General features: G+C 35.3%; 1 protein-coding gene across 1 annotated transcript; it reads right to left on the reverse strand.

Annotated features, from left to right (window-relative positions):
• Positions 1 to 16,888: 16,888 nt before the first annotated feature.
• On the reverse strand, positions 16,889 to 46,166 carry LOC145665079 (uncharacterized). The gene is made up of 2 exons (XM_081732348.1): positions 45,504 to 46,166; positions 16,889 to 21,203 (listed from the first exon to the last, which is right to left on the reverse strand). The coding sequence occupies exons 1-2, from the start codon at positions 45,866 to 45,868 to the stop codon at positions 20,105 to 20,107; spliced, it is 1,464 nt and encodes a 487-aa protein (XP_081588474.1). The 5' UTR covers positions 45,869 to 46,166; the 3' UTR covers positions 16,889 to 20,104.
• Positions 46,167 to 72,089: the final 25,923 nt, after the last annotated feature.

The following is a 72,089-nucleotide window of genomic DNA, read 5'->3' on the forward strand; positions in this document are numbered from 1 at the left end:
AATTGGTACTGACATCTATTAACTGCTATTTCCGAATAATTATTTACAGATACGTCATGTAAAAGGTCGTTTTCATCATTAACATGAACATGTAAGTTGGAAGATAAATGTTCATAAGAATTAATAGCTGACGTGCGTTTGACATTATCACTAAAATTTGAAGATAAATGTTCATGAGAATCTATAGCTGATATGGGTTTAACCCCTACCACATCAGCTGCAATTAGTTTAAATTCATACTCGTGTATGGTTCCAATAAAGTACATTGTACAGCACAATCATGATTATGTCCCGTATTACTGTTCTGTACAGGAATTACATCAATATCTGGATTTTGATGCGAAGTGCCATCTCTTGACCCCCGATTACGTCTATCCACGTAGTGTACTGTATTCCTGGAATTTCGCCATGTATTTCGTCTATTTTTGAATCTATTTTGGGTATATGGTCTTACATAAGGATTGCCACGATTAATTAGGTTAGGTGTATTCCCTACATAGCTTTGCCTATTTTGCTCGTTCAGATTGCTAGAATTTACTCGGCTTAGGTTGTGTTCCGTATCGTTCACACTACGGATATTTAGATTCCGAACAGGTACAAAATGATCTGAATTATTTTTACTTTTACCTACTCCTGCTTGTTGATTCAGAGCATGGTATTGAGTTTCATAGCATTGAACAAGCATTAATAAATGATTAAAACTGTGTAGAAAACAAGATCTGTTGTAACTTAAACGGTAGCAAATTTCGAATTGATGCTATGATTCTAGATTCCGATTGCAAAGGATTTACGACTTTTAATTCGTTGTATGTATTTACAACAAACTCGACAACAGATTTGTGCAAACGAGGATTGAAATGTTGGTTTCTAATCGTGGCATCTCTATTTGCAAGCAAAAAGTCATTTTCGTAATTTGCGATTAGCGCTGCTTTGAACTCCTCATACGTACTAACGTGATCTCGTACTGCTTTAAACCATAAAGAACATGGTGGGAGTAATAAATGAGGGATTAGTTTCATATATTGTGATCTATCTATACACATTATATTGCACTCGTCTTGAAATTTTTCTAGGAAAGAAGTAGCATTTTCATTACATTTACCACTGAACTTACGCTTAGCACGTATTTCACTCATCTTTACGCTTAACTTTACCTTCCTTTTATCATTCCGTGTTCTTATTGAGTGACAATTCCTACCTATGGCGTGATGTGTAGTTGCACCATCTCTTTTCCGCCCATCAGTACTCCTCGGATGAATTTCCTCCAAAATAATGTCCTCATCAGATACGGGTGAAGGCGAAGTCATCTCTTGTGAACAAGGGAATTCCATACGATCATTAACCATGTTGTTGTGGTATGTGTTGTCCTTGATCTGTAGTGTCCTGATTTTCTCTTGTAAGGTAGCTATCAACTGAGTATTCGCACGTATCTGGTTGGCGTTATCCGTGACCTGAATCTTTTGTTCCTGTACAGAAGATTCTATTACTTCCAAATCCCTTTTTACACCACTGACTTCTTGTATTAGATGATTTTGATTATCCCGGCAATCCTCAGATATTCTTTTTAACTTTTCGTCGAACTGCGAAGTGATGTCATTCATTGCCTGGATAATAAATTGTTTCGTCTCTTCTGACTTCTGCTCCATTCGTCTACTTAATTCCTCATATTGTTTGTTGGATTCCTCGGACTTCTGCTCCATCGTCTGCTTTAATTCTCCATATTGTCTGTTGGATTCCTCAGACTTCTGCTCTATCGTCTGCTTTAATTCGTTGGACATCTGAACCAAATTTTGCTTCATGGCTTCCGAATCGTCTTTTCGACATTGTTCTTGCCGCTGTAAGGCTAGCAAAATTCGGTCTTCTAATGTCATTCCTGGTGCTGCACTTTGTTCACCGTTATCACAATCACTGGTTTCTTTCTCTATTGCCTCACCGTTCATTTTTCTTGTGATTATTCTACCACTTCTAAGTCTTGTTAAGTTCGTAGTCATTAACTTTATTATAGAAGTAAATTCACCCTTACTTTACTTCGGGAAATGAATTTACAAGAGTCCCGGGTGAGGTAAACCAAAATTTTTACAACGACTCACCAAAGGTAGTCATCAACCTGGTTCGGCTAATAATATAAGTAGATCTTGAGTGGTAGTAATTGTTTACACATTAAAATATCTTCCGTGATTACATTTACTAGTATTCTCACCTTTTATATTGAAATTACAAAACGATGATACGTTTTAAACAATTTTATTCGTTGATTCTCTTTGAACGAATAGGCACATAGACTGTATTTCAATCGTACATGTTAGTTAGGTATCTATCAACAACAACATAGCAACCAACTATATAATAATGTCCATTTCTTATATATTAAAAACATTCTTCTTTTGTTATTTTTAAATTAACATTATATCTGGTATAGTGCTTATGTAGAAGCACTTTCTGCCCAAAAATACAAGTAACTATCAATTTATACAAAGTATCTCGTTGTATAAAAATGTCGCCCGACGATGGGACTGAATATAAAAGTTACAAGGGAGCTTGGTTTTTATATTTAAGAACCACTGGTCCGTTTATAAGAACAATATTCAATTAATTATGTCCTATACATTTTGATCAACCCTCGTATATATATATAACACTATTTAGTTTCCTTTACATGAATATATTTATATTAAATCTTTTATTCCATTAATACTTATTTTGACAATAAAGTTTCAACACAAATTAATATAATGTAAACAATTTTTGTGTTTAATCAATCATGAATTAAATTATCATCCTTCACATTAATAAGAAAAAAATTAAAATCATTGGAAAATTATCGTTGGTTAATGAAAATCAAAGAAAATTAAATTGAATAAAAATCAAAAATTAAACGTAACCTACGTTCGAACGAACAAAAGGAAGAAAATAAATCTATTTTTACACAAACAGAAGACACCCTTTTATTTTTTTCTTAGTCTCCTTCATTCCTATTTATTTGAGCAAGAATGTCAGGCGCGACTAACTCTTTCACTAGACGCATCCATTTTTCTTTTGTATACTGGGTAGGTTTCCAAACCTTCAACTCATCTATATTACGAAGTCCAATTGACGTACCCGTTTTAGCGTTCAACAATTCAAAAACTTTAGGGTTTATTTCCTTAAAACATAAATAAGGACCTGAGAAAATGTCACAAAATTTGTAAATCTTCTTTAACAACATATTACTTTGTGGATGTTGTTTAACAAAAACTAAGTCATTGACCTTGATCCGATATTTTCCTTCTTGCAAAGACTCTACTTGAGAATTACGTTTCAAAAATTTGTTATGTCTTCGGATTTTTACCATATTCACTAAATTGGAAGAATCTACAATTATTGAATCTTCTAACTTGACATTAAAATGTCGTTCCACAGGGAAAATCAAATCAGAACCGTTATGTACATTAGCAGGAGACACGCCTAAAGTGTCTGATATAGAATGATTCAAAAGGTACGTGATTTGACTGACATGCTTGATCCATTCGGCATGTTTATCTTTACAAAAGTGTCGAAACAACATACCAAAATTGCGATGCACATTTTCTACAACAGAGCTACTAGGATGGTACGGAGTTACAAAATGAATTTTAATGTTAGCCTTGTTCATAGCTTTGATGAACACATCACTTTTGAACTGTGAACCATTATCACATAATATGTGTTCGATAGGGCCACAATGTGGAATATATACATTCAAGATTTTATTTACGATAGCAGCGGAAGTTGCTCTACGCAGAGGATAAGCTACTACATAACGTGAAAAGATATCCATGGTTGTAAGTAGATAAGTTTCTCCAGTAGCTGCTCTTGGTAAAGGTCCATATAGATCGATAGACAGAAACGAATGTGGTCTCTCTGGCGTTATTGAGAGCATAGGTTTTTGTACAGCCTGGTAGTTATGTTTAATTCGCATGCACTCAATACAGTCCTTGATATGATTTTTGATTTGAGCTCTCATTCCTCTCCAATAAAAGGATTTATTAATCAAGGCACATACCTTTACATAACCAAAATGACCGAAATCGTCATGATAGGCCTTTAATATGCGTGTTGTCAGCGTAGGTGGAATGCAAATTTTGTTTCTAGATTTGAATTTAAAATCTTTAATAAGGAGAATTCCGTTGGATAATTTAAATCTGGAATTCCAATGTTTGGGACAATTACATCCCTCACTGCATAAAGACAAATGTTCCATGATTTGTTTATATTCATGATAATTCATTTGATGTTCTCGTAGATCTTCTATTGAAATGGTAGCTATTTCATCCTGTAAGACCTTAAATTCGTTGATGGACAAGATATGTTGTTCTTCTCCAGGAAACAGACGTTACAAGGTATCTACGGGTCCATTATCTACTCCTTTAATGTGTTGTACTTCAAAGTCATAAGACTGAAGCTCTAACGACCAACGAAGTAGTCTGTTATTATATCCCTGTATGCTGTTAAGGTATCGTAATGAATTATGGTCAGTAAGTACTATAAAATGGCATCCACCGAGATATGGAGCAAATTTTTGTATCGCAAAACGTACAGCCAAAAGTTCGATTTCTGTCGTGGTGTATCCTTTTTCAACTTTCTTTAAAGTACGGCTAGCGCAATGAATAACGGCCGGTTCCTGAATGGTTGGATTAGGTTGCCAGAGTACTGCAGAGATTCCAAGTTGAGAACCGTCACACTGAACATAGAAAGGAACGTCATATCGGGGGTGATTCAAATAGATGTTTCGTTTCACGCACTCCTTCAACTTATTAAAACTGTGTTCTTGAATCGGACCCCATTGCCATGGTACTCCTTTCTTTATAATCATAAATAAAGGTTGGGCTATCTCAGCAAATCGCGGGATGGCTTTGCGAAACCAATTGAAGAGCCCTAATACTTGCCGTGTCTGTTTCACATTTAATGGGGCAGGCAGATCTTCTATGGCTTGTACTTTAGATTGACTGAATTGTAAACCAGAGGCATCAATTTGGTATCCAAGAAATTCTATGGAATTCTGCAGAAATTTTGATTTCTGTAGGTTGATAGTAAGGCCCGAACTTTCCAATCTGTCTAAAACTATATCTAAGTACTTCAAATATTCATGCGGATTTTTTCCCATGATCAAGATGTCATCGGCGTAGGTTATCACGTTGCTGCGTAAGTCTTGACCCAAGACTTTATTCAAGCAGGATGCTAACGCCGCACTACCATTGATAAGCCCAAAGACTACACGGTTGTATTCGTATAAGTGACCTTCAAAACTAAATGCTGTGTACGGTTTCGAATCTTCATGCAGTTGGACCTGATTATATGCCATTACTAGATCTAAATTTCCGAAGACTGCATTCCCTTGTAAAGAGGCTAGTATTTCTTCCACTGGAGGATACCTCACTTGTTCCAGATCAATGTGACAATTCGTGCGTCTCAAATCTAAAACCACACGTAGAGAACCATTTTTCTTTGGAACAACATGTAATGGATTAAGGTGAATGCTTCGTGAAGGCCTAATGATCCCATCTCTTAACGTATCTGTAATTTGCTGACGTACATTATCCCTGTATCTATATGGAATTATATAAGGCTTGGTTACAATGGGTTTGTCTGTTTTAACCTTAAAAGAATAAACAAAATCCTTGCAACGCCCAGGACGTTCTGAAAAGACATTTTTATGTTTATATAGGATATCCTTAAAGTCAGCTTTTACTGTATTATCTGTAAAATCAAGACTACTTTCGAGTAACTTAACACGCTCAGAAAACAATACATCGTCTTTTGAATCCATCAAATTTTGTGTGACTTTCGTTCGTTGATCATTTAATTTACCACTTTCTGAACTAACAGAAACATTATTCAATACATTAGGAACATTATTATATTGGCAAGCAATATCATCTAATTTTGGAAGCAGTTTCTGAACGATTTCCTGAGGTATGCCAGGTATAGTCAACGTTTGGTTTCTAAAATCGAGCATGACACGCAATTGAGATAATAAATCTAAACCCATAATTAATTTTTCATTCAGTTCCTTTATTACTAGAATAGGGATTGATATTTCAAAATCTTGAATAGTTATTGTCACACGAGTAATTCCAGCTACTCTCTTTTTATGTTTACCGGTAAAATCAACTATAATAAGATTCTCAGCCTTTTGTAACTTAGGATTCGAATAATTACTAGTAATTGCTTTCCATAACGAATACGATAATAAAGAGGCATTTGCTCCTGTGTCAAGTAAAGCTTCTGTGCTTAACCCATTGATTTTGACAGGTATTTTAGCTGTACAATATGATTTTAAAAATACAAAATTTTCTTCAACATCAAAACCATCATTGACAGTATCATCTTTGGACCAACAACGATTTACTACAGGCATAAATTGGTACTGACATCTATTAACTGCTATTTCCGAATAATTATTTACAGATACGTCATGTAAAAGGTCGTTTTCATCATTAACATGAACATGTAAGTTGGAAGATAAATGTTCATAAGAATTAATAGCTGACGTGCGTTTGACATTATCACTAAAATTTGAAGATAAATGTTCATGAGAATCTATAGCTGATATGGGTTTAACCCCTACCACATCAGCTGCAATTAGTTTAAATTCATACTCGTGTATGGTTCCAATAAAGTACATTGTACAGCACAATCATGATTATGTCCCGTATTACTGTTCTGTACAGGAATTACATCAATATCTGGATTTTGATGCGAAGTGCCATCTCTTGACCCCCGATTACGTCTATCCACGTAGTGTACTGTATTCCTGGAATTTCGCCATGTATTTCGTCTATTTTTGAATCTATTTTGGGTATATGGTCTTACATAAGGATTGCCACGATTAATTAGGTTAGGTGTATTCCCTACATAGCTTTGCCTATTTTGCTCGTTCAGATTGCTAGAATTTACTCGGCTTAGGTTGTGTTCCGTATCGTTCACACTACGGATATTTAGATTCCGAACAGGTACAAAATGATCTGAATTATTTTTACTTTTACCTACTCCTGCTTGTTGATTCAGAGCATGGTATTGAGTTTCATAGCATTGAACAAGCATTAATAAATGATTAAAACTGTGTAGAAAACAAGATCTGTTGTAACTTAAACGGTAGCAAATTTCGAATTGATGCTATGATTCTAGATTCCGATTGCAAAGGATTTACGACTTTTAATTCGTTGTATGTATTTACAACAAACTCGACAACAGATTTGTGCAAACGAGGATTGAAATGTTGGTTTCTAATCGTGGCATCTCTATTTGCAAGCAAAAAGTCATTTTCGTAATTTGCGATTAGCGCTGCTTTGAACTCCTCATACGTACTAACGTGATCTCGTACTGCTTTAAACCATAAAGAACATGGTGGGAGTAATAAATGAGGGATTAGTTTCATATATTGTGATCTATCTATACACATTATATTGCACTCGTCTTGAAATTTTTCTAGGAAAGAAGTAGCATTTTCATTACATTTACCACTGAACTTACGCTTAGCACGTATTTCACTCATCTTTACGCTTAACTTTACCTTCCTTTTATCATTCCGTGTTCTTATTGAGTGACAATTCCTACCTATGGCGTGATGTGTAGTTGCACCATCTCTTTTCCGCCCATCAGTACTCCTCGGATGAATTTCCTCCAAAATAATGTCCTCATCAGATACGGGTGAAGGCGAAGTCATCTCTTGTGAACAAGGGAATTCCATACGATCATTAACCATGTTGTTGTGGTATGTGTTGTCCTTGATCTGTAGTGTCCTGATTTTCTCTTGTAAGGTAGCTATCAACTGAGTATTCGCACGTATCTGGTTGGCGTTATCCGTGACCTGAATCTTTTGTTCCTGTACAGAAGATTCTATTACTTCCAAATCCCTTTTTACACCACTGACTTCTTGTATTAGATGATTTTGATTATCCCGGCAATCCTCAGATATTCTTTTTAACTTTTCGTCGAACTGCGAAGTGATGTCATTCATTGCCTGGATAATAAATTGTTTCGTCTCTTCTGACTTCTGCTCCATTCGTCTACTTAATTCCTCATATTGTTTGTTGGATTCCTCGGACTTCTGCTCCATCGTCTGCTTTAATTCTCCATATTGTCTGTTGGATTCCTCAGACTTCTGCTCTATCGTCTGCTTTAATTCGTTGGACATCTGAACCAAATTTTGCTTCATGGCTTCCGAATCGTCTTTTCGACATTGTTCTTGCCGCTGTAAGGCTAGCAAAATTCGGTCTTCTAATGTCATTCCTGGTGCTGCACTTTGTTCACCGTTATCACAATCACTGGTTTCTTTCTCTATTGCCTCACCGTTCATTTTTCTTGTGATTATTCTACCACTTCTAAGCCTTGTTAAGTTCGTAGTCATTAACTTTATTATAGAAGTAAATTCACCCTTACTTTACTTCGGGAAATGAATTTACAAGAGTCCCGGGTGAGGTAAACCAAAATTTTTACAACGACTCACCAAAGGTAGTCATCAACCTGGTTCGGCTAATAATATAAGTAGATCTTGAGTGGTAGTAATTGTTTACACATTAAAATATCTTCCGTGATTACATTTACTAGTATTCTCACCTTTTATATTGAAATTACAAAACGATTATACGTTTTAAACAATTTTATTCGTTGATTCTCTTTGAACGAATAGGCACATAGACTGTATTTCAATCGTACATGTTAGTTAGGTATCTATCAACAACAACATAGCAACCAACTATATAATAATGTCCATTTCTTATATATTAAAAACATTCTTCTTTTGTTATTTTTAAATTAACATTATATCTGGTATAGTGCTTATGTAGAAGCACTTTCTGCCCAAAAATACAAGTAACTATCAATTTATACAAAGTATCTCGTTGTAAAATAATAGCTTAGATTATGTCATCTCTATTTTTCCGACAGAATGCGTCATCTCATATAAAAAGTTCCTTCTCGCAGACAGCGAGTTCCCCGTTCCCTATCTTACTCCCAACCCCAGAATCCAGCAATGCAACTCAAAAAGAAAGTTTGTACCTGACTGAAGGAAAGCCGCTTTGGGTAAAAATTGTAAAATACAAAAGGTGTTACAGTGGACACTTTTAGTAGATGGAACAATAGACGAGGCACTGGATTCTTTCGCTCATGTTTTTAATGCAACAATAAATATTTTGTACTGTTCAAAAAGGAAAAACAATGAAATTTAAAACAAGGCACGGCAAACAGTCGCCACACATTACGAAATAAAAAAAAAAAGCTTTGGGAACTGTGGTGTGCCTTTCCAAATGAATACATATCTTAAAAGAATTTCTGATATAGGACTTAATATAAAAAAGCTATTGAGATGCAGCAAATACCTAGACTAAATTTTTAAAAAAAATCAGACACCAGTATCAACAACACTAAACAATTTTGGTATGTTATCAGATCTAGGTCTAAAACTTTTAGCATACCTCTTGTAAAGTACAATGATGTATCAGGTGCACAAGTTGAGGGCAGAAAATTTTAATGAATTTTTTTGTAATAAATTCTCAACTACATAATCAACGTACTTCCCTGTTCAATGCGTTTACTGCTCCACTATATCTCATTTATCTATTACTCTTCCAGAGGATGAGTTACTCTTATTTTCTCTCCGGCCTGAGAGCCCCTGGCCAGGACAAAATAAACTAGACCTTTGTGCGTTCGACATCATATATTATTTCTTTTTCACTTTCGCTCATTTTTCTTAGAAAACAGCCCGTTTATCTCCCGCTTCTAAATGTGGATTAGAAAGTTATGTGTCATATTAAAGCAATATCTCGCTACTCTGAAACATATCAATCCTCTGTGAGAAAATTATCAAAGACATTACTTCCCGTTCAGTACAATCCCAAAGTTGGTAGTGGAGGGTGGACGGCCAATCTGCCGACAGAGGGAGCTAAAACGTTATTTTTTTTGTTTCGCCTTTACATAAAAATGTAAATAAAAGTTTCATTATTTTTCAGCCGCTGTTTCGTTTCTAACTGCCCTAACATCAAAAATAATACAAGAAGACCATATCTGTCCGAGTTAGCATTAGAACAAATAAATGAAACCCTCAAAACAAAATGAAACACAGAAAACAAACTACCAATGATGAACCAGTATAACCAATCCGAGGAAATATTTGCTACATATGCGGGTAAAGGGAAAACAACAGAACTCGCCTTGAATGTAATGATTGTGGAGAAAACGTGTTTAAAAAGCAGTCAACAATTACCAAATGCAATACATGCCAGCAATCTCAGAAAGAGGACAGTGACCTGGATGTTGAACCCGCCTTGAGTCTACATATTGTGGAAAAAACATATGCAAAAACACTCAATCATTACTGCCCTCTGCAATAAATATCAGCATTATCACAAGCTCAGTGACATGGATGTTGATTAGGTTAGATGCTGTTCTTTTGTGTTTTGTTCAGTGTGTTCATTCATATTTAGCAGTGTTGTAATTTAATTTAAACGTATACTTTTGGTCAACAACGATTTGTCTTTACTAAACCTATTTGCTTCAAAACATACAACTTGCATCATGCACAATGCTGAAAAATGTGAATAATCCATCACGGCCGAATTGCCGTCGTCGCAAGCGGAAACGTGAATTGGCAGTACGCGTGATTGATAGGAGATATTGAACGAATTATATCGCACTTTTGACAACTAAGATGTTTAGCATTAGTATATTTTATCACGTGTGTAACTTGAATATAACTTTTTATGTACAAACATGAATTTTCACTAATTAGTTTCACATATCTTACAATGTCTTTCCACTAACAAAATATGGACTTCATGTAAACGCTTTTCACAATTCTGGCGTGCGTGTGTAAAGTCGGATAAGTCAGAAAAACACTAATTGAGAAAAATAAATTTGAAAGTTTGAAAAATCGCTGTAAATCCCTAAATGAGGCCATAGTAATTTTATTTATTTTTATTGTTATTTTAATACAAGAATAACGATTTTACACGTACATCTCAGCAACTTGAAAGTTATTTTGGATTTTAGACAATACTTGAAAAATATACTTCAGTTCAAGCTTGGACTTGTCCGACTTTACACGAAAAATAATATGACTTGTCATACTTTACACAAGACTTGAGGCAAGCTTTACGGAATATAATTTATGATTTTGTTTGTTTTTATCGCTTTACTTAAGTATATTTCAATGGCATTAAGGACATAGCTGTATGTGTTTCATACAAATTTACTTCAAACAACACTCAAAAGAATACTAAAACAAAAAAGAAATAAAAATACTTTATAATACTTGACTGACTGAATTCTTTGCAATCAGTTTTATTATGGGTTCATCTTTTAAAATATGAATTGTCGATCTATATGTTGCTACAAACTTGTTTCTATTTTGACATCTGTAAAATATGTTCTTAAATGATTAAATTACCATTCGGCTTTCCTCTATTCCTTGCAAAATTCGGAACTTCTTTGGTAATATAACACAAACTTGAATAAAAAATAATGCACTGAAGCTTTATCGTCACTGAACACATGAATAATATCAACAAACACTATGCTTTACGGAAAAGCTGCACATCATGTTTAAGACTTATCGCAATATTACTAAAAGGACACTTGTAGGCTCCTAGTCTTCTAATATGAAAAATATACTAAATTTTTTACACTTATTATTTTGTCTCACTGTATAGCTCTAGCATTTGCAAAATAGGCACTTTCTGCCACATATAGCACAGAAACTTGGGGGCATAATGCACAACTACAAAATACACAATCACTTCTGCAACACACAATGCGTAATGAAAACTAATATAAATAAAAAGAGTAAAATGAACATACACTATTTGGATAAAAGATCAACCACATTTCACAGCACTACACAATATCACCACACTGACACTTGGCTTAAGGAATATAGTCCATGTCTTCATCTTCAACCGCATCAGGCAAAGTGTTGCGGACATCTGTGCTTGTTTTCAGGTTCCTATAGAATTCCCAAAAAGTCTCGGAGATGAATGGCAAAAGATCAAGTAGATCCCTCTTCTTTTCCACTGATATAGGATTTGGTCCATTGTAGCAAACCTTTGGTACAAGCTTTCTTGTCTGTCTCCCTCTCCTCCTGAATCTGACCTTTCTGAAAATTCCGTCCTTGTCCAGATGTGTTTTAAAAGAAAAGCTGCCAGGATTCTGCTGATCATAACGAAGCCACTGAATGTCTCTCCAAAAGATCCGTTCTCCTTCCACGTCAGTTTTTCGTAAAATTAAATCCTGTTTCAGTAGTGATGAGAAGTCAAGGAAGTCTGCAGTTCACATTTCTGTAACAAGGAATGGTGTTTTCCTGCCTGTAACACGAACTAATTGGGCCCAATCATGTGGATGATGTATTGGAAGTCCATACTTCTTCTTCTTTTTTTCAATTAAGCTGTGGTCTCCATCACTTTCCATATGAGTGTGACCAGGGATTAAAAATTTATGGTCGATGGATAATATATTTGGATTGTTTTGGATAGCGACCATGCACATCACAGCCATATGGCTATTTTTGTTTTGTCCTTGGCAAGAATCAGAGTACATTATTACATGACGTACATTAGGTTCTAGTCCCATTAAATACTTGTAGATACAGGAAGCAATTTCGTTGGCTCCTCTTGCAGCCTGCCCTTCATGCCACATGAAACAATGCGCTTGTTGCGTTTTACAGTTGTGAACTGTTAGGTTGTAAGCAGTGATTTATTTGTGGATTTTGTAGAAGGGGGTAATATTTATGAAAGATTGTGTTCCGTATAACAGAAAAACTATAAAGTCAGGTTGGGACAACGTTATTTTTAAACCTATCTACTTTGAAATTATGGTACTAGTTTCATATCCAGTCCCCAAGTTCATTTTTTTTACATTAAAGAAAACAATTCTATGATAAATATTGGTAGGGACGTTAGATAAAATTTGGTTAGGCAGATGAGATCACATTCGTTACTTGCCTTGCTACTTTTCGTCCTACTGCTGAGGACAAGTGTGCAGCATCTAGCAAAAGCCCTATAGTTACATTGCAACCTGCATAACTTGTCATAACAAGTGTCACACTCCTACGTAAAACTGTTTTGTTATGACAACTAATTCTTTATACCATTCTTATTAGGTATTTGAAGACGAAATTCATCGCCCGAACAATAAATACTACAAAAGTTAAGAGTTTACTTTTTGCAGAACAGTGATAGGTGCACATACACTTGAATCTAATTTTATTAAATAGAAGGGGAAAGACGGCACTAAATGTCATTCTTCATATCATAAATAATTATAATTTTTAGTGCCAGTAGAATTAATAGTACTGTCACACCGTACCTCACTTTAGAATAGTAAAGCAATAGGAGATTGGTTTAAATCGGATACCGTCTTTTTCCCAGTTGATTTGTCGGTAGCAGCATGATGTTCACTTTTTATTCAGTTGACATACTTTTGTGCATTGAAAGAAGTCTCGTAATGTCTGGTAGATTTGAGGGTTTTTACATATAAACTATTTCTAGCGTCAGTGTGCTGTAAGTTTAAGCTGGAAAAGCCTCTCCCACACTATGCAGAAGAAACAAGAAGAACAATGATTTCATGTTAAGATTTTGTAGATTTCGTCCAATACTAGGAGGTTCCCTCGGAATGCTACAGAATTTTGGCTGTATTATCAGAGGAACATTTTATTTTATTTTAATTTATTTATATTTTTTTATTTCCATTACTTCTTTGTCGCCGTATAACATTCTTGCAGACAATTCTTCTGGCCACTTGGATTGTAGCAAAACCTCGACCCTACTGAACGTTTCGTTAGGAAAACAAGACCGTGTTATCTGCTAGACCCTGACAGAATTGCAATCTTATTTGCTGGTACTTCTCAAAAGACCTGTCTAAGAGTTTTGCGAGTGGGACTCCACAAAACTGACCAGTTTCTTCAAACTGACGTAATTCTTCCATGAACATGCCATCCTTTTCTTGCAACGCTTCCAGTACACGTACAGTTGTTTCAATTTTGCTTATTGCCTGTACAGTACAAGGGATGCTGACCTTTCTTGTAGAAACAGACTAAGGACATCTAGAGGTTCCAGCACATCTCGGACCATGGACATTTCATAAACCAAATTCCCCTTGTGAAATTTTGCAGGCCCGAAAATATTGCACGCTGCTCAAAACTTCTCTGCAAATTTGTAGAACCTTCTCGAAAGTGTTCCACTAGCGCAGGGTAGGACTTCCACAATGCTTCAACTGAACGGTAAGAAAAGCCTAACCACCGTATATCAAAAACTGTAGTAATATTATAGAAGAGAATACCTAGTTCTTCTGATATTAATTCGATTTCTCGTGCTCTAAAGGGACATTGAGTAAACACCGTGTAATCGCTCTACAAAGTTTTGAAAAGGAACCATATCTGAAACCGTATTAACAACGTTGTGAACAACCAGTTCCATCTTCTGACTCATGTAGTAAAACACGAGTAAATTGGTGTCAAATTCTTGCTGCAGTAAAGAGACAGCATCATTTATTCCACCTTGCATGTTACTGGCGCTCTCAGACAAACTGCCATAAGTCTTTCCCGTAATATCGTTTTGGAAAGATTCATACGTTCACATAATCACGGAATCAAAACCTCTCTGCCTGTTATTGCCTGTAACTCAAATAATCCTAAAATTATATCGATACATACGTGATCAACTACAGTACGGATATACACAATGAGAACATGAGACACAATGGAGGATTCATCCACCATTAACTCGAAAGGTTCAACGGAACGCGCAAGGTACTCAGTCAGTTTGCCTTCATTTCTGTAGCTAAAAGCCAATAATATTTGCACATGTTACATACGAGTAAAGAACTTGTCCGAGGTCCATTAAATTTATTTCTTATAATTTAATATGATGTGGGAGCACCGTAAACGATAGACAATTTTGGACAATAACGTAGGCAGTCCTAAATATCGTAGCTGTGTTTTTAACACGAATTTCATTCACAATTTTCCACCTGTCTTCTGCATTTGCCATTGAAACATATATTTCTTCCCTATCTCTTTGTTCCCATATTGACATATGAACATTTTTTCGTAGTCAAAGATTTTATAAAAAACGTTTCTTTGATGCTTTTGCAATATCGTTGCACCACACACTTTGTGCATTTATTCTTCTTTCTGTATGAATAATGAAATAAAATCTTCAAGTTTTACATCCCACGTTTATGTCAATTAGGCTAAAGGAGACGGTGATGATGAGAAATGAACGAAATGGTGGAATGAAGAAATTGGAAGGAAACAGAAGAACCCCGAGAAAACTCACGCACTGTATCTATACCGAGTTTACGAACGGAAGTACATATAGTATACACAACGCGAATGTCATTAGTATTTTGTTTAACACCTAGCCACGGTCGTTGAATTTTCCAGCTCGCAAATTTTTTTTGATCACATATAAAAGAGAACAAGCCACTGGGACTAGAAATAACCTTACCATTATTAACACTAGGTCCCGAATCATTTTCATCTTTCTGATGAGATGTCTCTAATGTGATTTCGGATGTTGCACTATCTTCAAAGCCTCTTACTTTGTGTGCTGGAATTACTTGCCTCATCGTCAGGAGCTTTCTTTTGTTAAAATATAGTCTAATATACATTTCCTTTTGTTCTTTTTAACGTGCTTGTCAACGAAGAAGATACCAATTCACAACTGCTATGACTGCTCACTGATTACTGAAAACGTTGCTTTTTTTATTACTGTGCTACTCAGATTAATGATAAGTAGTGATGCCAGTTGAAAGAATTTTTCTTCGGGAAGCAATTCTACAGTATAAACGAGACCAACACAGCTCGCGACAATAAACATACTGAAAAAATGAATTATTATACTTTAAAACAGATTGTATAACTTAAGGGGGGAAATATCTTCCCAGGCTGGGAAGACTGAATTAAATCTAGAGACAGGGAAGTCAAAACTTAGAAGGGGGGAAATTCCCAGGCTTCCCTGGCTACAAATAAATCCCTGGTTGTAAGTCCAAAGCTGCCTCTTATAGAATGCAATAGAGTTAGTAACAACTGGTGTCGGAAGGCACTGTTGAAGACCGAAAGTGAGGGTAAGAGTATCTGGATTGTTCCTTGATATTTCCTTATCTCTTCTTTTTTCTTCGTATGCCAAATCTGCCTTTTCAGTGTGCTTTTCCCATTCTTCTTTCATCATTAATCTATCGTTACCTTCGGACAGTTTCATTCTCATTTGAAATTTGTCACATACATGGCATGTATCAGTTTTATTTTTCTTAATAGCTATGTTAAATTCATGAAAAATAGATTCGTAAATTCTACGACTCACGGGATTCTCTGGACATTGTTTTGTGTATTCCCTGTATAGATCTGACAAAGTAAAGTGACTTGGTAAATACGTTTTGTCAGATTTTTTCCGAGTATAGTGACTCTCGTAAGTTGGTATAGAGAGAATATGTCTTCTAACTGCTTCTGTTGTCTGATCTGGCAATTTAGAAACTGCTGGATGTTTCCCTCTCATGTCCTGGTCTGGAATTCCAGATAATCGTGAGCGTTTCTTTTGAATAACTGTTTCAATGAAAGCCTTTGTTTCACCGAATGTTTTTATAAAACACGATTTACAAATTCCCTCAAGTTTTCCATTTATACTTAAATTGTATTTTACAGTTATCTATCTAAATCGGTGTTTATTAGGATCATTTGTCCGTATTCTTGTATTAGCCTTATCTTGAATATCGATCAAACTGGAAATGTACAGAACCCGTTTGTCGAAGCTTCCCATATTTCAATAGTCTTTGTGTAGTTCTACTCTGTATTCGTCTTTTATTCTTTCACTACACTTCATTCTGCATGTTCCTAGCGGTTGCATAACTTTTTCCTTCACTACTTTTCCTGATTTTGTTGTGTATAGTTTTCCTGTGTTTCGGGCTTCTTTTCTTTGTTGCCGTACTTCTCTTGTATCACCTTTGCTTCCTCTCTTTTCTATCCCTTCATGAACTGATTCGTTTGTTTCTTTCTCAATACTAATATCTTGACGTTGGCTGAAGAGATCTTGATCACGTGTTACATCTTGATTAGAAGTACTGGGTAGATGTTCGTGTGGTTCTCCAAAAATCTTAAAGGATTCCTTATAGCGTATTTCTTTACCTCTCACCATAACTGTACTATTGTTTTCTATTTCGATGTTTTTAGCAAACTGACGTTTAACCTTCTTTCGTTTTTTATTCCACCACTTTTCTTTTCTCTCGTTATTACCTTCCTATCATCCACGTTTTCATCTGAATTCGAAAGTGTTTCTGAATAGTCGTTTGGGTTAAAAAAAGGATCTTTATCGCTATCATCAGAACAGTCAATTATTTGCCTTAAGTTATCTGATTGCTGAATGTCATCAAGAAAGTCTTCCATTTTGCGTTTTTTAGCTAACGCAACAATCATCTTATTCCTGGAAAGCATTTCTAACAACTGCTGCTGTGGAGTGTGCTATTAATTTCACGTAGAGAAGGAAATAAGTAAATTTTCCGACCGTAGTCATATTAGTGATTAAATAACATTTCGAATGAAAGATTTCTATTGTATTGGCGGCGGCTTTATTAGACATTCTTGAAGCTAGAATTTCCTTTTCAGCTTTGCCTTTCAAAAGCTAGCTTTAAAAAAGGAAACAAAACATATAAAGGAACCGACATTTTATTTTGAGCTTTGCTTTTATTTTCAATCTAAAGAAACTACACGAAGCTATTGTTGTGTTATTACTATTATTGTTTTCGGCTTGTAACACGAGTATATCCCTCGCACCACCTGCAAGCATAGTAGAATACTCATATACACACACTACTAAAATATTTTTTCAAGGACAGAAGGAATAATATCAAGTTTCATACAGCATATCGATGCAACTTAACCGTATTTGGACACTTAGTATACCACAAAATCAGGTGTAAAATCGGACAAGTCATTCAATCTTGACTTAACCTACTACGCACATTAAAGTAAGAATAGTTCAAAGTCAGACAAGTCACGTTTTTCTCACTTAACCGTCTTTACACACGCAAAACATTAACTTAACCCATTTGTCTGATTATGCACAGTTCTATATCTCTCTTAAATATGAAGTTATGACTTAGCCGACTAGACACAAAGATGCAGAATTTTTTTTTACACAAGACCTTGCAAAAATCTCAATTTCTGATTTTTTTGACTTAACCGACTTTACACACGCACGCCAGAATTATGCACAGCCATATTTTACCTGTATGAGATAGCATGTTTCCTCAAATTTGAACTTCGATTTTACCATTCTTCTTAACACGAGTATATTTTTTTCTCCTGTGGGTTTTAACATGTGCATTGCAAAACGTGAGCTCCATATAAATCTTCTTTTCATCTGTGTGAGAGTTTCATCTGTGTATTAAAATGTCCTGCCAAACTTGAACATAGACCAAATACTTTTCCACAATCGTCGTATGTGTGAAGTTTTCCCCTTGTGTATATTACAATTTGTCTTGCCAAGCTTGAACGCGAATCAAATGACGCACTACAATCAGAAGTTGCTAACTCATTATCGCCAGATTTTTCAGGATCGCGTTTTAAATTTTATAGAAATGTCTTGAAATCCGAGATATTAGTACATTGGTCTAAAATTTTGTATGCTGGTTCGTTTCGACAGGTGTGACGTTGTCTTACAGTACCAGATACTTATAATGTAAACAGTAGGTTTTTGAATAAAACTTAAAACCTGATTTAACAACTTTTCTTTTAAAACGAGTGAAAAGTTGGTAAGTCAGTATACTCAACAAGTTACGAGCACATAATAAAGAATAGGTAAGGAATACGAAACATAAGTACGAACTTTATTTTTAACAACCCACATTCACTTTACATCATCATCCCGCGCTTCAGAAACGACTGTGAGCGAGAAGGAATAGAAGATACTGTGTGACGAACTTTTGGTACACACCCTCTTTCCGAACATATAGCACGAATTCCGGTAAAGCCATTAACACTTTGTATAAGAGTGCCATTAATGTCGCTTTGAAATCAAAGATGTCAACAACAGGAGTGCAATCATGTTCGCTATTATTAGTGAGTCATTTTTTGACACATACACCCTTAATACGATTTTAACCTAAAGTTTGTCTGATCAGTTTAAGCGATTAGGAAGAGACGAGGACTTGATTTTTTGATCACCTCTTATCTTCAATTTGTCCACAGTTTCTGTGAGTGAGCATGAAAGAATGTCCTGGAAACGGGTAATATAAATACATGCGGTGAAAACGGAACTCCGCAACCACGCATCGGCCAGCAAAGTGCAGGCAAAACGCAGATGGTCCAGAAAGTCCTAGTATTGGAATAGACATGGAACATGTTTTTCCGCTGAATCTACACTGTGTAGCTGATGACGAAGGTGCACCCTCATTATCGGTGTCCCTAACTCCCTTACATATAAGAAGTCTCAGCAAGATTTTATCTTTAGAGAAACATTCACTTGTGAAATCGTCACTCGAATCTTCCTGGGCGTCAGCCATCTTTTCACTATGCAGCAAACCCTGTGGCGGCAAAGCAGAAGCGCCGTTCGTAGGGTACATGCGGAACCAATTTCCCGTAACATCTGCCCCCAAAATACGGACTTAACAACTTGTCTTCCAAAGCTCACATTCCATTATAAAGGGCAGGTAGGACATTTTAAGGGCTTAATTTGGTCTGATTGCTTTAACACTTAATTCTATTGTAGACGTCTTAAGCAGGGTATAGGGCACTTAACATTCCTTCTGAAAATTTACTTAACAACTTGTGCGTCAAATTCTTTTCTATATACATTTATATGCCTACTTACGTGTCTTACCAAAGCTGAATCGAAACTAAATCCTACTGAACACCCTACGCGTCTTTGGTTATTGAACTGTGTGCTTCAACATGCAATTTGCCAAATATGAACTGCCAGTAAATGTCTTTCTATACTCTCCGCGCGTGTGAGATTTTTGTCCTGTGTGGATGAACATTTAATTTGCTATATGTGAAAATTGAGTAAATGCCATGCTACGCTCTTCGCAACTCTGGTTTTTCACTTGTGTATTGAAATGCCTTGCAAGGTTTGAGCATAGACTATATACTTTTCCACATCATTCACGTGTGAGGTTTTGGCCCTGTATGGAGTAACATGTGTGTAGCCAAACATGAACGTCGATTAAATCCCCTACCACACTCTTGGCATGTGAAACCTTTTTCTCCTGTGTGGATTAAGATGTGTGCAGCCAAAGTTGAACGATGATTAAATCCCTTACCACACTCTTGGCACGTGTAAGGCTTCTCTCTTGAGTGGATTAAGATGTGTGTAGCCAAATTTGAACGTCGATTAAATGCCTTACCACACTGATGGCAAATGTGAGCTTTTTCTCCTGTGTGGATGAACATGTGTCTAGCCAAATTTGAACGTAAACTAAATCCCTTACCACACTCTTGGCACTTGTGACGTTTCTGTTTTGAGTGGATTAACATGTGTCTATTCAAACTTGAACGTCGAGTAAATCTCATAGTACACTCTTGGCACGTGTGATAATTTTCTCCTGTATGAATTAACATGTGTGTAGCCAAACATGAACGTCGATTAAATGCCCCACCACACTCCTGGCATGTGTATCTTTTTTCTCCTGTGTGGATTAAAGTGTGTCCAGCTAAAGTTAAACGTCGATTAAATGCCTTACCACACTCTTGGCACGTGTAAGGCTTCTCTCCTGTGTGGATTAAGATGTGAGTAGTCAAATTTGAACGTCGATTAAATGCCTTACCACACTCGTGGCAAATGTGAGATTTTTCTCCTGTGTGGATTAACATGTGTGAAGACAAATTTGAACGTTTATTAAATGCCTTACCACACTCTTGGCATGTGTGTAGTTTTCCTCCTGTATGAATTAACATGTGCGTAGCCAAACTTGAAAATCCACTAAATTCCATTCCACATACTCCGCAGATGTGGGATTTTTCACCTATATGCATTAACTTACCGCTTGACAAAGTTGAACTTTGACTAAAGCGTTTATCGCTCTTTTGGTACGTATGACGCTTTTCACTTTTCTGTGGCAGCATATGTCTTGACAAACGTGATCGATGAAATTCTTTGCCAAACTGCATCGAAGTATGTGATTCCACATCTGAATGAGAAATTGCTTCCTTTAATGTAATAAACGTATTCTCTTCTCCGTGGACAGCTAATACGTTATAGCGGCTGGAACAAATTCAACAAACAAGGAAATGTGAATGCAGATAATGATTAAGCAGCAACAAAAAAATATTATCATTCGCCATATTGCACGATAAGATTATGCTTAATTTCTTTTATTACATAAAATATTGTAGAAATATGAAATGGAGTACCACAGAAAAGTCTCCATCTCTCTCTAATCTCAAAATAAGAGACTGTAGTTTGTTTCACTATATCAAATTGAACCACCACTTATATCGTGGCGGTCATAAGTTTTTGACCAGGTAATGGCGCCTGCTTTGAAACAAATGCACAGTATGAGAATTAAATCTCTCTTATCTGTAGTTTCATGTGGAGAAAAAACAAACTTGCGATCCAAAGGTTTAAGAGCAAGTCAACTTATTAATATAAAGTGTACCGAAGATCATTCACTTATATCATCATAAGGGGAACATGAAAGGCTTTTTGAAACGAAGAAAAAAAAATAACATACAACATTCCAAGCTGAGGCAGAGAAACTTAACGTAACCAGACTAAGGACGAATCGTTTATAGCGTAGTGATCGTGGTTCAGTGGTCTAGGCGGTTGACCAGTAATTTAGAGGTTCTTCGATCTATTCACGTCGAGCAATTTTTTTTTTTTTTTTTACTTTGGGAATTTTGATGGCGATTGATCGGAGATAACACACGCTTTATTACATTCAAATATTTGAATAGTCGTTTGTTTCAACACTTGAACTATCAAATTTTCAGGAATAATACTAGTAATAATAACAATTATCTCGAAGAATTAAAAACTTATTATCGCTCAGGTCATACCATTACAAGCAGAAACATTATATTAGGCAAAAAAAGATTTCGGTTTATTGTAATGTTGCCTATGAAGACGATTATCTCATCTCGATTCTAAAACAAACAAAACAAAATCGGGATGAGACTTAACACTTTAATGCTAGACGGTACAAGGTTACTCACACTATCGTCATGCTTTGGAGATGAGAACCGAGACGTGACGAAAAGTATCGTAAACATTTCTCGTTTTATCTCGATTCTCGAAATTGTGCTTCTTTAAGCAACAATTGCTTTGTAGACTGAATCTTATATATTATTTTGTTACTTTGTATTTCAGAACTCACTAAATTATGGTGTGTGTGTGTATTTTTGTAGCAAAGCTTTTATAATTACATCTGCAAAATCCACAAGTTAGTCTATTACAAGCTTTAGTGTTCAATTATATTCATTTCTTTTTATTACAGTTAATTTCCTGAAAACGTACAGTAGAATATTTTATACACGAAATATTAGCGGAAAGTTTTCGTTTAAATTTGACTAGCTGTAGAGGTGTCTCAGGAAGGTACGGAACCCCTTTCACGAAAACCCTACGTTTAAGCAAGTTTGACAAATTTTAGGGCAACTTAAAACTTTTAATATCACTATTATTATTACTGAAGTGTTGTAAATTTAATGGTACAACCTGTTCCACCCTGCTCCTGCCTAGTGGGCATTGTGCTGAAAAAACAACGTGTTAATAGGTTTTCTCCGTGTTCTGCCTCCTCCCACTTTCTTTATTCCAACTTTCCGTTATAGCATTTAGCTAGTTGTAGGAAAACTTTCCGTTATAACATTTAGCTAATTGCAGGAACGTATGAAGAGGGTATGTGCTGTTCGTCCTGACACTTCTCTCCAATCCCGACTATTTTGCAACTTCTGGCTTACCCTACGGGCGATTTTTCAGGCTTTAATACAACGTGTCCTCATACGGAATTTGTTATCTATATTATTATTATTATTATTATTATTATTATTACTGAATATTTGAGACCTCAATATCACGTCCTACTGCAATGCAGATACTGATGTTACGAAAATGAAAATAAATTCTTTGGTCCCTATATAAGGATGAATTGAGTTATGAGAGATACTTTGCAAAGAAAAGATAGGAAAAGGGTGTCAGCTACTCGATAATGTGAAAATCGAACCTTCCGATGCCTTACCAGAAGGTAAGTAGGATTTCTCTTCATCACAATACCCTTTCGAAGTAACACCCTTTCTTTGGGTAAAAGACATTGGACTATGTATGCCATATATTGATATATTCTCAAAATATAAAAAAAGAATAATTATTATTTATCAATTTTTCTTGAACGAATATATGGAACGTGTTGTAAATGCCGAACGAAAACACTTATTTTTCTAGTAAGAGTGGAAGAACACTTAGTAACAATTACACAATGACGTTTCAGGCAAATTTATGGCTCATACTAGGCCTGAAGAACAACCCGTTTTATTCATGAATTGTTTGCGAAAGAAGCGAAGTTTTCAGGCAGTAGAAATCGAGATTGTAGATTACTCTAATTTCTAAGAACCAGAGAAATTGGCATATCTTTATTGTATTATACACCAGAAATATGAGAATTCTAAATTATATTTTTTTGTGAATATCCTCGGAGAATCGAACCGCGGACCCCTAACACACGAAGCGAATGCTCAAGCCACTACCCTAAGACCGCTCTTTTAAGTAAGAATCACTCGTCTATATAGGAAATTACAAACGTTTACGATTCCAATGTTTTATTAACCATGAGTCACTGATTTTGGTCATGATAAAATAGTGCAGTCCAGAGAAATCAAGATTAAATTTTAAAAAGACGGAAAGTATCTCTGTAACTTATCTCTATTAAATTGGTTATTCTCGTTTTACAGGTAATTTAAATAACCTTGAACGACAGGGACACGAACAAAGATTAATCGAGGGCATTATATATTTCAAAGGCTTTCCCATCGAGAATGGAAAGTGAGACCCCCGCCTACTAAACAATCTGATGGGTGGAGTGCCTGGTTCGTTACCAAGGCAATCATTAAGGTTGAGACGGACAACAGTGCTCATGGGTTTTCTCGGGACACTTCCAATTCTTCATTTCACCAATTCGTCCATCATAATTAACTTGCTTCAATCATAGTCTTCCGTAACCTAACAGGTATAATCGTTGGACATTAAGCGATTTCATTTTCAAGCTGTTAACCCAAACCAAACCGAATCGAAAAAGTTTTATTTCCTATAGCTCATTAACGTTTTCTCACAAAACAATGTGTAGAAAAAGTCATGGCCAATCGTAATTGCATTCAGAAATGAAACAGCACACTAGAAATACCTTAACCTAAAATGTAACCATTACATATCGTTTGGTACCTTCCAAAATCTGTACGGATATTCTGAAAAGTGACACAATTGGAGTCAGTCATTGAGTCGGTGGGTCAGTCGATCGTTAGTCAACAGCACGCGACCCACTGCGACAGGGACGTACGGAAGGGGGGGGACACGGGGGTCCAGACCGCCCCCGAAATTTCGACTTTTTAAAAATTTAGCCTAATTTTAGGGGCAATTTTAGCAATTTTAATATAAAATAGCTTCATATTTAGTTTGAACCCCCCCCGAAATAAATTCCTGGGTACGCTACTGCACTGCGACCAACCACCACCATGACCCACTACGACCCACCACTCACCATGACCCACTGCGATCATGACCCAGAAGTATGTATCTTCTCCACACGAATGACCCAGAAGTATGACATATTTAATTCTCATACTCTGCATTTGTTTCAAAACAGTTGCCATTACCTGGTCAAAGACTTATGTCCGTCACGATAAATACGATATCAGAGTTAACTCAGGTAGATACAAAAATACTTATATTGTGCTATAAGGAATAAACATTTCATTATTATAAGTGAAAATAGAGACCCGTTGTAATTAACATTATTTATATATCGTTACTTTTTGTGTCAGAAAATTTAAAAATCGGAAGAGCATTTTGCAATTGCAGCTACAAGAAACTGTCACTATGATTACAAAGAAACAAAGGGACGATATAAGAACTTTTAAAATTTTGTACAAGATACGTGATTTCATTAAGTATACCAATTTCTAGTTGCGATTTTATATAGTCTGATACCTTGAGATAGTAAAATTTGCGTATATTGATATGTAGCAACGTAGTTACATATGATACATTCTATTAAAATAAATACTTTTGAGAAGCATAGAGTTTTTAATTTCTTTTAATCTTTATGTACTTGTTTGAAATACATGATATAATAATTCCAGAATTTGACGTTAAGGTAATATGGACAACCATTAGCACCTTCGTTACTACAGATTATTACTAGTGCTTTTATATTTCTGCTCTCAACATAGAATTTATCATAACCTACTCCAATGCTCTCCGCAGAAATCGAAATACATACTAGGTTTGGAATCCTGCTATTACAGTATTTTTGCAAGCATTGCCCCACGAGTGTTATTAGCATCGTCAAACACACTAGACGTTATTGCTTTTTTACGGTAAAAGTAAAAAGGGCAGGCGAAGACAAATGCTACACACTGAATACCGAAAAACTGAAGAAATATGTTATGCATCACATTAGAAAATACAGCGAGCTGAACTGTTTGAAATATATAATTTAATATGTTGAGCGTGTTCATTTAAGTGGCATTTTACAACGTTACGTTCATTCAAATGGGTATCATAAAGATGGGAAGAGGACTAAGATTGTACGTCAAATATTATAATCTGAGTGGCCTCTCTTGTTAGAGAAAGGACAGCTGGCACACTAGCTTTTTACTTTTAAAAAAGTCGCGTACAGCAGAGTTTTCGGAAATAAACATTCAAGGGAGAGAAGACGAACAATCTCTCAGTACAATAAATTTGACATCAACCTAATCTGGTATTAGCTACAGAAATAGCTGAAACGATTGAAATTAAATTTTACCTGTCTGCAATTGGCCAGGCATGTATCTCATTTAGAAAACCTTTTATCTTTTATTACGTTACTGTCACTAGAATGAAGATCCTACGAGTAAGAGAACAGATTTAAATTTTATGCTTAAAGTTGTGAGTGGATTATCCTTAGCAAGTGTCTTTACGCTATACCAGTGAGCAAGTAATCTACGACTTACGAGATGAAAACGGACAAATTCCGTAGATTTTATAATACCATATGATATAAAATTAATAGGCAATGTACAGAGCTTCATCACGCATTGCCTGATGCATTCAAGTGATCACAATTTTGCAAGCATAAGAAGAATTATAGAAAAACTACGTTTTCAAGGGGGTATTGCAAAATTAAGCTGTAAACTTCAAATCAACTTATAGACTTATTTAGATGTTTTATCAATAGCTACGTCAAAAACAGCAATAGGCTTGTAGTATACGACTTAAAAAAATATTTGCTGGCAAACAAAGTATTTTCATCATTTCTCTTTCAAACAACGCCTTTATCCGTTCCAAACGTGCTTCTAATATGGAAAAGTATATCTACGTACTTCTTGGGAAAATATCGAAGAATCACTTTTTCTTCCTCCGTAATTCACATTAATATTACCTGTTTCATTCCCGCGATACTACAATACAATACGCACGGAAGAACACTTACGGACACTCTTCACGAAGTATATCTAAGTACCTTTAACGGAGGAATAAAATCACGTAATACTATATCTAATGTTGTAATGAACACTGGACACTTATAAACACTTACGTAAAAACTACAAAATAATAATAATAATAATAATAATAATAATAATAATAATAATAATAATAATAATAATAATAATTAACATTTGAAATACATTTTCAGGAAAATCTTTATCCGATTTTACCATTGCATTTCGAAGAAAGGATACATTTTATTTACACTATTTCAGACAAAGTGTATTTTCTTCGCATAATTGCATCTTGAAACTAGTCCACATCTCATTAAAGTACGATCAAGATCTTGCACAAATTCTTAACCAGGGACAATAAGCATAAGCTTGGTCCTGGTTGTATTTACTGTACCATCTGAAATTTAAAAATTGAAGTTAAGCATTGGTTTTCTCCACATTCCTTTGCACAGGTAGCACCCTCGTGATCAGATGTTTGTTTCGCTGATTACAAGGAAGTAAAACATACTGAGCATACGTTCGCGAAATTGTGAATGAAGGCCGAAAGAGTCAATTAATTGCAACAAACGTGACATTCATTTGAAGTTTTCATAGTAATTTTTACTGTGTAATTTTAACAGCAAACATTAAAAGCTTAAAAAGTAAAATATGTACTTCACTTTAAACCTTAGTATACATTCAAGAATATACGAAACTCATTCAGCCAGTGATTAACAAAACCCAAAGTCCCACACCTCATAAATTTAACTTCTCAACTAGATATCATCCTACACTAAACCATGCCAACTTGGATTATTATGGCCCATTCTTAGAGTATTGTATTGTATAATATTCTTATCGCTTTTGACACACCAACCTCTCACAAAAGTTTTACAATTTACATGCATATTACTGACGCAAGCGACGTGACCCGCCTATGGTAGACATATCGATTTCATTATTTGTGTAAAAATATGTGATGTCTTCCTATTGTAAATGTTAACTATATATATTGCACGTAAACTTTCGTTCATCTCACGCTAAGTAAGTTATTCAAAATTTAACGTCTTTTTGCTGATTGTTAGGCATTTTTAACTCTTTCAGCACCCTTTCAGCCCTGACTTAAAAAATTGTGCAGGTAGATAGAATCACCAATATATACAAAACAGGCCGAGCATGCACAGATGTGCTGGTTCATTTTTCCGAAAGCTAATAGTTAAAAAAAAATAAATCATGTTTATGAGGATTAGTAGATCAAACTAGATCATGGAAACTACTATTCTTCCTTTCTATCTTTTGAGATAAAAGAGATGATCATCCTTTTCTCAATCTGGTCTTTCTGTAGAATTGTTCACAGTTCAGATGAGATTTTGTAAAGTCGGTCAACAGATATTTTCTCCTTCCTGATCGATTGTAAGTAAAACTGTAGCTGCGTGATACGTCTATTCAAACAACTAAATTTATTCCACTGATTAGAGCAACAACCAGCAATTACAAAAATTCATATACATCCAAAGCAAATTTCTCCGGCAAAGTGATATTATTGGTATTAACCTTTAGAATTTTACAAACTAGTAAACTTTGGGGACACACATATCAACTGAAGTCTGCTGAACCGGATGAAACGTCACTTACACAATTTTTGATGCACTAACGTATATATCATTATATACCAAAAAGTTGAATCAAACGAGAATCAAACTCATGTACTTAAGGTTTTGTTGTAAGTCCTGGGTTTTACCAGAGAGCTAATATCTTGAGCTTTTATTTATATGCTAGTTACTAGTGGAAAAGAAGCGAGATAATATTGCATACAAATGGAAAAGGGAAACAAAGAAGTGTTTAAAAATCTCTCAGAAATATTACTTTTACACTAAGACAACTATAATGAACAAGTTCAAAAAGTTACAAAATTCGTAAAATGTTTGCGTTTATGAACAACTGATACGTTGTTAGCGGAATGTGTGAAATAACCAACGTAAATGTTGGAGTGGTAAAATCTTGTATTGCTTAAAACATACATCATTGGCTGGAAGACGAACAAAATAACAGCATTGCCTAGAACTAAAATAATATATCAAATCAGGATAATGGTTAAAATTCATGGCAGTGAAAAAGAAAGTGTGAAGGCTGCATATTTTTTATTAACCATTCACATAACTTCTGCCAAACATATACAACACCTAAATTAAACAAGTGAATATCGTTTCACAGTGTAAATCTAAGACTTCCAAAATATGCGAATTCAATACTCAAACTTGAGATAGTACATCTGTAACAATTTGTTCCCATATAGTAAGAAGATCAAAGAAGGAATCTGTTCCTTGGCGCTGGATCTATCTCGAAAATCTATTCCAGTGAAACCTGTGAACTTGACCACCTCCCTGAGTTGGCCACCTGCTTATCTTGGACTAGTTAATCTTGAACCTGCATTTTCCCATAAGACATTCGTTACTTACTACTCTATAAGTCGGTTACCTGTCTATCTTGGAAGTTGGCCACACTGAAGCAACGTTTACCCTATGATGATAATGATAAATTTACCTGAGTATCTTGGCTACGCAAAATACAGTTTTGTTATTTTTCTTAACTCTTTCGAATTCCCATACGAGAGACAGATGTTTTGTATTTGTGACTGGACACAAAGAAGCATAGATTCGCATGAATTGTTCTTGGAGGTCAATGGCCAGAACACTACTTTCATAAAGGGGTGGTGAAGGAAGGTGTGAATAAGAAAAAGCACGTACAGGAATTCCGGAAATGGTTGTACGTATTTGTTTACCCTGTCTGTTTTGGTAAAACCATTAGCTATATCAACTCCTCTCATCGGTGGAGAGCTTTAGTAACACCTGAAAATTCTCAAGGTTAAAACTAACCATCTCAAATGTCAACTATTAGCACCTGTCGGTTTGTCAAAAGATAGCGGAGTGTTTGAGATATCAATTCCCTGAGATTTTCTTAAAACATCTTTTGTTCCGAAGGAAACACTTCTAGCTCATTAACAAGAGGTAGTTAACTACAATATTAGAATGTGCATATCTGCCAAAAAGAATAAAACAAATACGTCTAGAATGAACCACCATTCAGTAACAACTGAAACGATGCCATAAATTGCACGTCAATTTCTCAATTTATAACTTAGCTTTTCTTGTTTTCAATCTGAATAACTCAGTGTGCTACAATATCAATTTCAATAAACTGCGTACATACGCTTCTACTTCATGGTTGTTTGTGTTATTGTGTTTTCAATCCGAATAATTCAATGTAGCAGACTAGTTTTCAGGAAGAGAAAGGTATGCACATGTATTAAACATACTATGGTAATATTTTCTAGTACTGTATATTTTTTGATTGCTCTATATACATTATTTATACAAGTAGCTGTCGTGCCACAGCTTATTAAAATTTTACCATCAAGTAATACTGGAAATCCTATTCTAAAAATACAGAAATCACACTTATTTTCTGTAAGTTGGCCACGTGTCTAAGTTGGCCACTTTTCGATGGAACCGATGGTGGCCAACATAAACAGGTTTCACTTATCCGTTACTCTTTCACTTCTATAGAGATAAATGTTGAAAAAATTGTTAATTTGAAGCATTTCTAATTTGAATAGAAAGTTAAGGAAGAAGGTGGAAGGTATCCTTGGGACGCTGATAAGATCGCAGAAGAGCTGCTCGACATCTTATACACTTTTTCTCTATGAAAATTAAATAGCAGGATTACTAATCACTTAACAAACAACAGCTGCTGCATACCTATTACCATTTTCGTTTTGTAGCGATAAATGTTGAAACCGGAGACGGATAATTTTAACCACGCGCAGTTTGAATTGAATTTCAACGGAAAAAATAAACATACTATTTGAATGCAGAATCGATTACAGGAAACTGCAACGTGATAGATTTTAGCATTCTACCTCTACGAAAATAAGTATTGAAATTGGAAGTAATAGTAAATTTGAAGTACTTCCGTATTTGACTGTGTCGTGAATAGTCATTATATATTGTATAAAGACGCTCAGCCGCTTGCAGAAAACTGATTCTGGTTATCTGCTTGTTCTATGGCAACAAAAGTTGAAAATTATATCGAATCGGATGTAACAGTAAATTTGAAAATCGTTTGTTATTGGGAGAGCTCTGTCGAAATCACGATATGTCCAATTTAAAAACTGAAATGTTTCCAGAAAGCCGCACTTCGCTGTCTGTTACCTTCTCAGGTCTGTAGGGATAAATGCTGAAATCAGAAATGGCTAATTTGAAACGCTCACGGTTTGAATATAGGGTAGACGGAAGAGATGGACGTATTCTTGAGAAGCTGAATCGATTGTACGGAACCGCATCTCGATATCTCTAATCGTCCTTACTCTACAGAAATCAGTATTGAAATTACCAGTTTAGAAAATTTCAATAACTTCCGATTTCATAACGTACTGTTGGTTATGATATGACCACTACAGACCCTCAATCAGTTGCACAAACAGTTTGATAATGTCTGTTACGGTTTCCATCCTACAATGACAAATATCAACACCACAAATGGTTAATTTAAATCGCTCCGCCTTGAATAAGGCTTAGTGGAAAATGTGGAACCTTATCTTAGAACGCTCAGGTGATTGTAAAAACGCACCTCCATACCTCTTACCGCGATTGTCATATAGAAATAATTATTGAAACCTAAATTAATATTGAATTTGAGCCATTTTTTCTTTAGGTAGTGTTGTAGTCATTTTTTGTTCGAAGCTCAATTGTTTTTTGAAAGACGTCTCCTTGCTATGTTTCCGTACTCTGGCGATAAAATTTAAAATTGGAAGTGGCTAGTATAACCTGGTTTGGTTTGATTAAGATTTCAACACAGAAGATGGAACCTATGCTTGTGATGCATCATCCCATGCAAAAAGTCGCTTCCTGATAGCTTTTACAGTGTTCTTTCTACGGAGATCAATTTTGAAACCAGTAGTACTAGTAATATCCAGGATAGTAGCGATATGTTGTTTTGAGACGCTGAATTCTTGGTAGCAAACCGCTTCCACTTTCCTGTTACCGTCCTCGTTCTACAGCAATAAACGGTGAGATCGGTACTAAAAGAGGCAATATAGAATCTGGAAAAGAGCCCATTTTGGTAGAAGGTCTACCCAGTCATTATGTGTTGCGTATAGACACAGGATCATTTGGAAGAATCACTTCACGTTTTCGTTTACCGTTCCGTTCTACGGTTTCATTAGCTAAGTCTGAAGAAAATTCAGTCTGAGTATACGGTTAATCGAGGAAATTGAATCTACTCGAGGGACGCTGAAATATTTACAAGAAAAGGCATCATGAAAGCATTTACCGTTTATTCTACACAAAAATTATTTTTGAGATTGGATGCAATAGTAAATTTGCACCATGTTCGTTTTCGAAAAGGTACATTGGATACTAGTGAAATTGTGTTAAGACGCTGAATCGTTTGCAAACCAATTTTTCTCGCTATATTACAATATTCACTGTACAGCGATCAACGTTGAAATTCGAAATGGTTAACTTGAACCAATTCAGGTTTGAATAGAGACTTAAATAAGAAGTAACCTATTCTTTGGAGGCTGAACCAATTGCAAGAAACGTTTCTCTATAATTTTTAACCATCTTGCTCTGATATTTGTTGACAGACGCATGGACGAGCAAATTCGTTCTAGAAGACTGCCGTCACACAGCATAGTTTCAGTCTAGAAACCTTTGTTTGTATTCATGTACATTATGAACAATAGCACACAACTGAGACTTATGTAAATAGTAAAAAAAAATAGTCGTTATATTACGCCAGACTCGAAAAAAATTTTGGAATGAATGTTCTAAATGATAGTGTAAAAATGTGTGCCTGTTCAAACAAAATCAATACAATTTTAACACAGATACTTCATATTTTTTTATCAGAATAATAATCCATGGGTCTTTTAAAGAAAAAGAACTATTTGACAATGCGTGTACGTCCGGAAAACTGATGCCACCGGCTCTAAAAGTGAGTGGAAGGTTTAGCTGCATAGCACACACTCGCAGTAACTTTCTGAATAAAGGAAAAATAACGCATAGCTGTGTAAAAAATGTGCTTTGGCATCGTTCTATATTTTCTGCAAACATATCCTTACCTAATCACCGCTAACCTATGAACACTAAAATTGAAATATATAAATAATTATTAACAAATGTGAACATGTAGAAATCCATTTTGAAGAAAAGATAGGAAACTGTAAGTATATATAACGAAACCTGGTTTAAAATACCCTAATCCATGAACACATGACCTAAGATAACATACGTGAAACGCAAGAAATGAAATATTAATATTATATGTGAACATATAGAAACATATTTAGAATGAAAAATGTTAAAACTGCTCTAACTTGAACCCACGACCATTTATTCCAGACATGAAGGCGTTAACCATCTGACCACCGAATCAACCTTGGAAGTATTGGTTTGTCCGTTTTATTTACTGTGCAAAAATGCGAAATTAAATCAAAATGTAAATTGTTTCGTACAAAATTTAAGTACTATACACAGCATAACCCCTTAAAGACAACGTTTCGACTAACACCGACTTGAGGCACGTTGTTTGGAATTTAAAAGAAATAGGACAATTTTAATTTTAAACTTTATTAACCAAGCCTCGTATAGAGAGAAGCAATCTTAAATCTTTTTCCAGCAGTTTGATTTTTTGTACATTTGTGTTAGTAAGCATAGCTGCGGTCTTACGGCCATATATGGTCAAGAAACAGGAGCCCTGATCACGTGACTCCTGCATTTCTGGTGACTGTTTCTTTATATCTGACTTTCGGGACAATCATCCTCCACTTACGCACAGTTATAACTAAAAGCTAATTGGACGATAATTCTGGTTCCGATGGTACGGGTGAAAATCGGGATTTTCCGGGCTGACCATATATAAGCTTTGATTTGCTAAAAGAACCTTCAGCTTTTTGAACGAACGCCTGGTCGTTACTCGGAAGGGCCGCACGAAGGCGAGAGGAGTGCATTGTTCTAAAGCAAACACACGTTATACTCTTATGAGTGCTCCAATTGCACGGATTGAGCTTCGCAAGCTAAATCGCTGTTTGCGTACGTGAGAGCCAATTTTTTTTTTAGTTTATCATCAGTGATTGTACGATATTTGCATACGCCTCCGTGTAAAATATCTTTTTCTAATATTGTGTAGAAATCAGCAGTGAAGTAACTAGTACATATGTGTTATCACCCTAACATTCGTTTGTAATCTCAGTTTTGTGTGACAAACTCTGGCTCCAAATCATTGAAAAGGAAGTAATAATTGTGCCGACTTAGACGATCGCTTATTACTATCAGCAGACGACTCCAGCGGACCCTCGGGATTATCCGACGTGGAACGCCTGAGAACCTTATAACTGCAACACCCCTAAAGGAGTTGACCGGTCGAAGATAATTGTGAGTAAGTGAAATCTTAATTTATCATGTATGTATTAAAAGAAAATAAAATAAGATAAAGAGGGAAATAAAAGAAGTTAAAACGGCCGTAAACATATACAGTAAAAGCTACTTGTTCATTTGTAATCTTTTGATGTTCTTTTAATTTGTATGAATTACATTCATTATTCCAAATTATGTGTCAACATTTTCTATACAGTTTAACCAGGTTTTGTGATTTGCACCGCTTGCTCACTTTTCCGTTTTTACGGTATCTATGCTTTGTGTACCGTTCTCCCCAGCTTCGGTTTATGACAAAACGCAGATACGGAAGAAATCGTGATTTACCGTAGCAAAGCTGGGAGAAACGCAATAAACAAGTGACAGAGAGAGAGAGAGGCATGTAAGCTATTGGAAAAAAGACGGAACTTAATGTGAAGGTTACGATTATATTTACAAGATTTTAACAACTAGCAAAAAACACGATTTCAACCAAATGGCGACCGTTTTCCGGATTAAATTATAATAATCTTCCTACAACTGCTTTTACATTACCATTAGTTATACAGATAACGTGTTGAGTTTTGAATCTGATTAGCCTAGTGTCGACAGTCAATTTTCATCAGCTCATGCGTGAACACAATTAATTAAAACTAAAGAATAGGGATAGATAAAAACAAAAAATAAATAATGTAGATTTTTCATGTAAGTTAAGTAAATAGGTTTTGACTTTGAGAGCGACAGACAAATTAATGTAGCTCATAAAATTTTTTCTTGTTGATTTTTAATGCTACAAAGATGTGAGTGGATAGCAAACAGCTGATTTAGTACACACACACACATACATGTTTTACACTATGGACCTTCATATGCATTTATGAATAAGAGAAAATGTTTTGTATATGGTACTAGTTTATATCTGTGTTAATTTTATATTGAAGCACTTCGCAAAGTGAAAACTGAGTTGTGAATAAAAGAAGGATTTGTTATTAATGGTCGTAATATCAAAATTCTTAGTGTTTGATGTTTTAAGTACACGTTTCCTATTTTCGTATTAAACTCAGACATTTATATTTTTGTACTTTGAATTGGTTGCTCGTAATTCATAACAATATGGAGGCTAGTGTTTTAGAACAATTTCAAGCAATGTTGACAGAGGAATTAGGGAAACAATTCGAAACCATTGCTCAGAAAATGGAAATGAATATTGGACGTGTAGGAGAAAAAATAGCTGAAACAGTAAGTAAATTTCAACAGTTTGTAACAGAAGCGATTTGGGAACGTAGGAAAAAGCGAATTGAATGTAAAAATTAGACAGTTTACGTAATAATATCAAAGTAGCCAATAACTTCTTAACTGAGGTACGCTCTGAATTAGTTAACGCGGCCAATCATGTTCAGTCACTGCCGAGTGTAATAATAGTGTAGTGGAGTGAAAAAAAGGTCTCACTGGGTTCTATGAATACACGCGAAGGGCACAGGTTAAGTGTAGGCAAGCCAACAAAATACAACAGTGCAAGAAAGTGCAAGGAGGAAAAAAAACGTACTCTTGAATTCGAGCCGGCCCACGTTGTGAAAGATATGTGCCAAATAAACCAGAAAGTCGATTACAGTCAGGAAAAGGAAATGTGCAGTGTAGAGATAGCGAGAAAGGAAGAATCGCTATGTGTACCTGTAGACAATTATGCTTCTAATGTAATTGTTTTGCCGGCAAGGGATGCCAATATTTCACACATGATAAGCGCTAGCGTTGAGATTGCGCGTATCCGCCCCCTCGAAGAAGCCAGGGAAGGCTTGAGAGTTCAATTGTTGGTTTTGTGTGATAACGAAGTTACAATGTTGTCGGTTTTGTGTCGCAGGCAAATGGTTTTGCGTGACAACAAATTCAAATTTGTCTTTGTAACCGTGTATGTCTAACGTGAGTTGCATTTTAGTGTTGCAAATCCATTCCGACTTTATCAGGTTTGAGTATTGTAGAAGGAAACGACTTTAAATTCACAGTTTAGAGTGTAGGCCCGCCAAGCCAATTGTGTTTTACGTAGTGAACGTCTCGTACATAATCAATCGGTCGGAAATGTTTACCGTAAACAAGCGTAAAAGTAACACTTCCAATAAAGCACACGCAGTCAAAAGTATATTTCCGTTATAGAGCCGAAATGTAACACCAAGGTTAAGAAGAAAAATAAGATAGCCAATGATACCCAGCTGAGTTTTCGTAATACATTAGTTAACGTAAACTCGATTTCGAGGAGCATATTCAGCAGAATTAAAATGAACAGACGTGATCATAATATCAGTACATCAGATGCAACTTTTATTACTTTTCAGTTGCCGAAATGTGTGAATTTTCAAGCTAGTACTTCACTATTGCGAAATTGTAAAGAGCGAAAATTTAAGTGTAGGTCTACTCAAAATGTAGAACAGTTGATTGCTCGTGATGATAACAATGTTCGCCGACCTCCACGTACAGCGTATTCTCAGCGCGCACAACCACGCATTAGGCGTGCAGTAGGAAATAAGTTGAGAATAAAAGAAAAGTGCTTTGGTAAGCATAACTCGGAACGAACTAAACTCGGTCAAAGACGAACTACATGCAAATTAAAGTCAAGCTGTAGGCAAGCTTATTTCGAGTCAAACATGCGGAAAAAGTATACATCGACTCCCAAGAGTACTAAAAAGCTTAAGCGAAAACACGTACGAACATTGTATAGTAAACTACATGGCAAATATAGTAATAGTAAGCGCAAACATAAAAGAAATTTATGACAGGTATCGCAATGCGGCGTAAATCCAATCGTCGTAAACGAAGGCGTGTCATTACGTGGAAATTTAGTAAATGCGCTGTAAAAAGGAGAAAAGTTCCGCAAATTGAAGAAACTAACTGGAAAAGTACAGGGAAACGTGCTAAATTACAGCTTACAAGCGTAACCGGCACAGATGCAACATTAAAATCTTAGCGCAGAAAAAGCGTGAACTTCACCCGAACTCGGACTAAACCATGGAAGAGATGAGAAATCAGAAATACCGAATTTGACCTTTAAAATTTTTAGAGAATGAAAAAAGGATAATTGTTTATTTATTTGATTATTCTTTCGAATTTCGAAGGTTATTTTTCGAAGTGTGTGCCCACCGCCACTGACGCGCGTCCAAGGAACCATCAATATCGCTCTACGATCAGGTACGTTCACATAGATGTCATATTTTATGATTTCCTTACAGCTTTTCGAGATGAAAGATGAATGTGGAAAGCAGAGGAAAGACAGCATTGGAAATTTTAAGCAGGAAATTTATTTAGGACCCAATTTCGGACTTTGAAACTGTAATAATACCCCACCACTTTATATGTTTCTCTCATAAAACCTTGGATTCATAGCCATCATTATGCTTTCCTAATGGAAACCTGCATTCAAGAATGAAATGCAGCTTACACCGTGTAGTTTTCTATGCTACTAAAAAAATTTGTTCGAAAGGCGGGATGTACATACTTAATAATATCGTATTTACGATAATATTCCTAATCTGGACTGTACAGGACTAATTTATAAATAACCCTTCGCTGGCATTTTATGAGTACATCTTATTAACCCACAATGAAATTTGACTTAACATCGCTTTGAAATGAATTTAAATAATAATGATGATGTCAGCATACAGGAGTTCTATATAGAAGAACGAAAATCGTTTATAAAATACCCTTTTCAAAGGTGTAACGAGAACATTATCTGATAAAATGCTGCTGCCCCATAACAAAAATTGAAATAAACGTTACCTAGAAATAGATTTGTAGTCATAATGAAAACCCCCTTTAAAGAAAACCCAAAAAGAAGAAACTGACGTCGGGCATATTTTTTAAAAGATATTAAGATTCTATTTTGTAAAAAAAGAAAAGTTACTTTGCATACTTATTTTCTATTGATAAATCTATTCTTAATCTTCTATTCCAAAGCTTTTCTTAAATAAAAAGTAGAAAATCCTGCGGGACTTGTATCTATGGCCATTCTCACTTCCGTCTAAAATCTAAAAGCAGAGTGACAAAATTTGTTTCACTCACCTAATAAGAAAGACGTGATATCAAATTACATTCACTGCAGTTAGAAGGGAAATAACTGGCAACAGCTGTTGAAGTTCGAAAGATGTTTCAAATAGAATGGTTGGGAAATTTTTCTTTGTTTGTACCTGAGATATTCTTACATTCCTTTATAATATCAAATAAGATCTCAATTCATTTCACTCACCTAAAAGAAATGAAACGATCTCAAATTACATCATCCGCACAGTAGGAGCCGTTCTGATCACTAAGTTTGAAAAAAGTTTAATGCTACAATCAAAATTTCTTTCATTGTTTGTCAGTACGGACATTAAAACTTCCTTCTTCATTAAAAAAAAAAAATACTCACGAGTTACATGACTTCTCTACCAGGAATAGCAGGATGTCAAATACATACCTCTGCGATAGGCTCTATTACCGACCTAAAGGGAGCAACTCTGACGCTTTCTTCATCAGTTAGGTATTTCGTACATTAGTGTTGGAAGGCCTCACTTCAATTTTTACGGCCATATATGGCCGAGGAACAAGGAATGTTCACGTGATAATAACGTGCTTAGTGAATGTTCCTTTGAGTCTGATTTTTGGGACAATCACCACTTTTCACCTACGCATTTTTATAACTAAAAGCTTATTGGATAATAATTCTGCTCCCGACGCTAGGAGTGAACATCGGGTTTTTCCCGGTTGGCCATATACAAGCTTTGGTTTGCTAACTAGAACGCTCAGTGTGTGTGTGGTACGCGTGCCTGTTTGGCACTTTGCAGAGCACCCACCAAGGCCAGTGGGGTGCGTTATTTTTCAAAAGTAATAGAAGGAAGCGCTCCCCTTGGAAGGGTTGAGCTAAAGTGAAAGTTTAATTTTGTGAGTTATCTCAAATGAAGTAATATATACATATATAATACGTGCTAACATTCTCAAGTTTGACTGTAATATCAGTTTTTACGTAATGAACGTTTGAGTTCGAATCGTCGAGTAACAGGAACTACCAGCATCAATTAAGACTATCACTTACTTCTACCAGAGAAATTAACCTCCGTAGCTCCAAACTTATCCTAGCCTCCGCCCAAGGAACCTTCTGTGAACCTGCCATCTAGTGAATTCTACCCCAGAGCCCGAGTGATATCAGCTGACAGGTCGAAGATTAACTGTGAGTAGTTAAAACATTGATTCGTTAATATATTTAAAAGCCACCACTTCGTTGAACGTACTCAAACAGAATTAAAAGAGGAAAGGTTAAAATAATCAAAGAACGTCAATAATAGTTTCTTGATTGCTTGTAATTTTCTGTATCATTTGAATTGTATATTTCGTATCTAGGAATATTATACTTTTACATAGGTCTTGTGATTTATATTGTATAGTAATTCTCGTCCGTTGATACTTTTGTCAAAATCCACCGTTTATACATATTTTATTTTACGGTACTTATGTTTTATTGATCTGTGTGCCCAGCTTCGGTTTCAATAAGATATATGTGCGGAAGTGATCGTGAACTGCCGTGGTAAAGCTGGTGTAAATGCAAATGAATATTTAGGTTTACAGAATTTCAACACCGGCAGGGAAAAACACGATCACAACTGAGAGGAAAGCAAACAAAAAATTGAATTGAAAAGGGCTTGAAATAGAACGAATTGAAACTTTAGTTTCCAGCTAGGGATATTCTTACAAATTTCTAAATTGTACAAATAACAAACTCAAAATTTGTTAAACTTAACTACTAAAAACGAAAATAAATAAATATTTTTTTCCGTAAAGGTGGTTGTAGAATAGTTGCAAGTAAACGGTACAAATCCGAAACAAGTTAGGAAAATATTTCCAATCCTTATCTCCTCCAAAATTTTCGAGGGTCTTACAGCACGAATGGGCCTAGGTATGAATCACAAACAATTTCTAACTTTTTCATTTATTTGGGACGTGTTTCCAAACTGTAGTGAAATAGCACTAGGAAAATAATGGATATACAAAGAATTTGAAATAAGAAACTGATGAGAATAAATAAAAAATACATTCTTGCGATTTCCATGTCTATTCCCGGTACATTTGCAATTCCTTATCATAATTACAATAATAATTATTATTATAAAAACCAAGCAAAATAAATACCAATGGGCCACACCTACTGCGCCAGGAGACTATGGATTCGATACTGATAGCGACCCTATTTGATCATTTTCTCATCTCTACTCTTCCTAATATTTTGGGGTCTTTCACATCTATAGTACCCTTCTCCATAATGTTAGTTATAAGTTCATATTAACTTGCTGTTATAAATTAGTATACGAATCGAGCTTTATACTCCTAACGTGATGACAGAGAGAGAGAAAGAGTAAATTAATAACATCTTCTTAGCACTTCCTTTTCCCCAGTTAAGATTAACCAAATAATGATATATAATCTACTGTTTATTAAAAACTATGATGTCTTGCATAAAACTACTTTGAACTACCATAAGACGGGGTTACATTGCACATCGGGCGTTAGTTTGCACAAAATTTTAAAAGAGCTTCACAGTCTTCTGTCGGAAAAGCCATGAGCACTAAAGAGGAAGTTTCAACTGCCACCGTAAGATACAACATGTAACTGTATTTTGGCTATAATGTTGGCGGTTAAATTCAATTCCAATTACCGGGAAAGTTTGTTCTTGTAGAGGTATTGAAAGCAGTCTCTATAAAGGCTGATAAAATTTGAAAGATATCATCGATAAGAATTTGCATCAAAGTTAGTTTCGTAGAATACTACCATGTATAGTGGGACTTTGAGACAGTAGTTGAAATTGAAATGTGTAACATTTTAAAGTCATAGAAAACGTAAAACTGGGAGAAGGCGTTTCAGCCTCTACTCGCGGTTACTTTGCACCGGTCCAAGATAACGCTTAGATAGGCAATTATTATCACTGGAGCTTCCTGTGTTTTAAATTTAGGGAAATTTCCTATTTACGTACACGCTGGAATGAATTTGTTAGAAAATAAATTATGAACAGTGGCATATCCAGAAAAGTAGTTTGACAGGGTCTTGATTCAAAAAGATTTTTTTTTTTTTGAGGGGGAGTGGGCTTGCAGCTTATACATGCTTATACATAAATCACTAACAATATATTTTTAGGCAAATCTTTACTTTCAGTCAAACAGTGACTGCAACCGATTCATCTGATCCGGTTACCGGAGCAGTTTACGAATCATTCCTAAACTGCTCCCGGAACTGGATTAGATGAATTGGTAACAGTTACTGTCCGAGTCAAAGTAATGTACAATGTTAAGAATTATCCTATAAGTACAAGGGCCAAAATGTTACTAAACTATACCTAATCAATCCAGGTGAAGCGGTGACTATCAATATTGATATCTAAATGGGGGCTACCGCTTCCCCAACCCCCCACTCAAGTACCATAAAAACATCCCTAAAACAATATTTAGTCAAACCAGTACTATAAAGCTAACGTAAGAAGGAAAAATTAAAAAAAAAAATACTCATCACTAATTATAAATCAGTGCAGCATGACGAGGAAAAATAAATTACATCTCACCAATATAATGGAACCACCAAGAACAAAACAAATACTTTGCCAAGTACTCAAATTCAAAACAAATCAAGAATAAAAATAATATCAACTAAAAATGGAAAGCGCTCACCGTTTCGCCATACCAGAACATTCATGAATAATGAACTCATAATTGATGATTCACGAAAAAATAAGATAGCAAGAACACATACGCAATACTCAAGTTCACATTACTGAAAAATGTTCCTTTCCGCACAGACGTCGATTTATTAAAGCGAGCACACTTGTTATTATTACAAACAAGACTAACAAATAAACGCACACTTTTACCATACGTCGGAAATATTTTCAGCCTTCGGCCATAACCATGACAGGTTTTCTCTAACTCAAATAAACCACACAATGCTGCAAATCGATATGAGTAAATATCCGAATCTAACACAAACTTATTTAAAATCGACAAGTTCAAATTAAATTCATGTTACGCTTTCTCAATCGCACTTGCTACCTCGATCGCCGCCATGAAACGAAAATCCAATTACCCGCTCACTGCATTCCACACATACAACCAGACAGAACTTGAGACGTCACAGTAACACTACTATATGACTGTACAGAGACACCTAGTGAGAAAAAATGAACTACCACCAATTTTTCAAAAAGGAGGTCACACAAAACGCACGAACAGTTCCAACAAGTGGCTCAGGCAGAAAGTTCCAGCAAGTGAGTGAACCGATAAGAACCGATTAAAGTCACTGTTTGAGTCTAATTAAGTACTTGCCTTTAAAAAAAAAAAAAAAAAATCATGCAATTTTGGGTCATGCTATCATGTAGCCTAAAAGTTACAAACCCCGGAAATTTTCCACTGATTACGGTTCAAATGATAAACTTGGACAAAAGGAATAACCAAATCAAATCAGTTCACGAGGATCAATTTTTCTGTTCCTGAGTTTGCACTTTTGTGGGACATATGCTAAACTATTAGAATGTGGTTCCTGAGGCGGTACCAGAAAATAAATAATTTTCTTTACAAATATCGATAATTCAGACTAAGTACTGATACCGGTACCATCATTCTAATATCAATATTAATAAAATGCATGCAGTTTTGTGTAGAAAGTAAAATGTTTAAATACTGAAGGGAAAACATTGCACAGAAACGTATGTTTAACATACTTGTTTGTATGTTGTGCAAAATTAACCCCACCAATGAAACATTTCACATTTCAATTTCAACAATTACATCGAAGTCCCATTATGCATACTAGTATTCTACGAAACTGACTTAACATTGACGGAAATTCCTCTAAAATTTAGCAGTCTTTACAGTGACTGCTTTCCATACCAGTACAACAACAAACCCTCCCGGTAATTAAACTCTGTTCATATTTTGTGGGAAGTAATACCCGATGTGCAAAGTAACCCCTTGTTACGGTAGATAGTAACAACTAGTGATGGGTAAATTCCCGGGAAGATTCCCAAAATGGGAATTTATCCGGGAATTTATGTACAATCAGAAAGAAAATAGCATTCTATTACTATATTATGATTTAAAAGTTGAATTAATTTTTATGTCACAGCATATGATCACTGTTGTCCACAGAGGATTGTTTAAAATGTATATTCTGAACGGTACTATGTTACTTTATTATATTTAGAGAGTACGCATACATGTATATTTATTTACAATATGTTCTATCAATTAAATATGTGTGAAAAATTATATAGTAAATTATATAGTGACAGTTTATATGTAAGCGGATTTGCTCAACATTTGCTCAACTTGACTCTATTACTGATATTATAAACACATTAAATTTATAAATATTATAAACCAATTAGGTTGGGTAAATGCTAGAAGATACATGTCTCAGCAATTTATCAACATTTACGCATACATATTTATGTTCACAAAATTTGCAAGATACTTACTTATCTTTATATTTTAGCACGTAACATTGCCATACACGACCTTTCATTCTACCTATTTCTCCAAATTCCATACGTTAATTCACATGTAAAAGTAGTCCGAGTAGCCTACTTCTTCAGAAATTCGAGTCAGAGAGAGGAGACAGAAAGACGTCTATTACTAATGGTGGTTCAGGGTTTATTAATAGTACTTCATCTCTATTTCTACATAATTCTAAATTACTTTACAAAATGGATCATTTGTAAATTAGTACTTTGCTAATTTTGGCTGTTCTTTAGCATTGGGGACCAGCTTTTGAACGTACTTTTTTGCGATATTCTATTCCGATGCGGTTGTTTTATGGTTTCATACGTTAAATTACGTTACCAACATTAAATTCAGACATCATTGCAGAACGAGCGTTAGCGAATGAGGGCGGGTTAAAGCCCCGCATGGCACGTTGTTTTCTATCTTCGTTACCAACAATTCACGTTCTTTTCTCACATAAATCACTTCCACTTACCTTTCCTTTTTGTATAAATCCCCTGCTGCCCGAAAAAAATGTGTTCGATACTTTTTTGACTACTTGAACATCTCTATCAACTCATTTCTTCCGTAAATCATCCTATTTTTTGCTAGGTTTGGCTCCCCAATACTGAACAATTACCTTAGTTTTTAGTGCAAATGGAAATTAAACTTAACAAATCATATTATTAGTTAAATAAAGTACCGTCAAATAATTTTAAATTTTTTAACCTCCAAATTCTTTAAAACCTAGAAGTGAATCATAATATATTAAAATAAACTAATTAGTCATATGGCTCTTATAATTCTGGAAGATAAAGTAAAGAAATGGAAATAAATTTCTTCCCGGGAATTTATAGGCCAGGGAAAAAACCCGGGAATATTCCCATTTTCTAAATTCCTTCCCACCGGGAATATTCCCACTGCCTATCACTAGTAACAACTGTAAGCGAAATGAAGTATCAAAATTCAATGTGGCAAATCATAACACGGAACTAGAAAAATGTTCGGGAATGAAGGAATCCATATAATTAAGAAGTTACGTCCCTAATATATTGTGTTACTTTGGAACACAAATATACAAGCAAAGAAAGCATTTCAGGATGTTACCTATAAAACAATTAGAACGTACAAGAACGCATTCAACACGTAATTCTTATAAGTTATCCTAAACACAGAATTTTGCGCTATCCTCGTTTACCCACATTCTGCGTAATGCCCTAATCTACATAGGAATCTTATTTTTACCCGCCATCTAGCACATGCTGGTTAGCGTTGTTTTTACAATAATTCATATACCATGTACGTTCACTAAGCCGCTAAAGTGATCCTATATTGAGAAATGGAGGTCCATGCCCTAGAAATGATTCCTGGGGATGTAAAAAGGCGACTTCCTTGAAAGAAATGAGTGCAGCTATGAAATGGATCGATGTATGGACCTCTACAATTAATGAACATCCATTGTTGGTTAAAATATTCTCTATCTTGTATTTTGCTTATGTCTCTTGAAGCCCTCCGGAAAAATGAGGCTAGACCAATTTGAGCTAGATCCTAAGTAAAAACACAAACGTCCATAGCTTTTGTTCCAATATAATACATTCCACGTTTAGATTTGGAAAATTTTAGGATAATTACCATTCTCACGATTTGTAATTTTACATAAGTCTAAATAAATAAAAAATATCGTCGAGCACCCATATTTTAAATATGTGCAACAATTAGTGAGAAATGTGTAATCAATAATAAAGAAATAATTATTTTATCAAGAAATGAACTACATAAAATTTGTATGAGTGGTATCGATCTTATTATTACTTTTATTTGGTATACAGATAGTCTATATGTGCAATGCCATTTCCAAATTGAAGGTTACTAACTTACGTTCGAGATATCTCGCATACCTAAATATTTCTCGTGAAGTATTGCTTTTAACCAACAGTTTCCGAACGCATGTAACAGTATTATCAATCTGAACCAATTAGTATATGCGAAATTGTACATTACCTTTCTGGACGAACTGAATTTAAACTTTTTGTTGTTAATTGTTTGGAGTCATTAGAGTACGAAGCGCAAGTCTCCTGAACCACTATTTTTCTTAGCGTTTCTATATTACTTTCAAATGCAGGATCTTCTTCTACTACTAATTCTGATTTCACCCTATCAACGTTTAGTTTCACATCCAAAGAACACATAGCTGTATCCTTGTCCATTGTTTCCTCTCCTTCCGTTTTAGATAATATTAACTCTTTGTTGTCAGTCATCAGTTCGTAGGTCCACCCTTTCCCTTCGAGTAGATCTTCCTGAAGTGAGTCATAAACAATTTCTTCTTTGCACATCAATTCCACCTTAAAAGACGCCTCACCAGCCATTGTGAATTGAAATATAATAAGAATTTAACACTGTTCTTATACTTCCCTTATATTTTATGTTGCCAGTGTTAACGAAATGATTTACAAGAACGTTCACAAAAGCAACTTTATATTTCCAATCTTCTTCTTCTGCAGTTACTTATTTCCTCATCCAAGACGCACTACCAGTAATTGTTTAGCCTGTGTGAAGTTGGCCCCCCAAAAGTTTGGGCTACACGAGATATTTATTGGGCCAGAAAGTACTTCATTTGGGTTTTTTGGGCTAGCTACTTTTAGCGTTTGGGCTACTCTGGAAACAAAGTTACAGCCTCTCAAAGTTTGAGGGGCCAACTTCACGTTAGCCCTCCAAGTGTTTGGGCCAGCCGAGATTTTTATTGGGCTGGGTAGTACTTCGTTTGGGCTGATTGTGTCAGCAACTTTTAACGTTTGGGCTATTATAGTTTCCGAAATATGGGCTAACTTTTAGAAAAGTGATTTTCCTGCTTCTTTTGTCGGGGCCAACTTCGCTAATATGACATTTCTGACAAATACGTTTACTAGAATTGGCAATACTTTGTGTCGTCTAGTAGTGTAGTAAATTTCAAGATTTGGGCTGTAGTTGAAATAGTTGGACCTTCACGAAGTTTGGGGGGGCTACGTTCAAGCCCTTCCAAGTGACTGGACCTGACGAAAATTTTATTGGGCTGGTTAGTATTTCGTTTGGGGTGATTTTGTCATCAAGTTTTAGTGTTTTGGGCTATTAATATTTGGTCTGTATTTCAAAGAGGTTAGACCTTTAGATATTTTGCTGCCGGAAATTATAGTTTTTAATGTAATAGGTAGGGATTTTTTTTTTTTATCTTATAAACTGCTTGAACTATACATCGGTGGTACACCAAATGGTGAAGAAAGATGCAATGTTCCACACATTATGCAAGAGGTTTTAACACAGAATTTCGTCATTATTAATATCTAGGATAGTACTAAATTTACATTTGGCAGAGGTTGGAAGTGGTCACCCAAAACCATTAAAATGGTTCCGTGCGATTTCGCACTGTACAGTTTCACACAGTGCTCATTATCGAGTAATTTCGCACCGTCTTCTTTATCGGATTAATCATTCTGCAGGTGTGATGCATTCTCACACGGTCCATCTGTCAATCATGTGATTCATACTGAAACCGCTTTCACTATAGGGGCAGGGAGGACAGAAAAATGTCAACTAAATAAGAACAGAAACTGAGCGAACACAATTTAAAATAAATATGAACAATTGAATTAATACAACCTCAATTGAGCCGATGGCTTGAGCAGGCTGGATTGAAATGAGTGCATCGGCTCGCTTTGACTAGGCTCAACTGAGCCCATGGCTCGAGCCGGCTCGGTTGGATGAGTTGTAAGCTCGGCCAACTTCTCGGTTTAGCTCGATAGGGAATGAGCTGTGACCTGAGCCGCTCGAGCCGTTGACAGCCCTAAATCCAGGCCGAGCATTTTTGAACATGTTTGCCCGATGCCCTATAACTTTTAATGATTTTTGGCTCGAGCTCGAATACTTGCTTCTCCGGAACTCAAACCGAAAAGCTCGTAAACGGTGTCATTGCCTGCTAGACTCGTCTTGGATTTTGGTATTCAGATATAAACCGCCTGTCTTTTCTCTTTATATGCTGTGTTGTTGTTGTTGTTAATAATAATAATAATAATAATAATAATAATAATAATAATAATAATAATAATAATAATAATAATAAAAAAGTTCTAGCAGTAGTAATTTCATTGATAATAATTATATTGTCTATGTAGGATACTTGAAGAAAGTACTTGAAATTACACACAGGATTTGGCTCGATTTAGCTCAACTCGACTCGAAACTTAACCTTAATTTGTTGGAGGAAATTGTTCGAGACGAATTCTCGACTCAAGCTTAAAGATGTCTGTTTCGAGTCGAGTCGAGTTTCAAAAGAACTCGCTCGAACTTGCTCCTACCCATCTTCAAAGGCTGGAATAATGAACTATGATTTGTACAAAATGGATTGACGATGTACAGAAGTATGAATGTTCTACCTCAGCAATGTATTGTTCGCTCGGAAAATATCAAGACGACAAGGTTCGTCTTCAAACTGCCTTGGAGTATACAGCTAATGTTTAGTGTTTCACATATAACAACGTTTTTCTATGCTTTGGGGCGGGCACATTTTTTTCGCTTTTTAAACTTCCTGATTGAATTCTCTGATGTGCTGCTTATTTTATTATTTATTTATTTTAATTTGTGATTGTTCTATCTCCTATTTCTAATGATTACAATTTTTATGTTCCTTTTCTGTTCTTATTATTTATTTTCATTTGCTATTCTTGTTTGTTTTCATCTATTTCAATTTGCGATAATTTTTGTTATTATTTTTCCTATTTATTTCAATTTCATATTGTTTATGTTATTATTTTCTCTCCTTCCTTACTATAACTTAGGTTTACTTATCTTTTCTTCTGTCTTGTTCGTAAGTTATTTTAATTTCCGGTTATTTTGATTATTCTTTTTGTGAAAGTGAAACATTTCCTCCTGCAGTATTAATTGCAATTGTTCATATTTAACTTGTGTTTGCTCTTTTTCTGTTCTTGGTTAGTTGACAGTCGTTCTGTGTCCTCCCTCCTCCTATAATGAAAGCGTTTTCAAGATGAATCAAATGATTGACAGGTGGACCGTGTGAAAGTGCACGACACCTGCAGAATGATTAATCCGATAAACAGGACTGTGTGAAATTGCACCGTGAGAAACTGAACGTCACCATTAAAATTTAGGTCTTTTAATTACGACTCCCATAGGCGCCGAGTTTGGAGGGGGCAGGGCACTTTTGGCCCCCCAATATTTAAAGGTGGGGTCCTCGCCCCCCCAATATAATTCAGTTGAGGAAGAATTAACAAAGAGGAGCAAGAATTTCTGTCGTAAATTTCGTCTTGCCTTTAATTCAATATTAGTAACAGCCTTCTTATTCGATAGAAAGCGCCGTTTTCGAAACGGTGTTTAATAGAGCACTGAAGATTCAACCAACACTATGGCAACACTGATATGACAAGTGAAGATCAATGTGGTGCAGCGAAGTTCCCAGAATTTGAACTTGAATTTGTTTTAATGCCTTTAGACAAATTTGACTTAGCTTACGAATTTCGCAGCGGAGCGGATGCAGCGGACAGAGGTCTGGGAGGAAGGGACCTTTATCAAGCAGTTGATAGCAGAGTTGGCGTAGGTCAATGAAAACTTGACCCATGACCCACTGACCCACCTCTCACAGTGACACACCACCCACCGTGACCCACCACCCACCTTGAACCACGCTGATCCACTGTGACCTACTCTGACTCACCAAATCCATCGTCATCAACTCTGAACACGATCTACGGCCTCTTCTGTACTGACTAGAGTTTACACTTTAAATAAAACAAGACTGAAATTGTCATTAATCGGAGTTTGAATTTCTAGTCAATCGTTCAAGCACCACTCTGTTACAATAACGGTGGATCTGACCTTTACGATATAAAATGGTAAAGTGTTTGTCAATGAGGAAATTGAAACAGTTCGAGGTGGGGGGAAATTAGTGTGTGCCTAAAATATACTTGTACTAAGAGAGTATTCTTGCAAGTGTTAATTTCTGAACGAATTCCAAAAGAAACTTCTATTCGCAGGAAAATATTCCTGTACAATATGGAAAAGGTTATGGTTTCTCAGTTCACAGTATTTTTCTCACAAAAGACTTGATAGTGTATAAAGGTGCTCGGGTACTATGTGAGAGCATCTCCATAAAGTATGCTCATAATTGTAATTTGTGTAATCACTAAAACACCACGTTAAATTTAAGTTGCAAATATGCATAATTACAATTATTATGATATTTATTCAAAGTAGTTTACTTAAAGCAAAGAAGATACTTACTAAAAATTAGGTTAAAGTTGAATAACACAAATAAACCATTAGTAATACAAGTATACATTTTCCATAACTCGTAATTTTCCATCTTAAAACAAATCTCAAATCGGGTTTATTTCCTGTTGGTAACTTTTTCGTGGTAAATCATCCGCAGCGGAATGATGTTCATCCTTCAGCCAACAAATAACTAGCTCGTCTACTTTGAGCTTGTCTAGCGGTGGCCATTAACATTGATGAACAAGAAGTTAGACAATGTTTGAGCACTTAGTCTATTTCTAATATCAGTCATCTGTAAATGCATAAGGGGAAATCCCCGTTCGCACTCTGTCGTGGAAATTGATAATACTTCTACCCGATTTCTGCAACTCCTCATCGACGATCTGCTTGTTAGACTTAAGCCTGATAATGATTTTTCTTGGTTAGGTTTGAAATACTCAGCAAGAAGTGTCATCTCTCTATCACCATACAACATCTTTCCCATATCGACCATGTCAGTTGGCAATGTCGACTTATGGAGAACAGAAACTTCATCTACCACGCCTTCGATAGGGAATCTTGTGAATAAATTATCAATTAAAGCCTGATAAACTGGTGATTTCTTATTTCTTTATAAATTTAATTTTTCTAATTACATATGAAGGTTTGATGCCATTACCAAGTTCACTCCTCCGTCTAGAAAGCGAAAGGGAACGAGGTTCCTGGAAAGTGTTCAGAGGTGAATGGGAATTTCCCTCCTCTTCCCTTTCAATTACCACACTGATGTTTGCCATGTGCCAAATTACTAGGAATTTCAATTATCATGGTATAATTATTTCCTTGTTGAATTATCGATAGTTTTCAGAGGAAAAAAGGATGAAAATTGAAAGTTCTAAACCAAGGTAAGTAGACCAACTTCAAGGGGGGGGTGTAAAATTATCCATATAATTATGCGTACAATTTAAACTTAAAATTTCCGTGTAATTAAGCTTACAGTACAAATTTTATGCCTATTTTTCTCACAACTTTATGGGTTGATTGCCCTGTGCTGTAAGCGCTCCATATAATAAACATAAGCTTCAGCAATTATTATAGTAGAAAGCAATGGATATATGAAGCCAAGCACTGTATTTTTTGTTTCTGATTTTTTTCTTCAATAACATTTTTACAAACTAACTCAGTGTCAATTTTCCATATATAGAAAGTGCCCCTCCCCCCATAAAAGAGAATTTTTAAAAAAGGGTAGGACACATTTTGTTTGTTTTTAATAAACATTTAATACACTGAATTTCAGCTCCGTAACTTTAACGGCGTTCGAGATACTGTTTTTTTTTTCGCAAAAATTTGGATCCTCACTACCTCCTTAGGATATTATGTATTATAATGAAAGCAATACAACATCCCAGTTTGGATTAAGGCGTAAATATATACCAAAAGTAATTTCATTTGACTTTGCAATTTGAACGTGTTGATCAGACACACAGTTACATTCAATTTGTTATATAATAATTTATATATTACAGTGATTCAAAATGTATCTTTTTTTTCAGTAGTTAGCTCCTCTAAAAGCTCACAGGTCTCGAAAGCCAAGTAGTAGTATAAGTCCTATTACTATGATTACAATTAAAAATATCAATATCCAAAAGTGCCTGAAGTTCTTTTTTCACTTGGTTAGATATACTCACCTCAGGTAAGTAGACAGAAACAAGTGGAAAAGGAAAGGAAATGAAGGTCTTGAAAGTAAAACGAAGACAAATTTACCAGTCTTCAGAAGATAATGTCTACAATGCAGTGAGCAGAGTGGGTCGATAGATCATACTGAGCCGGTGGGTCTCAGTGGGTCACGGTGGGTGGTGGGTCACAGTGGGTCACATGCTGTTGACCCACGACCCACTGACACACTCAGAAAACTTGACCCACTTGACCCACCGACTTACTGACCCACTCCATCTCTGGTTGATAGAAAACGGCTGAATATGATTGTATATTTATTCATTGTGTGGCCCCCTCAATATTTTCTTCAAGTCGGCGCCTATGACGACTCCCATTTATTTACGACTGTACCTCAAGCACTGTGATCACCTTTGGACGGGGGCATCGCCCCGGTTGCCCCAGCCTTCTTACGCTCCTGGACCGAGGATGCATATGCAAGACCAAAACCAAGACTAAATGTGTAAGAATACCAAGACTGCCAAGACTCCAGCAAAAACTTGACCCACCTGCGTTGATACTTTTATAAATAGGCGAAAAATATAGAAAAGCTTTATACTTCAAATTCATAATTTTGTATTTCGTTTTCAGCAAGGTGGAGCAGAAGGATTCAAATACTTCCCTAGAAACATGAAGTGCTCATCGTAATCTTTTAAAATAAACGAAGTGAGAAAAAAAGATTGCTTTCTTATTGCTTTCCCTATATATAATATAATGTGGATGAATATTCGGCTTAAAAATTACAAAGAATTGTTAATAATAATAATAATAATAATAATAATAATAATAATAATAATAATAATAATAATAATAATAATAATAATAATAATAATAATATAAAGGAGACTAGTTACAATACTGTATTCTCCTTGAGACTCCATTGGGAATCAAACCTGGAGCTTTTGCATCAAACACAGGTATATATTATTCACGTATTCACGAAAGGCTTACGAATGAATGGATATAAAAATTATTTGGACATAATTCTTCAAGGTTTGACGTAATTCAATTATGTATGTAGTATATATAATTTCCACCAGTGTCTTATTCATAGGTCAGATTACCGTATATAACCAAACAATTGTGAAGTTATTGCTTTTACACTTTATTAAGACAGTAATTGTTTTCCAGTCTAAATTTAGGAGATTAACGCAGATAACTACTTACACAAAATTAGCGCTGTCAAATATTCAGATTCACAAAATCCGGATTTAGAATTTCAATTGAAACCGAAATCCGAATGTCCCATAATAAAATGTCAGAAACCGAAATTAGAATTTCGAATAATGAAATGTCAAGAACCGAAAACGGACTTCGGATAATGAGATGACGAAAGCCGAAATCCGGATTTCGTATAATGAAATACTAAAATCTGGATATATGCATGTTGGGCAGCATTAGACAAAATCTTATGAAAAACAATTCCAAATTGTATTGCATAAAGACGAAGAAAGCATCGTATATTTGAGTATATAGTAACTGGCATCTTAATCTATCTCAAATTAGTTGGCACAAGTATAATCTCCATTATAAATAATATTTAAAGAACTAAAAAAAAAAAGAGAGAGAGAGAAAGAGAGAGAGAGAGAAATTGCACTAATTAGTAAAAGTATATGTCACAAATATCACATTAGTGAAGATAACCGTAACAAAAGAAACAGGAAAATCACTTTTCAAGAAGTTTAACAGCCCACATTTCGGAAACTATAATAGCCCAAACGCTAAACGTTGCTGACCCAATCAGCCCAAACAAAGTACTATTCAGCCCAATAAAAATCTCGTCTGGTGCAATCACTTGGGGGCTAATGTGAAGTTGGCCCCACAAATTTTGTGAAGCTCTGATTCTTTTTCAAATACAGCCCAAATCTTGAAACTTCGTAAACTGCTAGTGGACACAAAGTACTGTAAATTCCAATAAACATGTTTGTCGGAAATATCATATTAGTGAAGTTGGCCCCGACAAAACAAGCAGGAAAATCACTTTTTAAAAAGTTTAATAGCCCATATTTCGGAAACTATAATAGCCCAAACGCTAAAAGTTGCTGACCCAATCAGCCCAAACGAAGTACTATCCAGCCCAATAAAAATCTCGTCTGGCCCAATCACTTGGGGGCTAATGTGAAGTTGACCCCCCAAACTTTGTGAAGCTCTAATTCTGTTTCGGAAACAGCCCAAATCTTGAAACTTCCTAAATTGCTAGTCGACACAAAGTACTGTAAATTCCAATAAACATGTTTGTCAGAAATATAATATTAGTAAAGTTGGCCCCGACAAAAGAAGCAGGAAAATCGCTTTTCAAAAAGTTTAATAGCCCATATTTCGGAAACTATAATAGCCCAAACGCTAAAAGTTGCTGACCCAATCAGCCCAAAAACGAAGTACTATGCATCCCAGTAAATATCTCGTCTGGCCCAAACACTTGGGGGCTAATGTGAAGTTGGCCTCCCAAACTTTGTGAAGCTCTAATTCTGTTTCGAAAACAGCCGAAATCTTGAAACTTCCTAAATTGCTAGTCGACACAAAGTGCTGTAAATTCCCATAAACATGTTTGTCAGAAATATCATATTAGTGAAGTTGGCCCCGACAAAAGAAGCAGGAAAATCACTTTTTAAAAAGTTTAATAGCCCATATTTCGGAAACTATATTAGCCCAAACGCTAAAAGTTGCTGACCCAATCAGCCCAAACGAAGTACTACCCAGCCCAATAAAAATCTCGGCTGGCCCAAACACTTGGAGGGCTAACGTGAAGTTGGCCCCTCAAACTTTGTGAGGCTGTAACTTTGTTTCCAGAGTAGCCCAAACGCTAAAAGTTGCTAGCCCAAACAGCCCAAACGAAGTACTTTCTGGCCCAATAAATATCTCGTGTAGCGAAAACTTTTGGGGGCCAACTTTACACAGGCAATTGTTTATTTGTTTGTAGTAAGCATCACAAATGTTATGCATAATATCATTACCACTGTATTGAACAAGAACATCGGCAATTTAGAAAGGTAATTAAACATGTAAAATGTAAAGATTTGAATAGTTGAAAAATGATAAAAAAAAAAGTAACAAGATGAGTACAAAGTCATAAAACAGATAGAAAGTAGTAAGTATGGTAAAGTAGAAATACGTGAAAAAAGTAGTGTCGCAATCGGGAAAAAGTCAAATGGTACAACAGGAAAAGGTGAAAATAAGGAGAGAAGATCGAACAGTTAAAGGGGGCAGAAGGCCAAGGAGGACAGATCAAAAGGTAGAGAAAAGTGAGGAGTGTAAAATGAATGGGAAGAAAGTGTAGAAAAATGAAGGGAATGTATGAACGTGTAAAGAGAAAAAAGAGTGTAAGTGTAGTAAATATGTATAGAAAACCCCACACAACTCTCGTCATCACAGAGCACACAAAACACGATCCCCTCGCCATACGGCCACTGTACTCGATATTTGAAGGATACTCTCCCGGCAATTATAGACGGTACTTCCAATCAAATATACGATCAGCTTTTTATGATGGTACAGAATAATTGCTTTCTGAAAAAAAAAAATAGTTCTTCTTCTTCTTCACAAGTATAAAGCCACTGGAGTATACATGTTGTGCCACTGGAGTGGAAGGCATGAGCTACCACTGACCTTGAATATTATTATTATTATTATTATTATTATTATTATTAATAATAATAATAATAATAATAATAATCGTAACAATGAACAAACAGTGGTTGGTGTGTTTGTACTTTTGTTTTGACATCAGTATTATTTTCCACCGTAAGTTAAACTCCACCAGTTATTTTTTTATTATTGTATTCGTAAAATGTTAACTTTTACTAATGTCAGCTCATTCAAGAGTAGTGATGGGCAGTGAGAATATTTCTGGTGGGAAGGAAAATAAAAAACGGGAATATTCCCGGGTTTTTCTCTCGCATATCAATTTCTGGGAAGGAATTTATTTCCATTTCTTTATTTTATCTTCCAAGTTATAAGAAAAGTATGACAAATTACTATATTTTCATTTATTATTATATACTTTTAGGTTTTAAATAATTTGGAGTTTTAAAAATTAAAATTCGTTGACTGTAATTTATATAATTAGTCATATGATTTTTTAAAGTTCCATTTCCATTTGCAATAAAAAGAAGCAAAGAACTAATTTACAAGTGGTGAAAACGAACCAGTTCGTAAAGTAATGTAAACATTATGTAGAAATAGAGATAAGGTACTATTCATACACACAGAACCATCGTTAGTGAATTTAGGACATAATTGCAGGAGGACAAAATGGCAGGAAATAAAGGCAGAAGGACAAAATGGCAGCGGACGGAATGGCAGGAGGACGAAATGGCAGCGGACGAAATGGTAGAAGGACAAAATGGCAGGAAGTTAATTTGGCAAAAATTATAACTCCTAGGGATCGTATTTTTAGGTCTCACCTATTGTGTTTGTAGTAGGTAACGGTTCTCGATTTAGTTACTTTTGCCTCGAATGTCCAAAGCATATAAATACAGCTAAATTACACCAAGAGCGTAAAAGAGGGTAAATATCAGTTATCCAAACTTAATTTAACAAATCGTAACTTAGCTTAAATTTATTTTTTTGTAACCATCTTCCAATTGATATATTGGTCTTATAACAATTCTAACTACAAGAAAATATAGATTGAAAGGAAACATATCATAGTATAGACCTATAAAATTCCTTTACAGTTACAGGAATGACAAAGTTGTTTTTCTAATTTCCTATAATATATCCTTTAAATTATAGAAACAGCTAGTAGTTGTAAGAATGACTAATTACGTACCGGTACATCTTTCTTAATTTTCAATAATAAAGGATATCGTAGAACATACTATAAGGAACACTCTGCAGTCGTCAGAATGACTAATTACTTACATCATCATTATATAAACAAGACTAGCCTTTTGCTAGCTGGGACCTCTTCCCCCAGACCTCCAGGTCCGCTGGGCCTACGGCTTCGCATTTCTTATCTATCGGCCTTTCCATCAACAATGAATTTCTTGAACGTGCTTTTCGTATTTTCTGAATCTGGCCATCCGGGAACTTCACCCCCAAACATTGTCTTTGCTCGGCCTACGGCCTCGCATCTCTTACACCCATTATTCTATCGTTTCTTTTCGTATTTCAACTATTTAAAATATAAAATTTTCTATCCCAAATAAACATCCGTAAAACAACATGGGAATCTTTTCATCTCCTTTTAGAACCCTAAAAAATTAAAAATATTCACTTTTGGCAATTTTCCTGTGGGATTGTTTCGGAAATCTACAATAATGCCAAATTTAATCATTGTAGCCCTACAGGAAGTGCTCAATAATTTGGGGGTGTAAAAGGTGTTCCATATAAATAACTTGGGAAAGATTTTTCAGTTCCTTATAAAACCACTCTAAAGTTGGATGTTTTTTATTTTTACTGATTCACTTAAGTAGTGCCAATGAAAACGTACAAACATACCGAATTTCAAGTTTATATTCCAATTCTAAGTACCTAAAACATGAGATTATATGTCCAAAAAGGCCCATTTAAATAACACGGGGAAATTCTTCACTCCTTTTTTAGAACCCCTAAAAATTAAAAATATTCACTTTTGGCAATTTTCCTGTGGGTTAGTTCGGGAATCTACAATCATGCCCAATTTAATTATTGTAGCCCTATAGGAAGTGCTCAATAATTTATGTCAGCTCATGTAGTTTTATATATAGTTCGGATAGGATATATCGAAATATAGACTATAAACACACTTTGCAGTCCTAAGAATGACAAGCTACTTACAGTGTCGTAAACATCCTCTAACACATATCCTAGAATACACTGTAAAAACAAGTGCTGTTGATTTTTTGTGACATTTGCAGTTTTCGGGTTTTGAGAAAACCAGTTTTCTGTAAACCGAAACCGCAAATGCGGTTTCGCAAATCGTAACCGCAAATGAGGTTTACAAAACCGAAACAACAAAAGCGGTTTCCAAAACCGAAACCGCAAAAGCGATTTTCGTTTTTTTCAAAAAACGATTTCGACAGCACTAGTAAAAACCCTCTGCGCTCGCAAGAATGGCTAAAACATAGTCCTTAATTTTATATAACAAAATATATCGTAATATAGACTATAAACACACTTTGCAGTCATAAGAATGACTAGTTACTTACAGTGTCGTGAACATCCTGTAACATATATCCTTGAATATGCTATAAAAACATTCTGCAGTCTTAAGAAAAGAATGGCTAATTATTTACACCGTCGCTAATTTTATATAATAAAATACAACATAAAATAGACTACAAAAACAATTTGCAGTCATAAGAATGAGTAGCTACTTACATTGTCGTTAATTTCAAGTTGTGATCAATTCCCGCAAGAATTTCTCAAGAGATCTTTTGTTTGTGTCATAATGCAAACATAGGTTCCTCAATCTATGCTGCAGATCAACATAAACCTTTTTAGTTTTCTTGACGGGGTATTGTCCTCATTCGCACTAGGAAATGGTAGACTGAACGGTGGAATTTTCTTTCTGGAGGCTTTGTATGAGTTTCCATACCGTTGGGTGGTTGTGTCCCACCAAATGGAAAACTTATGATTCCACCCCTCACATAAGTTATTTGTGCGAGGATTGTTAGACAAGAGTTGCCTCATGAGAATTCCAAACTTCCAGCAGAAATCTTGGTGGCACTCTCTTAATTCTTACATTAGAATTCTCAGAATCGAAATATTATTAGCAGATCGAATTTTGGAACATAATGAATATATCGAAAATTTATGTTGAAATTTTCATTTACCAATTACGTAACAAAATAGTTTAAAACCCGAGAATTCAAATTATACTTTCTGCCTTTATGTCCTCCTGCCATTTCGTCCTGTGCCATTTTGTCCTCATGCCAGTATTTCCTGCCATTATGTCCCCTGCCATTTTCTCCTGCCATTCTGTCCGTTCCACAAATAGACATCGGTCTGTCTTCTGTCTCTGACTCGAATTTCTGAAGAGGTACTCGGACATCTTTTCATGTGAATTAACGCATGGAGTTTTGAGAAATGAGTAAGAAGAAGGTCGTGTGTGGCAATTTGTGACGATGTGCAGGTCTCTTTTTGTTTACTCAGCTCGTTAAATTCCACATAATGTAGAGAACTGCTCACGCTGTAATTTAGCGGATGTCACAAAAGAAATATAGTTAAATTACACCATACTTTCCATGGGAGAAATGGAATGCTCTAAGGAAAATGACAACACAATTTCAAAAAGTAAGTTTATTACATAACTAAAAATTGTAATATACAGCGACATTTAGTTAAGTGATTCAACAAGAGTTATTTGATATCTGATAGTTCATTTGATAGTTTGATACCTTAATATAGATCGATTAACAGGCATGATATTCAGATATTTAAGTTATTGGAGATGGAAGGTGAAACACAAGTATGCGACAACCGTTCCTAATCTTTAAAGTTTTACTGTGGGTAGACAGAACATTTTGAAGTACTGCATGACATCTCTAAACTTGAAATTTCTGATGCAACAAGTGCTTATACATACCTTATGGTAGTATTCGTGTAACTCTTAGAAACTTTGACGATGATTCTGTCAGCTCACAACCGACGTCTTGAATTTCTTGAACCTCTGCACCTCTGGACCTCTGAACTTCTGAACAACCGTTTGAGACCTTGAGGTCCTTTTATATTATTTTCGAGGGACACACCCAAGCCTCATATCAGTCAGTTCATCCGTTTTTATCAGCTCCACAAATATGGAAACTTATTGCTCTTTTGCATTCTGATTGGCTCATAGAGACTGCCGCACCCAGGATACGTGGCATGACACACATGTACACACGTCTACTGTCACAGCCGGAAGAATTCAATAGCATAATTTCTAGACTTATCCATAGATTCCTAACTATTAAACCAATTTCCGCGGCGTCACGTTGTCAAAATCATAATTATGTATCCTGTAGGATGAATATGAGTAACCTTCGACAAGTAAACTTCCTACAAAATTGCGCAGCAAAAGCAACATCAGTCACCTTCAGAAGGTTTTACGTATTTCCTTTCTCTGTGCCTAGCTTGTTGCAAGTCAAGAGAGAAAAATGTCTTTTAAAATGCATATTAATCAAAATAATCTTTTTCAATTCTTTCAATAAAGAGCAATGTAACAGTATTTTTGGATTCAGCGTCACATTCCCACTGCTTCGTAATTTTCGACCTGGAAAATTACGAAGAAGCAAGCGATAGAGCCGGAATATGAGAAACTTACTTTCCGAGTGACCCTCGTGGAAAAAATTATATTAAATAAAATAAAATAAAAATAAAATTTCTCAAAGTGAAGAATATTATCAGTCATGCACATAATTATGGGCCTGTTGTCAGCATAGTCGTATTTCATCTTTTCTTACAATAATACAGAGAACGTTTATAGCAAGATGGTGTCTCTGTTCCATAACATAACACGGCTAAATGGAAATACAGGTGATCATGAGTGAGTAACATTAACTAACAAGAATATTTTAGTTCGACACATCATATAGCATTACTGATGTACTATATCAAAGTTACGATTAACAAGATTTTAATATGCTACAATTTGAAGAAGTTGAATGCGAGAAGTTACTCGAACGAAATACTACACTAAACTTGAAAGGTCAATGGCATATTGAACATGCTACATTTGCAAGAAGTTACTCGAATGGAATATTATACTAAAGTTGAAAAGCAATCACATATTGAACATGCTACATTTGCAAAAAGTTACTTGAATGAAATACTACATTAAAGATAAAAGGTCAATTTTCTCTATTTTCACAAATGCTACGATTGAAAAGTGTAACAGGAAAACAACCTATATAATGTTCATTAACAACTAACAGTCCTCAGTTCCAAAGATTCATTACTAAAAGAGTCAAGAACTTAGCATAAAAAATTTAATGACAAGCATCCACATTTTATTGGAATTGCAATATATGTAAAAATGGAGCAAAATTAATGACAGAAAAAGAATTAGACTCGTAGATAATAACAGTTAAACGTTCCAAAACACTATCTTGGATTCGAACTCAGTTCTTTAGTACAGTAGAATCACTAATGGCAAATTCTGAACTTTACTAAAAGTAAGTATTAATATACGGTTACGTATGTTAAATACTACAATCTAGTGAGATGTATACCATCTCATACTCAACGGAATAGGGTCCCATTAGATTTGAATAATACACAAGTAAGTAAGAATTAGTATTGTTATAATTAGTAACAATGTAAAATACTCAGGAGCACAATAGTTTGCATTATTTCATTACATTACATATATTTTTATTTCAATATTGTGCTTATTAAGTGATTGAATGAAATAAGAGAACATCAACAATTGATTAAGAGATTGGCGCATTTGTAGCATCTATTTGAATGACATTAGCAAATTGAAGAGCAAAATTTTTAGCATGAATGAAAAAAAAATATGCGAAACATAGTTTATGGTGGATTACGGAGCTAATAAGCCTTGTTACGTTATTTACAAAGATGAGTGAATATTTACAATTTAGTCACCCCAAGTAATTAGTAATGAGTAATTAATAACGACAACTATTAATGGGATGTAAATAAAGATATCTACAATTACATAGCAAAGTAGAGATTTGGTTAGATAAAGATTTGAGATATCAAAAGGGTTGAATTACTAATATTGACTACCATTGATTTGTTAATTTATTATAATGAATTTCCAATATTTAAGTTCATGAAGATTCAAGGGGGGACTACCGTCAAACTGTTAATATTACGATCTTGAATTTTAATTTACCTCCATACTATAGGTTATATTATTTTAAGCTTGACAAAACAAAACAATCGAATAATAATTCAATATTGATTTGACTTGTAGTCGTTGCCTTGAGTCTACATGTCATGAATTTAAAATTTATTGGAACCCTTTTTTGTCTTAAGTAATACTCCAAAATAATGAATAAACCTCTCTCCTTTCTCTATTATTTACTTTGTGTAGCCAATGGAGCGAAGAAAGAGGATTTCAAATTGTCGGTCTGTTTTGAAGGGGGATCGAACCGATGATTATTTGCATTCGAGAAATAAACCGTATCCTTAATATTGATTTTAAATCAACGTATCCCGTGGGGTATTCCACTATGACCGTGATGATTGAATAGGCACATGAAATCTTTGTTGAAAAAAGAAAAAGAACATGCAATTTTAACTGTGATTTTGAGGCATAGTCGGTTTACAGCAGAGAGAAGACTGTTTTAACAATTATTCTGAGTCGCGTCTAGGATAGACCACAATGAGCTGATATGGACTTCCTGTTTACGCATTAAAATGCTATTACAGGAACTTGTGTGAATGCAGCGAAGAAAGTTGCAGCAATATTTCCATCTGTAAGTATGAGTTTTAAACCAAGATAGGGTATTACATAATTCTACAACTTATATTCCTCCAAGCTGTTTACGCGCGATATCGATATACTAATGAAAAAATGTTGGGATGGAACGTTTTAATTCTGACTAATGTTAGCAAGTGAACCCATAACGCCTAATATGGGTTGAAAATTTGTTTTTTGTTATTCAATTGGCAGCTGCAATTTATCAGTGGAGATCCGGTCGGGCGTTGGATTCGTATCGAAGTATAATATTGTTCTTCAAATATTCGACCCTAGGTGATGAGGAGGTATGCCACGTATGTAGTGTGCAGCGTTACAAGGAAACAATGTATACTACAAGTTATTTAGTGCAATTTTACTGCAATTTGTACTAATTATCACCGGTGTAGAAATAGACAAACAACAAAGCGAGTGCAAGGAAAAGGAAAGTTTCGCTAACTAGGTAAGTAAATAGCCATTCTCTAGTTTCTTTTCCTTAGTTCCACTAAACATCATATATAATAATACATTAGTACTTGATTGTCATGATACTGTAAGTGTTCCAGGAATACTATGATTTTTGATGGGTGAACTTATCCTCGTGAAAACAGTCATCCAAATTTCCTTCCAATAGCGGTTCTAAGTATCTGAAGGTTTAACCAATTTTAGAAATATCTGCTCCTAGTACTTGTTATTAATTTTGAACGAGGCGACTCACATGCAATAGTCAAGAGTGAAACATCAAAAAGACAATTGAAAAATAATATTAATTATTTGTATACAATAAACAAATAATAACTAAATAAGCTTCTAAGTAACAATTCCGGACAATTAATAAGTATTAATAACCATTAATCACCATCAATGAATTTTAATAATGAACTTTAATTTAATAATTAATAATAACTTCTCTAACAGCACAACACAATTAATAGGTTGGATAGATAATAAAGAAGGATGTATAATTTATTTTAATTTATATTCTTATTTTTTGTTTCTTTGTATTTTATTTTATTTTTGCATGAATATGAGAACATTGGTATGACATATCTAAAGAGTTGCATGTGTAACTGTATAGAAAACATTCAGTATGTTTATTCCTTGCTCTACCGATAACGACTTGGTTGAAACTTGTGATGATAATGTCTTTCGGTCTTTCAACTTTACGTAATGATTTGTTACATAATCTTATATAGTAGTTTAAGTTGAATAGAATAGATTGTTTCTGGGTCACTAGAATGTTGCATGTATTATTCTATCGAAATATTAGCCGAAAAGGAATATGGTACAGGGTATACATATAACTAACCAACTAACTCTATGGTCTATGGAACCCGGAGGTTCAATGCCGCGTTCATGAAAGCTCTCCACTGACTTCTATCCTTAGCTAACTGCATCCAGTTTCTACTTCGTATTCAATCTCTACGAGATCCGTCTTAATATTGTCCTCCCATCTGCGCCTAGGTCTTCCTAATGGTCGTTTTCCGATTGGTCTTCCAGTCAAGACTTTGAAAGCGTTTCTACTTTCTTCCATTCTAGCTACATGACCCGCCCACCAAAGCCTCCTAGATTTGACGACCCTAAAAATGTTGGTTAAAACATATAAATTATGTAGTTCCTCGTTATGAAGTTTCCGCCATTCCCCATTCCCGTTCTTCTTGGGTCCGAATATTCGTCTTAGGATCTTGTTCTCAAATACCTTCAGTCTATGTTCTTCCTTCAGAGTAAGTGACCATGTTTTGCAGCCATACAAAACAACAATCATGATTATCGTTCTGTATATTTTAAGCTTCAAATTCCTCGACAGAATTCGCGACGACAAGGGATTTTGAACCGAATAGTAACACGAATTCCCTGCTTTTAGTCGCCATTTAATTTCTCCGTGAATATGATTTTCCTCTGTTAATATTGATCCTAGATATTAGAAAGTATCCACTTTATCAAAACTATTATTTAATATTTTAACGCATCCATAATTTGCTGTGTTTCGGTCCCGACGCACTTCCATATATTTAGTTTTCTCTGCATTTACTTCGAAAACCATGTCCCTGCAAGTGTTTAATAAGATCTCTGCATTTCTTTCTATTGTTCTCCTGTCATCCCCTATTAAATTTACATCATCAGCATATGCCATAACCTGTTGAATACCGTTCAACTCTAGGCCCCGGTTGCTATCTTTGATTTTCCTTATAGCGTATTCCAGAACGAAGTTAAATAATAATAGCGACAGGGTATACATATAGAAATAGTATTTACTTCATCATGTTTTGTCTTAGATATAATATATTTTAGGTGCTCCCTTTTTTTGCTTTGCTTATGCTTTTTCCTTACCCTTTTTCCTATTCCCGGATGGTGGGTCTACCCCAGTCGCAAAATTAGCAAGGATCTGAGAGCCTGACGAGTCTGTTTTGCGATAAAGGATCCACTCTCGGTACCCGGCAAGCAATGCAATGCCTGAGACAATAACCTATGAATTGAAGCTTATGCGCAGCAGTGTGAACTAAAAAAAATCTTTTACAAATTAATGGTAGTTATTTAGTTATTTAATTTAGGCATTTATTTTATTTTATTATATGTGTATTAATACATGGCATACTTAACAATTCTCATTTTGCATGGTTTGCATGGATGGTTTACAACTAGAGTGTCGCGAGTCTTCTTTAGTCCTAAGGTGTCTTTAGTAATAAAAGTTTAATTAAGATAAAATAGTGGATTGTCTTCTGCTAGAAGTGGAAAAACAATTTAGAGAAATTTGAGTATACTTACAAATTATGGCAAAAGAAATGCTATTATTTGCAAAGAAAAGACTTAGATTAGTACAAATGATAAATCAACATTAACCTGAAACATAATTTGTGCAACTAATCTCTCTCCTTTTATTTTAAATCAAGAGTAATACACATATAATTATGTACTAATAATAACATCATAACTACATTATCATCTGTAATCAAAGCAATATAACGTTCATAATAGTACATTAATAAGGAGTAGTAGAGCGCGTAACTTAAAATTATTTTGATGGATTCAGATAGTCAGCACAGGTACGAGTCAAGCTGTCTGAGAAACGGAAGTCACTCTTAGGACTGACGCTTCATCAAACCTAAAGCAGTCAGAGTAACAGCAACTCGTACGCAGAAGGGCCTTCTTGGAAGAGGCTACTAGAAGGGCTCTTTGATCATAAATTTGTAGGCTGTGGAGCACATATTCCTTATTAGCCAGTAGAATAAAATTGTTTTAGTGCAACTTTTCTCTATGAATTGTTAAGTATTAATAATTATTATTTTTGTTTTCAGAGTATGGAAGGATCATGACATTCATTTATTCTAATGCATAGCACAATGTATTTACGTATTATTATTTTTATTATTATCCCTAAGATGATCAGGATAGACCATATTACAAGAATCCCATCTACAAGGAGCAAGGTTAGTAGCCAATTGAATTTCATGCCCTGTTATTTTTCGTGACACTACTAATCATAGCACTGTTTCATCTGCCTATATTTTATTTTGAACATTAATTTGAAAGCAATTTCATACTTTTTCTTTCAGTTTACAATTTATGGACACTCATCGTCTTTTTGTTTTATATAGCTAAAATTTAAACAACGGGAAATTTAAATACATCCAGAACGTAAATGTGCATATTTTAGATAAGCTACAGTGGCTAATTACTGCTGAAAATTCAAGGGTGTTATGAGTTTAACAAATCCTTCAAGGATAGACTTAAGATGCCCTTTACCCAATGTTCGACTAATGATCTTACGGAATATGGAAACAAACACCATTCTGCTATACGAGGATGATAAATACAGCGATTCGTGATTGGTTATCTTACGATATAAAGGAATATAAATTATTATATTTTATACACTTTTATTTCCTTAGTTATCTCTTCTAATTACTATTTACCTGCGTATTATAGAAATTAAACAGTAAAAGGAAGGAAAATAAAAATAAAAGAAATACAATGAATAAGATAATAAAAAATACCAATGCTCGTTTATTTTTTAGTATTATCTATGGATCTTACATTTTGAGAGTTCTATCCTTATTGTTAATCTGTCTTCCACTATTATTCTCGGTTATTCACGATATCTTCCACTGTTAATCTGTCTATCACGGCTGGCCTCTATTATTATAATGACCTCCTATACCACAGCCTCTATTATTATAGAATCATTGACCTCCACGATTTATCATTACCTCTGTCGATTGATTTTAACTTGGGTTGACTACATTCAACATTATGGAGCTCCAAGGGAGCAACAAACAGTGCACGTTAACCTGCTTGAACCTTAGCAGATCCATTCAACTTTAGTCAACCAACTTTATTTACACACTACCTGGCTCACGAGTAAAATATTTTCCAACTCGCGGGGTCCAAACCTTCTAATATTTATTTTTTTCCACTCATATTAAAATCTAGTTTGTTACATACTCTTTGAACTGCATAAATAATTCGGAAAACTTTCATAAGATGTTTTTCTTCCATTTTGACAATAAGGCAAGTAGTTCACTAAGCTCAGCTGAGGCTGCCAAGGAAAAAGCCTATCTGGACCTACAAAATACAAAGGCGTATCCTGTTTTTAATTAGTATTCTCTCTTTGTAATTATATTCTCATTAATGCGATTTTCAATCCCTCTAACAGAAGTTTTATCTTTAACAAATAAAAATAACTTTTTTTTCTAACCACTTCTCTCTTTCTTTTTTTCTCTTGGTGTTTTTCTTTTTGTCTGTTTGGCCATTGGTCTGTCTGTCAACACCAGGAAAGTAATACCTACTTAAGGAATCAATTTGTTTCCTTAGTTGTATATACATTCTACTGGTTCTCTTTTTTTTATTCCCTTTAGCAGGGTTTCCGACCATATATGGATTTAAAACTATTTTGTACTTCTCTATCTATTCTTCCTATACATAGATATATTTACTTAATTGGTTAGGTACCTATTTACTTATTTATTTATTTATTTATGTATTAACGTAACATTTCTTTCAGAAAGCCTGGATCATCATTGAATTTCACATGAGAAGTTCCTACGCCTATTGTCATAACTTATTAATTTAACATATTTTAATTAGCCTTTGCGGTGAGAGTTGATTGAACAAAATCGATCTGCTTTGGAACTAGAGAACTTGAATAATACAACTTCATCCGTTCAACATTAATTTTCTTCATGCTGCACGTTGCATACATTTAGGAAATAACCCCGGCTTAGTTGCCAAATTTCTAATGAGGACTAAATCATTTTCTTTATAAATATGGGCTTTCCTATGTTTCTCAATTTTGGCTTTTTGTTTTTTACTGTTGACTAATTAAGGCCTTTTGAGCTAATTTCCTTATACGACTAAAATTCTTTTTCACGAGTTTTCCATACGGGGTTCGACATGGTATCTCAAGTTCCATTCCTAATACAGCCTTTCTACCAAAAACCAATTTAAATGGAGAATAAGGATGCTGTTCGTGCTTCGTAGTATTATAAGAGTAACAAATAGAGACCAATCTTTTTGAGAAGTAATCACATATTTCTTCAAATATTTTGCCAAAGTTTGATCATATTTCTCCATTCGTGAATTTGTTCTAGGATGATAAGTAGTATTAAACTTTTGATGTATATCTAGTATAGCCATAATTTCGCTAGTTACTTGTGCGTGGAATTTAGAACCAAGGTCTGACAATATATGGCGGGGTGGACCATAATAACAAATGATATCTTCTAATAAAAACTTTGCAACATTCTTTGCTGTTATGGTTTTTAACCATTTCCGGATCCTGGCTTTTTGGGTTATTTTTTAGACTTTCAATCAAGCAGCTACTGTATCGTCACTATTTATCCCAGGATCATGGTTCATACCTCATTCTCTTCAGAATAGAGCTGGCTTTCAAATGGTACCACTTACATGCTCATACCATATACCAGCAGCGGAAAAGAATGTCAAAGTGAAAGTTTCGGAGGGAAATTTTTTCTCGAACTTTGGCCCCCCTGGACCCCCCGTGTGAACGTAGCCATCTAAAAAAAATCTGAGAAATAGCACTTGATATACCGAACGTGTGTGCCAAATTTCAAGTTTCTATCTTGAATAGTAAGGGAGGGAGAAATTTTATCAAAATTTCCCACAATGCCCCAAATTACCACAAAACACTATGATCTCAGGAAAAAAAATTCCTGAGACATCCCTAATTACCCTAGGGTCATATGTCGCCCATATTCTCTTCAGCTTAGAACTGCCTTTCAGTCGGTACCATTCACATGTCTCCATCATGTATCTAAGGCGGGAAATTGCAGAAAAAAGGGATTTTTTGGTCTAAATTTCCCTTTTTTCAACTTTTAGCCCCTCTGGACTCCCCCTGTTTTAACGCAGAAATCTGAAAAAAATCCGTTAAATACCACTCGGTTTACTGAATGTTTGTGCACAATTTCAATCTTCTAGGTGCAAAAATAGACCCGCCAGAAAAAAATTCAGAAATTTCCCCATGTTACCCTATACAGAAGTATATTTTGAAAAAAATTCACTGAGGCGTCCCTAATTACCCTAGAATAATAATTCGACCGTCATTCTCTTCAGAATGGAACTGCCTTTCAGACGGTATGAATCACGTGTCTCCATCATGTATGTGCGGCGGAAAAATCCTGAAAAACGGGATTTTTTGGTCTAAAAATCCTTTTTTTCAGTTTTTCCCCCTCTTGACCCCCTCTGTTTTAATGCAGAGATCTGAAAAATCTGATAAATACTGCTAGACAGGCTGAATGTTTGTGCACAATTTCAATCTTCTAGGTGCAAAAGTAAGCCCGCCAAAAAAAATATACCCACCATTTCCCATTTTTCCCTATATAGAAGTATATTTATCAAAAAATCCCTGAGACGTCCCTAATTACCCTAGGACACTGATTCGACCGTCGTTCTCTTCAGAATGGAACTGCCTTTCAGACGGTATGACTCAAGTGTCCCCATCATGTATGTGAGGCGGGAAAATGACGAAAAACGGGATTTTGGGGGTAAAAATATCCCTTTTTTCACCCCTTTGCCCCTCTGGTTCCCCCTGTTTTAGCACTGACATCGGAACAAAAAATCTGGTAAATACCACTCGGTGGACTGAATGTTTGTGCAAAATTTCAATCTTCTACGTAGAAAAATAAGCCCGCCAAAAATATTGAACATACGCTTAGAAAATGAGAAAAGAAATTTTTGAGTTATGACGTCATCACCTCCTATGTCTGGACGCAGGACGGTCTGAAACCATACGTAATGTCTTCTACAAGGCCTCTGGACTTGGAAAACAAAAAAAAACGGACGAAAAAGCTCAAATAGAAGAGAAATAACGCAATGTACCATGAAAAATGCGTATGGTACAAATTGCACCATAAGATCCGGAAGGGGTTAAGGGTCGTGCCACTACATAGTTTGAAAACATATCGACAACGGTGATGACATACTTATAACCATTAGAGGAGGGCAGTGGGCCAAACACTTCCAAATTTAGAGTATGAAAAGGTGCTATTGGTTTGATAGGTTCATGCAACCCCAATAGTTTAGTAGTTGTGTTCCTGCGTTCTTGACATTCGCGGCAACTTCTGATAAAATTTTTGATATCAGTTCCCATCTGAGGCAAATAAAATCGCCCATTGACACGAGAAAACACTTTGCTCTCTCCAAGACGTCCGCCTTCTAGACATGATGTATGGGTAGCATATAAAATTTCAGGGACCATACAATGTGGAACACATTGTTTTAAATCGTTATTGGCTTTACGATATAACACCTCGTCTACTAATACATAAGGACGAGCCTCATTATTAGTAGGATCAGATCTTAATAATTCACGTATTCTACCAAAGTATTCGTCTGCTTTCTGTGCCTTGATTAAATCAGTCGCGTCAATTTTCAATTTTTTGTTCAAAGTCCTTCTTCTCGATTTGCGTTTTCTTCCTCACTTAAGGTCTGCAAGGGATATCTAGACATGCAATCACTATGTCCATTAGAGGGATTGCCTCTTATCACTTTAATCGAAAAGTTGTAAGATTGTAACCTGATTAACCAACGAAGATATTTTCCTTTTAGATTTTTCATGTTTCTCAGATAACAAAGGCAACAACTGTCCGTGAATGCAGTGAAGTGAGGCACTCCCATTAAATATTCATGGAAATGTAGCAAGGCTTGTACCAAAGCCACGGCCTCTTTTTCTGGGATCGTTAAAGACTTAGCTTCATGGTCTGAGATTTTTCTGCTATAATAAGCAATCTGTTTCTTCTCTCCGTTTATGATTTGCATTAATACGGCGCCAATTCCGTGTTCACAGGCATATACATACAACTCGGTAGAATCTGCTTCCGAATCAAAAATAGCTAATACAGGGGCAGTAACGAGCTTCTCATTTAAGATATTAAAGGCTTGACGTTGTTTATCTTCAAATTGAAATATTACATCAGGCTTAGTCAAATCTATTAAAGGCTTCCCGATAACTGAAAAGTTCTTAATAAATCTTCAATTATAACTAGCCAATCCAACAAAGCTACGTACAACACGAACTGTTTTTGGTTCGGGAAACTTAGTGATAGCCTCGATTCATTTAGGATCTATTCTAACCCCATCGGGTCCTACGGTGAATCCTAGAATTGGTAGTTCGGCATACATGAAGTGGAATTTTAAGGGATTGAATTTTAGATTGGCTTCTCGCAAACGAGTGAATACTTTCCGAAATCTATCAAAATTTTCGTCTATAGATTTTCCAAAAGCAATCAAGTCATCCACGAAGCATGCCATAATGATAAATTTTTAACCCGGCAAACACTTTATCGATCATTCTTTGAAATGCTGTGGGGGAAGTGGAAAGACCTTTTGGGGCCACATTAAAATAAAACAAATCGGCACTACAAATGAATGCAGTTTTCAATTTATCATCTTTCCTTATGGGAATTTGTAGAAACCCAGATCTGAGGTCCATTGTACTTATAAATTGAATATTTGCAAATAAATCTATCAAGTCGTTTAGTGATGGAAGAGTGTAACTGTCAGGAGATATAATGGTGTTCAATTTTCTATAGTCCACTACGAGTCTCTCAGAATTATCTCTCTTATTGACTAAAATAACTGGAGACGCATATGGAGACCGACAATGAGAAATGATGTTTTGTTTAAGCAATTTGTCAATCTCTTCTTTCATGGCTCTTTTTGTCTCTAAAGTCTCTCTATAGGGTGGTGAAGATACAGGAATGTTTGAAATTAATTCTATGCTATGCTCATATTCGTGTGTTATAGTTATATCATCTATTGTCCACGCCATGATATCTTGAAATTCATTCAATAGATCTACTACCTTTTTCGATCTTCAGGGGAAAGGTCAGGGGAATGTCAATTTCCTTGCCAACATCGTGTTGTAGTTTAGATTTCGATTCTTCGACTTTCTCAGCGGAGAGTGAGCTGGCTTTAACCGTGTTCACTCTTACCTCTGGTGTAGGAACACATTTCTCTAAATGTCCTACAATTTGAGAGTCAGGTATAGTCACATCTCGTTACTCAGATTGAGCACATGCAGTTTGGCAAACTCCTTTTCTTCCACAAAAATTTTGGTGGTATTAAATATGAGTAAGATCTATGTAAAACGTCATTCGGTTCCACAAAAAATTCCAATTATAGTATAACTTGGCTTAATTTTTACTAAACCAACTTTTCCAGCAAGTATTTGCACGCACTCGACTGTTTTGATTAGATTACGCGATGATTGACTTTCAATACAATTGATCTTCAAGATAGGACATTCATTTTCCAGTTGTGAGTCACGAAGAGCGTCTTCAGAAAAGGAGCTTGAATCATTGAGTTCTAAACTATTTTGAGTCACTTCAGCTTTCGAACGCGGTACCGATATTGAAACAACGTTTCTATTTGTCCGAGGGTTACCATTTTTGTTGTAAAAGTGAACATGTGACAGATTTAATACTGTTTGTTCCTTGAGGCTTGGCTAATACTGAACATGAAACTTCATGTTTGGCTGTCTTTGATTGCCGTTAATAGTTATAGACTGTAACCCTATACCGTACGTGTAACGCTGAATGAAATCTATTCCTAGAAACATTATCTCGTCTAATTGAAACTGTTTAACTAATGCCACATTTAACCATAAACGACGCGATTTTCGACCATAGGTTCCAACTTGGAAACAACCGAACCACTGGAAATGGTTAACTTATCCCCTAATGTGCGCAACCGAATTGTGACACGCATTCGCTTAGCAATTGGAAAATTTTGAGGAATCATTTCTTCAGCCAAAACAGAGATCTGCGAACCAGTGTCAAACAAAGCAACTAGCT

Source organism: Thermobia domestica, chromosome 11 (assembly GCF_964235325.1).
Source record: "Thermobia domestica chromosome 11, izTheDome1.hap1.1, whole genome shotgun sequence".
NCBI lineage: Eukaryota > Metazoa > Arthropoda > Insecta > Zygentoma > Lepismatidae > Thermobia > Thermobia domestica.

Coding starts and splice junctions, on each gene's coding strand:
- LOC145665079 (XM_081732348.1), bottom strand. CDS start 45,868: ATGGCTGGTGAGGCGTCTTTTAAGGTGGAATTGATGTGCAAAGAAGAA. Junction 21,204..45,503: donor AATTCAGTTCGTCCAGAAAG/GTAATGTACAAT, acceptor AATTTGTTCCAG/CCGCTATAACGTATTAGCTG.